At 32.6% G+C, this 72,089-nt stretch overlaps 6 protein-coding genes and 2 long non-coding RNA genes across 13 annotated transcripts in view; 6 read left to right on the forward strand and 2 right to left on the reverse strand.

Annotated features, from left to right (window-relative positions):
* The window catches only part of LOC105129462 (uncharacterized), a 2,277-nt gene extending 1,099 nt beyond the window's left edge, over positions 1 to 1,178 (reverse strand). The window contains exon 1 of the mRNA XM_011031544.1: positions 891 to 1,178. Within this exon, the coding sequence (XP_011029846.1) occupies positions 891 to 958 (68 nt within the window). The 5' untranslated portion in view covers positions 959 to 1,178. The remainder of the gene's footprint in view (positions 1 to 890) is intronic.
* Positions 1,179 to 7,881: 6,703 nt separating this feature from the next.
* On the forward strand, positions 7,882 to 10,188 carry LOC105129463 (uncharacterized). Its single transcript, XM_011031545.1, has 5 exons — positions 7,882 to 8,262; positions 9,073 to 9,187; positions 9,295 to 9,384; positions 9,529 to 9,627; positions 9,751 to 10,188. The coding sequence occupies exons 1-5, from the start codon at positions 8,195 to 8,197 to the stop codon at positions 9,850 to 9,852; spliced, it is 474 nt and encodes a 157-aa protein (XP_011029847.1). The 5' UTR covers positions 7,882 to 8,194; the 3' UTR covers positions 9,853 to 10,188.
* A 523-nt stretch (positions 10,189 to 10,711) lies between these two features.
* On the forward strand, positions 10,712 to 21,805 carry LOC105129465 (actin-related protein 9). The gene is made up of 20 exons (XM_011031546.1): positions 10,712 to 10,915; positions 11,002 to 11,074; positions 11,174 to 11,283; positions 11,358 to 11,417; positions 11,519 to 11,584; positions 11,897 to 11,996; positions 13,134 to 13,342; positions 13,589 to 13,709; positions 14,662 to 14,726; positions 15,787 to 15,876; positions 16,669 to 16,719; positions 17,739 to 17,870; positions 18,749 to 18,838; positions 18,936 to 19,006; positions 19,114 to 19,313; positions 19,394 to 19,437; positions 19,532 to 19,581; positions 20,342 to 20,387; positions 21,118 to 21,168; positions 21,299 to 21,805. Exons 1-20 carry the CDS (start codon positions 10,913 to 10,915, stop codon positions 21,440 to 21,442), a joined length of 1,776 nt encoding a protein of 591 aa, XP_011029848.1. The 5' UTR covers positions 10,712 to 10,912; the 3' UTR covers positions 21,443 to 21,805.
* A 2,692-nt stretch (positions 21,806 to 24,497) lies between these two features.
* LOC105129466 (uncharacterized) lies at positions 24,498 to 25,427 on the reverse strand. The gene has a single exon (XM_011031547.1). The coding sequence runs from the start codon at positions 25,337 to 25,339 to the stop codon at positions 24,620 to 24,622; it is 720 nt and encodes a 239-aa protein (XP_011029849.1). The 5' UTR covers positions 25,340 to 25,427; the 3' UTR covers positions 24,498 to 24,619.
* Positions 25,428 to 26,592: 1,165 nt separating this feature from the next.
* LOC105129467 (uncharacterized) lies at positions 26,593 to 31,107 on the forward strand. 4 transcript variants are annotated; one of them, XR_843076.1, is made up of 7 exons: positions 26,593 to 27,466; positions 27,584 to 27,790; positions 27,910 to 27,963; positions 28,363 to 29,171; positions 29,305 to 29,376; positions 29,464 to 30,353; positions 30,431 to 30,534. It is a non-coding gene; the product is annotated as an uncharacterized LOC105129467 (long non-coding RNA). The 4 variants fall into 4 exon arrangements; XR_843079.1 differs by lacking the exon at positions 30,431 to 30,534 and adding an exon at positions 31,000 to 31,107 and having other exon boundaries at positions 26,596 to 27,466; positions 29,464 to 29,559; XR_843078.1 differs by having other exon boundaries at positions 26,596 to 27,466; positions 29,464 to 29,559; positions 30,329 to 30,533.
* A 17,787-nt stretch (positions 31,108 to 48,894) lies between these two features.
* Positions 48,895 to 52,104, forward strand: LOC105129468 (uncharacterized). Its single transcript, XM_011031549.1, has 2 exons — positions 48,895 to 51,362; positions 52,009 to 52,104. Exon 1 carries the CDS (start codon positions 49,337 to 49,339, stop codon positions 51,191 to 51,193), a length of 1,857 nt encoding a protein of 618 aa, XP_011029851.1. The 5' UTR covers positions 48,895 to 49,336; the 3' UTR covers positions 51,194 to 51,362; positions 52,009 to 52,104.
* Positions 52,105 to 53,732: 1,628 nt separating this feature from the next.
* Positions 53,733 to 56,162, forward strand: LOC105129469 (uncharacterized). 3 transcript variants are annotated; one of them, XR_843082.1, is made up of 5 exons: positions 53,733 to 53,805; positions 55,230 to 55,286; positions 55,355 to 55,506; positions 55,652 to 55,762; positions 55,899 to 56,162. It is a non-coding gene; the product is annotated as an uncharacterized LOC105129469 (long non-coding RNA). The 3 variants fall into 3 exon arrangements; XR_843081.1 differs by lacking the exon at positions 55,652 to 55,762; XR_843080.1 differs by lacking the exons at positions 55,652 to 55,762; positions 55,899 to 56,162 and having other exon boundaries at positions 55,355 to 55,644.
* Positions 56,163 to 62,651: 6,489 nt separating this feature from the next.
* Positions 62,652 to 63,733, forward strand: LOC105129507 (putative DNA-binding protein ESCAROLA; the record flags this gene model as incomplete). Its single annotated transcript, XM_011031603.1, has 1 exon — positions 62,652 to 63,733. A coding segment is annotated over one exon (879 nt), but the record flags the coding sequence as incomplete, so codon positions are not given.
* Positions 63,734 to 72,089: the final 8,356 nt, after the last annotated feature.

Below are 72,089 nucleotides of genomic sequence, written 5' to 3' on the forward strand. Positions count from 1 at the left end.
ATTTTTTAAAATTTATTTTTAATCTAAAATCACACACAAAAAAATTAAAGCAAAAAAGAATTTTTTTTTTTTAAAATTCACGGTCCATGGTGAAAACAAACTAAAAAAAATTCACGGTCCATGGTGAAAACAAACTGGTACAGTAGCAGTAAGCAAAAACGCATTTGGCAGTAATGTACAATTATGGAACAAACCGCAAACAGCAGAGCAACCAACGAAATTATCAAAAACCATCTCATCGGAAATCCAAACAATAGAAACCAACAAACTCAACACAGCAAATCAACATAATTACAAGGTCATAGCACACTTGGAAAGATATCCATCTCAGTAGCAGTACATCTGCAGAAAGCAAAGCAAACGACAACGGTGGAAAACAAGTCACCATGGATCAAAATTCCAAAAGAAAACATTAAACAAGAAGTAATCTCATTTTAACATAGCAACAAGCTCAAAATGGGTGTTCCATGGAGACACTTGACTTTACTAGTGCCCAAGTCTAGAAAGCATCAAAATCAACAGCTACTCATAAATTGTAACATAGCACTAATCTAACTTGCCGACCACTAATCAACAATTAACAATATCATGACAACCACAACTGACTCCAAATACCCACAAGATATTCATTAAATACAAAAAATTTAAAAATCTAACCAAGATCTACTTGTAGTAATTAATCGCCACGGAAAATAAAGCAGTAAACACGTAAATTAGTTAAAAAAATATATATGCCATCAGATAAATCTATCTAAGGATTTGCTTTAGAAACAGAGCATCAGAATCTAGAGTAAGGTGGGAGCATAAGATGCAAACCCCTAATTTTAATATAACTGCAGAAGTCTGTGTTTATAAATAGAAAAGGAAGAGCAGATCTGGAGAAGGCTTACTCTTGCCAAGCAGAGAGAATGAAAACAGAGACAAAGAGAACTCTTCCGACGAAAGAGATGAAAGCCATGACTGTAGGGATGAAGACACGCTGCTCCTCTACTACTGATGTCCAAAAGCAAACTTAATTCTTTTAAGTTTTTGCAAAGATCAAGACAGAGAGGGGGGAGATTTAAAAGGAGCCAAGCGAGGGACGGTGCTTTAAACGGAGACAGGCTTGTTAAAGGACTGGGTTTTTTCGGTTCGGCGCTAAGTGTTCATCCACTGCTATTCTCACTCCTGAGAGTATGGAAAGATTGATTACTCGCTTTTTTTTGTTGTACTGGCTTTTATTTCAAACTCTACACGTGTAGTGGCCAATCATGTCTTGTTCGATGAATGACGTGTTGCTTTATTATCGCGAGCTTGTTTATCAATCCACCCTGACGGTGTACGTAATGTGTATTAATGTTTTTCAAAAAAAATTGTCTTCGCGTGAGTTACTCCTACTTTTGCAAAATATTACAGTTGAAAGAAGTCCTCACCTACTTTTGGTCGGGGTGATCGTATAGTAATATCAATTATTTTATTTAATAATATATTAAAATATTTTAAAAAAAATTAAATTTATTTTTAACAATAATATATCAAAATAATTTAAAAAAATTAAAATCTTAAACATTCCAATTAAAATACGAGGCCACAGACCCCCTTCATTGTATTTTTAGTGTATTAATAAATTCACAATCAAATTTTTTATTAATTTAAATAAAAAAAATCATTTAAAAAATATAATTACAATTTAATATATTAAAACTTCATAAATTTATTAAAATTTCTCGCTAAAAAAATGATATGGTTTAGAATTTATTGATATATCAGGTACCTATTGAGGGGGAAAAAGAAGGAAGAAAAAATAGAAACTTAATTAAAATTATCGAATGGAGAGTTTTATGAGATTTTCTCAATTTTTTTAATTCATATTATTGTCTTTGTTTTTTTTTAATTCTTTTTAAATTAATTTCTATTAAAAATTGCTATATTGATATTAGTAAATATATTTTTAAAGTTATTTACTTGGTAAAATTGGATTAAATTTTAAATCCACCTATCAAGAGGCAAAGGCTTGGACCGGTCAAGATTCAAATGATTTTTTCTATAGATTATATCATGTAGGCATAATACATCGTCTTATTGTAGAGTTAAGTCAATTTCTAATAATAGTCTGAATCCAATTCAACCGGTAGAACCACAATAAAAAATACGGTCAAAACCAGAAATTTTCCAACTAAGTTTTTTTTTTTGTGTAATTGCAAATGTTAAAAAAATAAAATAGACCAGTAACTTCAAGAGATTAATCTCTTGACTGAAGATGTATATTTTATTTTTTGAATTTTAAGGTTCATATCTTTGACTCAGAGTTCTTGAAAGTTTATTAAATTTGTATTTTTAAAAGGAAAGGCCGACCCCTGGCATCGCTAAATTACCATTCGCCCTGTCATGGTGAACTTCAAAATCAGTGGTCGTAGCAGGAATATGTTAGCAATTGGCGCCACGATACGATGAATTAATTATGGTGTTTTTTTTTAAAAGGTGTTTTTTTTTTTAAATTTATTTTTAATATTAAAAAAGGTGTTTTTATTTAAAAATTTATTTTAAATATTAATATATATAAAATAATTTTAAACATAAAAAAATAATTTTTTATTTTAAAAATATCAACTAGTTCCAAAAACTACCTAAATCAACTAAACAAAAGGCCTGGCAAAGAATCAGCATTACTTCCTTCAAAAGGCAGCTGCCAAGAAATCAGATCTCAAAGCTTCAGATCTTAACAACGATGAAGAAAATAAAAGGTTGGAACCTAGAACACAGACAATTCCAAATCAGAAGCACTTGCAAAGAAAAATTTTAAGAGTTGGAAATCAAGTCACATTCATAAAAGGGGAAAAAAATATAAAGCTGTGAATGAATCAGGCGGCCACTGCTATGTTCCCATCGGATCCCATTATTGTTCAACTATGGCTGCCTCGTGCACAAAGCTGGACTTCATAAAAAAATTTAATGCGAGGAAAATGGCAGTTGTGGTGCCATACCTCGTCAAGAAAGGCAAGGGGTTAGCAGGTGCGCATTAATCCAACAACTCCCCTGCATCTACGTGACAGAAGATTAAAGGACAGTAGATGCCATTCCAATGCTATTTGTCCCGCTGTATATTACTGTCTGGGATGTTTCGCCATAAGAGGATCAGAATTTCTCAAGAAAATCTAAAGGTACTGAATAACAAGTTAAGAAGCAACTTCAAACGGGTAATTAAGCGTTAATTCCAGTGAATAACAAGCAATATGAAGGTACTGAATATCAAGTTAAGAAGCAACTTCAGACACACCACGGGTGATTACGCGTTAATTCCAGTGAATAACAAGCAATATGCCGTCAGCTAAAGTTACCATCCATGGCTAAAATACTTGTTGATTCTTCATTGTTTAACAAGATCATCGTGTAAATGATTACACAGATGGTGCCAGGAACACGTTCATGCAAAGACAAGTGGGATGGCGTTGCCTTGCAGTATACTCCAATATTTCTTCAAGATTAAGATGCAAATGTTGGATCTTATGGCATTATTAATAATAATATCCTGATCGGAGAATAATACATAGTGCTTTTCCACGTGGTAGAACATTTCAATATACAGTGAGATTGTAGCATAGAACCAAGAACTAATCATTACTGTTTTTGAAGGAGGCAGTCTCTCTGTCGAGTTTTCGTCCTTCGTCTGCTCCAACCCACTTTGGATTTTTTTAATGGTAATGTCCATTGCCCAGTAAGAACACGTAAATATATATAAGCATAAAATGATATTTACTAAACCTGAATATATATTATTCTGCGCAGGGATAGCCAGTCAAGAGCACGCCGTCGCTGGTGTTGAGTTTTATGGAATTAATTCATGGCGAGAAAACTAGGCCAGCCTTTCTATATTCAAATGGAGGAGATCTGCCGCCACGATTGACAATCTGGCACGATATAGCCATCGCCACATCTTTTCTTTTTGAGTTAAAAATTGATTGAGTGTATCGCCAGCTAAATTGTCAGGATTGATCATTCTATGCCTTGGATAAATAAAACAAGGATACTCTCTAAATGGACTTTTTTTTAAGTGAAACTTCTCAAGTAGTATCATAATGTATGATCCATGATTATAAAACCCAGTTAATTTCGATGAATTAATTTAGTGATAACACGTTAATATAAAACCTGAAATTAATTGAATAGAGTTTCATTTTAAATTATTTGTTTATTAAAACAATATCATTTTATCTTCTTTTAATTAAAGAAAAAACAAGTTGCACAGTTCAAGCCTTGGACCAAGTCAGACTACTGCCTGAGTCTTGTAACCATGGTATAGTCAAGGCTCTCTCTATCCATTTTCAGTGGGCGTTCAACAATGTCAAAATTAAACCAGGAAATATATACGGCAGAGGATGGCGACGTAGTATGGAGGGTGTCTATGCATTCTTTTAAGCTTATAGGATGTGTGATAAATCATTGAAAAACCCAGTCAAATTCAGGGCCGGAGTTAAGATTCCGAGATGAGAGGGGCAAGAAAAAAAAACGAACCGATAGAGTATATATATATATGTAAAATACTAAGGGGGCAATATATATTTTCTTATTAATGATGGATCATTTATCAATCATGAAACTCTTATCTTGCTATGTACGGGTTCATGCATTAATCTGTATACAATTTTAAAATGAAAGGTTTGACTATTTAATTACGAGTTAACCAATCAATTTGTATACAATTTTAGTATGCAAAGCTTGACTAGATAATCACAAGATGCTCATTTTAATTTCCTGGAATGAATCTTTAAGCCTAACCCAATCAGATTAATTTTGAAAGAGTCAACGATATTTTTTTATGCAATAGAACTTGACTAGCTTATAAATCCTTGATGTTGTTAATTAGCCTACTTGTTTTGAACTTGGATTTTTCCCCGTAAACTTGATCCTGACTTTGATTGTGAAAGCTAGTTGGAATATTGATGAGAGGATACGGCAAGCTGCTCGGCCTAACGATGGCTCTCGGCAGTTGCAAACCACTGAATTTTTATTTTTTTTGTCAAACCAGTGAAATCTTATTTCAGTTTTGCTAATTGCTTGACTGATTTCCATTAATATGCCATGGGTATATGTTTTTTCATTTCAGATGTGGCACCATTGCTCGGGTGAATCATCAGCAACTGCGAAAGGACAACTTGTAGCCATCGGCCCAGAACCAATCGAGGAATGTTGATTTTGGCTGAGAGTATATTTTATAATGGTAAAAGTTATTTTTTAAATAATTTTTATATTGAAATAGATGTTGATAATATTTTTTTATTTTTTAAAAATTATTTTTAATATTAGTATATCAAAATATCTAAAACATACAAATTATATTAAATTTTAATAAAAAAAATTAAAATTTTTTAAAAACATAAATTAACTCATGTTTCCAAATAATTCCTAAGTGGAGGGAGTCTGAATGTCATGTCATCAGGTCCCCTCAAATAGATTTTGAATTTCTGGTAAAAACTCAAATCCCAGCAAGCCAGTATTGGCCAATACATTTTATATACCATTGGATGATTCACAGATCTCCATTATATTTTATATATCACTGTTTTTTTTATTGTGGTTATGATTTTTTTAAAGTGTTTTTTATATTAAAATATATTAAAATAATATTTTTTTTATTTTTAAAAAATTATTTTAAAGATAAATACATTAAAATAATTCAAAATATATATAATAAATTATTTTTAGTAAAAATAGATTTAATATCAGACACTAAAGCGACTCGAGGCTAGTTGTTAAGACTTTTAATCCTTTGAAGCTAACTAGCTTGGTTTGTAAACGAAGATGATATGGAGGTTATTATCTGAGCTGTTATTAGTATATCAATTCTGAAATATATAGTTATTTACAATTTTGATTAAGAACCCTCAAGTTTGATGCATAAAAATTGGTCTGAGAGTACCTAGGTTTTATTCATGTAATTAACTTATTCTGTAAAATATTTTTATATGTAAAATATTTTTTTCTGGTGTCCGTGTGTATGAAAAATGTGTTAAAAAAGAAAATGAAAATAATTAATTGATATTGGAGTTTATGATTTATTAATCGTTAAATATTTTTATCTCTTGATATGTGGCTTTCTATTATTTTAAACTTATTCTTAACTTTTAACTGTAAAATATTTTATATTGATGAGGTTTTTTTAAAATAATTTACAAACATAGAAAAAAAAAACCACAAGTAGACTAAAATTTAATCTTGTTTTTAATAATTTAAAAAATATACTTTTCATGTTAATTTAGTATATTAAAAGATATTTGAAAATGCAGTAATAGATGTTTTTTAAGATTTTTTTTATTGTATTAAATAATATATATTTTTAATTTTTAAAATCAACACATTAAAAAAATAAAAAAATAATTTTAAATAAAAAATCAAAATTCATGAAATTTAAGTGCAAACACAGACCCAAGCATAATCTAAAACAACAATCCACCTTTTTTTTAATAAAGGTAGACTAGACTGATCCACCTCCAATTCTCTATCACCCGGGGAGTCATCCATTAATGAGCAGCCCAATGACCACGAAAAAAATATATAGTCGTGTGATCTTAGTGGCATAATCGGTAATTGACTGGAAGTCCAGAACCCATTTAGCATAATTAAATTAGATTATAATTATTGTTACTACTGACAACTACAGTGAATGCAATGTAACATATGGCCGTTCACTTACGGTCCTAAAACCTTGGCCATTCATTTCTTGTTATTTTCCATTCTGGTCCCTATATTTTCATTTAGACTGCATTTTAGCCATTGGTTTTATTCTGAAGAGAGAGGTGAAAATCGAAGAGAAAGAAGACACTGAGAGAAAACAAAAACAAAAACAAAAACAAAAAACAAAATTCGAGCCTCGCAACCCTGGTCCGAGCGTGTAACTTCCCAGGCCCGGTTTCTTTTGTTTTATTTTTTAAAAAATAATTTGTAGTTTTTTTTGTTATTCCTTTTCCTTTATGATTTAATTTTTTTGTGATTATAAAATTAATTTTTATTTTTTATGCAAATATAGGTTAATGTTTTTGATATATTTCCAATGACGCACAGTCGCACATCCTTCAAATTATGTTAATTTACATACACAACTCAAAATATATTTAATAATGTATACAATAGTTTCTTATATTGAAAAGTGTTAAGGGTATAGAAAATAATATAATTATAAATATATTGAGTTTAAAAAAGATTATTAAGTTCTTATCAAGATTGAAAAAGACGAGCGGATCATTTGAGATACATTTTTTTTAAGATATCATCGAGTACTAATATCCTTATTTCATGTCCTCTGAAAAAATCCATATAATCAGTTTCTAGTGTTTAATCAACACTTTTTTTCTTCTCTTTGATATTTGACAATTAAAAAAAAATGTTGATATTATAGATTTAATGATAAATTATTTATTAACTCAGTGTCTCATCTGTTTTTACTACAACATTTTTTGTAATTTAGTTTTATTTCATCAAAATTATCTATATTTTTGTCAAATCTAACTTATGAATTGACTCAAAAAGGAATTTGGGTTATTGGATTATTCAATCAAACCCAACCAATTATTATTTTAAAACATATTATTTTTTTAAAAGTTTTTTAATATTAACAAGGTGAGTTTAACATGAATCTAGATTCTATTTAAATTTAAATGAGGGAAATCATGTTTTTTTTTTAATTTTTTTAGTTTTAAAATTATTTTGATATACGGGGGAAATCATGTTTTTTTTTTAATTTTAATTTTTTTTAGTTTTAAAATTATTTTGATATATTAATTTTAAAAATATTTTTTTAATATATTTTAAAATAAAAAACACTTAAACCGTAACAACAATTTTTCTCTTAATTGATCCGGCTAAACTAAATATTTAACTCAAATTAGATTCTGATTCCTCAACCTCTTGTTCAGTTTAAATAACTATGATGATATGTGAGCCAACTCGCAGCAGCGCTCGGCTCCGTTAACCCAGTAAATTACTAATCTGCGTGCCCCCTTCTTTATATTATTCTCGATCCTGGCTAATCTTTGCTGTCCCAACTCTTTAAACTTCACCTGCTAAACGACCCAACGACCAACCCTATCCTTGGCCGTATATGCTGTAGCCTATAGTGTATACTGCTAATCGGCTGAAGACTAGAAATTCATTCCAGAAACACTCAGAGAGAGACCCAACCACACAGATTTGAGAAGTCAAAAAAAAAAAAAAAAGAGACATGGGGTTTTTCTCTTTTCTCGGCAGAGTTCTGTTCGCTTCCCTCTTCATCCTCTCAGCCTGGCAAATGTACGCCATGATTCCCTTTCTCTCTTCCAGATCTCTTTAATTTTACGGAGTTCTTGTTTCATTTCCGTTTGGATTCACGTGCTTTTTATTACCGGCCCTTTCTTCGAGATCCGATGCAAGCTTTATATTGCTGTTTTTGCTTATGATTTTATGTTTTTGTCTGATGTATCAATCCATAGTAGTATATTTTGTGTTTTTGTTTACTGTTGCATTTGTCGAATTGGGTTCTACATGTTTTGTTTTTTTAATTTGATTGTCCAACTAGCCAAAAAATCATGTTTTATTTGATCAGTTATTTATTCAAAGTTTTAGCTGTTATGATTTAAGAACAAATGCACAAAGAAGTTCTTGTGCAATCTCGAATACTGATTTTATTTCAGAAATTGATCTTCATGGTGTGCTCAATCGAGCAATGCGATGTGTAACGATTATTTATCCTGTAATATCGTGTAGTGATTACTGCAGAATTTGATCTTTGTGATGTTGAGTTACTATAATGTGATGTGTAACAATGATTTGTCTTGTAATAGTGTCCTATTATTTATTTTTTGTTTCGAAAAGTTTGCCTATTTTTTGGGAGCTTCTACTGGTTAGAACTATTATTTTCTGCCCAGCTTCATAATTTAGCTGGGGGTTCACGGCACTTTTGACCTAAAAGGTTTGGTGATGCTGTGGACATTGATGTTCTGTATGCAATTTGTAAACTTAATCATGCTGGACAAACTATATAATTAAAAATTTGCAATGCCCTCGCACTGCTATTGGGTAGATGCTGGATGCCTTTGCCTTGACGTTGCTTATAATGCTCAGGTTCAATGAGTTCGGCGAAAATGGTGGCCCTGCTGTGACAGAGCTGACTCCCAAGCTCGCTATTTTCAAGAAACATCTTTCGTCCCTATTGGGGGTTGGGATCCTGGACATTGATGTAAGAACTTTTACCTTACCTGCTGCTCTGGTACTTACGCAGATTTATTTGGGTGTTACTTCACCTTGTATGCTGTTCGCTGTCTGATTTAATGGTATTTTATGCAGCCTAGACATTTGGTAGCGGGGATGATTGCTCTAAAGGGTCTTGGAGGCTTTTTATTCGTATTTGGCAGCCCTTTTGGTGCTTATCTCCTGGTTAGATTCTCCTTTCCTGTGGGTCTTTATTTGATTGATTACCTTTATAACGTGATGAATTATCCCTGGGCTTTGGCCAGCAGCTGCTTCTGATTCATACACCATCATCAAAGTTAATATTTCATTATTTCTATTTTGCTTCAGCTTATCTACTTGGTGTTTTCCTCCCCAATTTTGTACGACTTCTATAACTATGATCAGAACGAGTCCACGCACGCCATTCTCTTAAATGAGTTCTTGCAGGTTTGTCCTAACCTATGACTTTTTGATGTTGTTTAGGACCCTCTTTCATTTCTCTTGTTTTTCTTTTGTTATGCATATATGCTGGGAAACCTTCTTGATTTTGGGTTTGTGATGTTTTGGCAGAGCGTTGCCCTTTTTGGTGCATTGCTTTTCTTCATAGGGATGAAGAACCTGATTCCAAGGAGACAGCTCAAGAAGAAGACTCCCAAGGCGAAAGTGGGCTAGGCATATCAAAGAAGCAAACTTTAAAGATTGGATTATTTGTAGTTGCTGAAATTTTACAGGGTGTCTAGCGGCTGCACATATCATATATTGATGGATGTTTCCCCAGCTATTTGTATGATACCCAAATCTGTAGTTTGTTGTTGCGGGGGGTTTTACATTTAGAGTCCCTTTTTCACTAGGTTAGGTGTGATATTGCCATTTCAAATACTGATTTGGCTCGATATACGTTCATTTTGTCTAGTGAAATTTATTTATTATCTGTCAAGCTAGAATATTACTATGATTTTCTTGAATTTGGGAATGGTGGATTAATATTATTCATGCTTTAGTTGCCCATTCACACGAGTAATTTACTTAAACCACAGAAGTATGCAATTTATTCAGTGTCGAGGCCGTATGATTTTGAATATGCTCGCCCCAAAAATTAATCTCTTGGTTACTGCTGCATGTGTTCTCTCGCATCTCCTCTGCCCAGAACACGAAGGTGGAGGTGAGTCTGTTATTTTTTAAGATGATTTTTATTTAAAAATATATTAAAATAATTTAATTTTTAAATAAAAAATTAAATTTTTATTAAAAATGGTTGAGCTATGACCTCAGTTTTTAAATAATTGTATTCTAATAAAATATCTTATATTTATTTTCTAGTTTTAATTTATTTCTTGAACAAAAAATATTTTTATTTTTTATTTTTTATAAATTATATTTTACTCGAGAAATTATTATAAATTATAAATTATATTTTACTCGAGAAATTATAAATGAATATATTTTAATTATATTTTACAAATTATCTATTTTTTTTTTATTTCCTCTCAATATTATTTCTTTCTTCAAGGTTTACTACATGGCAATGTAATTGAATGCGACTAGTTTAGCACAAGATTGTTTTTCGTTAAAACTCGGTCGCTCTCAACTAAAGACGTTTCTGGACTGAACTCTGAAGAGGGAAGAAAACGATATGTATATATATGAAAAAAACGGTGAAGACGTAAAGTAAGCATAATAATAAGTATAACAAGTCTCCCTTGCGGATCTTCTCATCTTCTTCTTCACAGAAATGGTAAAAGCACCAACAAATCCCTCTTTGTTTCTTTAAATTTAGTCAAATTGATTCAACCTTGTTTTTTATTTGTTGGTTAATGGCAGGATTACTTGAAGACGGTAATTCCTTCTCAGCTCGTCGCCGACCGAGGCTCCAATTTAGTGGTCATCAATCCAGGCACTTACTTAACTTGAAAACCCTAAGAAAATAATAAAAATCATCATCCACTAATTATAATCGATTTTTGTTTTGGCTAATTGTGATTGGTTTATTTAGGCTCTGCAAATATCAGAATAGGATTAGCTTCACAAGATGTTCCCTTAAATATTCCTCACTTCATTGCTCGTTACACCAATCAACGTCCCAAATTCAATCTTCAAGACCAGGTCAGTTTTTATTTACCGCTTTTCTGCCTCTTCACAGCTTTACTTTTCTTTCTGTTGATTTTTTTCGCTTTTAGATGCTGAATTCTCAGGTCACAACAGCACAGCACATGGAACGCGAGAAGGCTTATGATACAGTGAGTTAACACATCCTATTTGCATATTTTTTATCTCCACATTTTTAGAGGAAAACTTTAAGACTTGATGTATTTCACTTTTCCTTTTTTTTCCCTTGAAGATAGCGTCGTTATTGAAGATACCTTTTCTAGATGAAGAGGTTGCGAACAATTCGTTCCCGCGCAAGGTATGTGAAATTGTCGCTGCTATTTCATTTAGCCTAATTTAGTCGATGTCATGGTGATCTGTAGAATTTTTTATTTTTTTTATTTTTGCTGCGCTATTATTCTTATAATCCCCACTTTGTAAGAATTGCTGCTACTCTGTCTACTGGTTTAGAGGGGTTTGACAGCTGTGGTACTGTCTTTTGAGGCTATTTATCAGATTTTTAAAGTGATTATAAAATTTATAGTTTAGAGGTACGAGGGGCTTCAGACATGCATCTCAGTTAATGGTTAGACATTGCTCATGGAATTTTACTCATTAACTCGTACTGCAGATAGGGCGTGCTGATGGATACAATCCACAGAGTGGCAAGAGTGTGGCTTTTCAGTGGGCTAATGTATACGAGCAGGATGCAGATTCCTCCTTGGCATTAGGTAGTAGAATGAAGTCTGATTCTCTCTAACATACATAGTAGTTAGACAAGCTGAATTTTATTTTGTACTAGTTAAGAAGTATTCCATCTTTAAACCTTTCAATTTCTATTGGTGGCCATCTTGTTTGACCTGGAAAGTGGTAGCATACTACTTCTAATTACTTCAGAATTCATGATTGAATATTGCTGCAATTTACTGTTATTGCCCTGTTAATATTATTGCAATATGAACTGTCCTATGCTAAGTTTGAAGGTTTGTATGTTATAAATTACTTTGGACTTGGATTGATCAGTGCTGGTGGAGCCAGATTACATGAAGCTGGAATCTCTTATCTTTGAGTTGTGAAAAATAGGCAACGAATCCAGAATCTGTTTTTTGTGAGGGCCAAATGTGACACTTTCATTTTGGGATGGCCATTGCATTGAACTTATTTGGAAAGTTTCAAACAATAAGGGGGATTTTGAAATTTTTGTGAACTTTGGGCGTGGTTCCCCTTTAGATTGATCCCTGCTTCAAGGGATTACTATTCCTATACAGGGTCAAAAGGCTACACTCAAAAATTTCAGATACTCTGTAGATTTTATTGATTTTATTTTGCCTGATGTTTTGAATGCAATGCCTTTGTTATGCTTTGAATATTCAAGGCTAACAAAAAATGAAATTCTTGAGCATGATGCTTGTGTTTAAATTCACGTAACGAAAAAAATAAGGGGCATCTCCATATCGTTTGAGCTCAAATATGAATAGTGGGCCTTGGGATAAGAGATCCTTGGAACATTTTTTAGTGATTCCCTTGCATAGGTTGCTGATGATTGATAGACTGAATTTTCGTTGTGTTCTCTGTGCTGATTGGCTGGCACTGAATAATGTCTTGCACTGGTGGCTGTATGATCCTTATGGAAACACAGTATTTTTAATATAAAGCTTGAAGCATCAATTACTTTCATTGGACTGATACTCAGTTTTCTTATTTATTTTTTATTTTTCTTGTACTTTGAGATTCTGACTACCCTTGATTTCTGCATCACATTTGATAAAAAAATAATTTATCATGCACTAAGGCTTTTAGCTTTCCCATGACAAACTTAGATCAGTGTGAATTTGATGTATCCTAACATATGCAAATTGTTTGCACAGGAACATCAAGAAGTAAAGTTATAACTGGTGAATCTGTGGAGAAGCATGAAGGCACTGGTGCTGAGGAGATATGTTCTGGGAATCGCAAATTCAGAGGACACATTTTTGGTGAAGAAGCACTTAGAATCTCCCCAACAGAGCCATACTGCTTAAGCCGTCCTATTCGCAGAGGTCATTTCAACATCTCACAACATTATCCTTTGCAGCAGGTTTCGTCCTTGCATTAATTATCTTACAAGCATGATTTCATTTATACATGCCTTTTTCAGCTGAAGGGGAAAAATGATACCACTTTTCCGGAAAGTGATATTATAGACCGGCGCCTTGTGTGGCGATATTATTGTTTTGGACCAGACTTAACATTGTTGTATTATTTTCCAACATTTTAGCATACAAATCATATAAGAAACTATGTTCTAGTTATTTACAGTATTTTCTTATTTTCTATTGCTTAGGTGCTTGAGGACATGCATGCTATTTGGGATTGGATATTGATAGAGAAACTGCACATCCCTCACTCAGAAAGAAACATGTATTCTGCAGTTCTTGTTTTGCCAGAAACATTTGATAATCGCGGTAATGATATTTGGGTAGTTCCTTTTATATAGATCTTAATACATTCAGATGGCAAAATCCTCTCATTATTCTCATTTCTGTGCAAAACTTTTAAACACAATCTATGACCTTGAATGCTTTTCAAAGTATCATTTAGTCAATCACACATTTTTCGCTGCCTCGGGGTTCTTTGTGAAGTTGCACCGTGCTCTAACTTTTAGGTGGAATTTGGTAAGAGGTTAAAAAATAGGGGCGAGGTATTAAAACAGTAATTTTCAAGGATTTTTGTTGTGTTAATATATTGAAAGGTGCATTGTTTGTGGAAAAAGAGAGGAAATAATTACATTATTAGTAATTATTGGTGATAGAAGTGAAAAATTATTTGGTCTGTATCTTGACTTGATTTGCATTTAAATAAAAGCACTTCACTTTTATCAGGCATGTGCTTGTGTATTTCTGGTACGTGCCTTGGCCCAGTGAGCCCCTTTGCACTCAAGTGTGCCGGGGCTGATAATACCACCAGCTCAAAGTCTATTTCAGATGTTCTATCATTTTGTATTGATCTTGCGTAGCTGAAATGCCAATTTCCTTTATTTTCTTGAACCTGAAAATTATTAAGTTGTTTTGGCTGGATGTGCCTTTTCTCTCTCTCTCTCTCTCCCCTTTGATTTGTTTTTTTTCTTTTTTTTTTGTATTGTCATAGAAGGGCCAATTAGTGCAACTGGGCCAAGGCAAAAAAGAAAACGTTGGAAACTCTACCTTGCATACCTGGTTTTTCCCATGCTTCCTTGTATGACAAACTGGTTTTAATTTCTTTTTTTTTTTTTGCTTGCTTATTCATGCATCAAATACTTAATGGATCTTATGCGTACACTTCTCCAGTTCTCCTATAAAGTCACGTCTTCACATATTTGATTTAGCAGGGAGGAAGTTTGGATAACTCTAGTTTTTTGTTGTTACTTTTCATTAGCAGAAATAAAGGAAATGTTGTCTATAGCATTACGTGACTTGCGCTTTAGCTCAGCAGTAGTGCACCAGGTAAGATACTTTTTTTTTTTTACCTGCTGATATTTAATTATATTGTTCCATCGTTTAGATTGTAGTTTGTGGTGGCAAAGCTTGATGTAAATCAATCAATTTATTTTTTATGTTGTGTGAATGTTGAGTGGGAGACAGATATGGTAGACGTGTTAGAAATTGATTTTGAAGGTGATTCTATTGATGTGGATATATCTGTAGCCATGAAGTACCATGGTACAACGGAGATCTGTGAGTAGATCATAGATGAGTGAGAAAGATCTTGGCTCTTTTTTTTTTGGTTTCAGAAGAATTAATTTTCCCTTTTTTTTCCCTGCCCAACTGAAAATCATAATTGCTTACATTAAATTTTGACTTGTTTTTCATAAATTATTCCTTAATTCATATTTTTAACACTTGATATTCTCTTGTTGTAAGGTTGTTGATAATTTGGAAAGGATGTAAAGAAGGGAATTAAAACAAGAAGGGGGTCTTTTTAATTCTGGCTATCATTGGCAAACATCCTGTTTGTTCAATTAAACATGTTGTGTACTTCAGGTTTTGATTTAAACATATTTGGTAATGACCTACTATTTTATTTCAATCAAAGGCATTGCCAAACATTCTCCTTAGAAAATATACTCAAGATTCCAAATATGTGAATTTACAAGATTACTCTTAACACTTTAGTAGTTGAGTGTTGACTAAAATTTGGATAAAGTACAGTAGTTTATTGTTGAAATGAAAATCAATGATATGAATTTGAGGTCTAGGTCATATTTCAGCATCAAACATTCTGCTTCAGTCCCACCTTCCCTATGCCTTTACCCACCAGTTGTTTAGCTTGGTTTATGTACCTATTATTGTTTTCCAGTTTCAGTCATTCCTCATTATTTTGTTAGCAACGATTAAAAATTTTGCATTCCATCTGAGAAGGGTTCAATAAAGAGCATTTCATTTTGTATTTCTTTATATTTTGTGGTTACTATTGGTAGTCTTCATTATTGACCTGCTTCTACACATTGACACTGTCATGGGAATTACTCCTATATGAGGATCTTTTCTAAAATGATTGATGCAGGAAGGTCTTGCTGCAGTTTTTGGGAATGGGTTATCAACGGCATGCATCGTTAATATGGGTGCTCAGGTGACATCTGTGGTTTGCATTGAGGTAACTGCCATTTTATTCTTAAAATTAGCTTTATAAGCATTCAGGCTGCGCCATCAAAATATGCTGATTCGTCCATTGGTCCACTGATCAATTACACCAGTGCCTATGTTAGAAGGGGGGGGCTGCAAGTTTGAACTCTCATTGTGGTGGGGCACAATGAAGGGTATGCTTTCTCAGTGATCAAAGGAGTTTGGGTGAAGAAAGTTATCTTGTGTAAATGTAACAAAAAATGTTAGTCCTCTAGAAACAAAAAATTCTAATATTTTCTTTTGTTCCTATTCTTACAACTACAAGGAATTTCTGGACTCTATTGCCACTACTCTATCAGAGCCATCATGCTACCCAACTATCATGAGGTGTTGCTACACTATATAACATCTCTGTCACCTTTCTCACCTTCATTCAGTGCATGAACATTGGCTCCCTAGGTGACTATTACCGATTCGCCACCATCAGTCCTATACTGCTTTTTGAATCACCAATTATTCCATCTTTTTTAAACACTGCAGATTCCACCTTGACCACTTCAGTATCATTGTTGCTTCTGCAAGCGATGTCATTGCATCTCTATGTTGCTCTCATTCTCATCCCACTGGATGTACCTTCATTTTTTGGTGTCTAGTGGCAAGGAAGCAAATAACTGTTTTTCATGTGGCTTTGGCCCTCTTCCCCTACACCACGATTCTTTATGTCTTTTTTGTTCCCAACAGTATTGTTTGGTCAATGCTTAGGATGTGGATATCAAGGCCATGACTCTTGTAATTATTAATCACTTTCAACTTTGGTTTTCAGGATGGAGTGGCTTTACCTAATACGGAAAAGACTTTGCCTTTTGGTGGAGAGGTGTGGATTTGGTTTCATCCTTCAACTCACTACTGAACCCTGAGCTTGTTATAAGCTTCAGTTACTAAAGGAATTTCTCTTTCATGAGTTTGTATGATGTAGATGCACACTTAATGCTCCTTAAGCTGTCCTGACAAGTCTAGGTTTTGGCTTCATATATTATAAAATGTGCATGTGTTGTTGTTTGGTGAACTTTTTTGTGAAGTGTTTTACAGAAGTTACCCATCCCAGGGTTGAAAGCTGCACCAGGATGTGTTTGGGGATTGATGTCTAAAAACCATGGTTACGAAACATCCACTTGGGATTCCAATTATGCAGCTAGATCTCTACATTTTAAGTTACCAATGTCTGGATGGGATTCCAAACATGCTTTTATGCAGGCCTTTTTTTTTTTGGCAACTCTACCAAAATCCCAAAGACATAACCTAGCAGGGGAGGTTTAGATTATGAGGTTGCCAACTTGATGATGCATGCTGGTTTGCACAATCGCTGCATCCTCAATCATTGACATGACTTTTTACATCAACTGATCTGATGATCTTAGGTTTCCTTAAGGTCTTTCTCCATTTTCCTCACCGTCATTCTTGCCAATAAGGGGATGGTTACTTGCTTCAGAGTCTTACCTGAAAAAGATGTCATCATGCCATGGTGATATAAACATTAACTCTGGGAAAAAACAAAGAGGCAAGGATGAGGATATCCTTAATGGATCACAAGTAGGTTATTTGGTACTTATCCGCTCTCACCTTCATTGTTGACTGCCAATTTAAAAAGCAGTGGTGCATGCTTAGATTGTGTCGGTCATGGTTCATGTCTTATGCTTCTTGGCTCTCAGTATTTATATTTTCATGGTTTTGGAGAAGTTTCATATAACAAATGGATGCTTGAATGATTATTCTTTGCACTGATGGTGTTTTAAAAGTCTTTTGCTATGTAGCTTGTGCAAATCCTATATTTAGAATATATCTGCTTCATATTCTAGTCAAAGTTATTTTCCTTGTGAACCAACTTTTCTTCAGGATATATCCAGATGCCTTCTCTGGACCCAGAGGCATCATCAGACATGGCCCCAGGTTCGGACAGACATGTTGACAAAGCCTATAGATTTGTTGATGCTTAATAGACTGAAAGAGTCCTATTGTGGAATCAAGGTCACTTTCTTTTTCTATAATTTTTCAGTTTATTGCCATGCATTGGCTACACTGCCAATTTCTTACATTCTTTTAGCACATAAGTATGCTTCTTCTTATAACTGAAATCAGATGACATCATTATTGCAGTCATTTGATGTTGGTGATTGAATTCATTCATGAACAAACCTTGTTTTACATGACCTTTTTTATGCTGATGAATATCCAGGATTTTTTTTACACCTACTTCAATTGCAGAATAGGAAAATCAAAATCCTGGTAATAATCTGTTATCTAGTTTCAAGAAACCTGTAACCATCTGGAATCTGGATCTTCAAAGTTGATATTGCAGTTTTAGGTCTAATGCCTTGTTTTGTTGATCATATGTAGATGCCATGAACTTTAAGATTTCAGACATGAATGATGATACCTCCATATTATGCCTTTCTTGTCTGGGTCATTTATAAAGCTTGTGTTCCTATTGAACATGTTTGGTTCTCCTTCCATTATATGCTGTTGAAAATCTCATGATGTTATATTTTTTGATGGACAGAAGTTCAACTGTGAAATACTTTTTTTCTGGTTGTCCCCTTCTCTGCTAAAGTAGTTTATGGTACTCCTTTTAATTGTATATTCAACTATGTGTTTCTATGAAAATCTTGTGTGCAATTTTATTTGTTATTTAGTTTCCTTGAGTAATGTGCTAGTACTTTCTATTCTATTCAGTATGCATGAACAGCCAAACACAGTCTTGGGAGTGCTGATCTTGATACATGGTCCTAAGCTTAGTATAGTTTTAACTGAATCAGCCACTCCACTACCCCTTGAATAAGGCATTGCCACTGTAAGACTTCCATTTGTATCATTGTGTTTCCTCTGTGATTTACTTCTGTGTACAGGAGGGGGAGCTTGATGCTGTTGCTGTGGTTCATTCTTACGAGGATGGCATGCCTGCTGGATCTCACAAAACTCGACTAACTGCTCTTAATGTTTGTCTTCTATTGCCAAAATTTTCTGAGATTCATCCTCTTCCTCAAGGATATTTAGCTGAATAGTGTTGTAACCTTGATGATACTCATGAAACAGGTGCCTCCCATGGGTCTGTTCTACCCCACGCTTTTGGTTCCAGATATTTATCCACCACCACCTCGTTCTTGGTAGGATATATTTCAAGTTTTCTTGTTTTGCACTGGTTTTCCTACCTTGCGGTTATTTAAACAATTTGCTGAAATTACTGTCTGGTCATAATGCTGAGCATCATCAGGTTCCATGACTATGAGAATATGCTCGAAGATACATTGCATTTAGAATATCCTAGAAGGCCGGACATGTCAGATGGTTTATTTCCTGGCATTAATGTTGGATATCCAATGTGGGAGAGCTATCCTGTTTTTTCTTCTAAGCCAAAGAAAGAAGAGAAGGTTGGCCTTGCTGAAGCTATCACTAATAGCATTCTTTCCACTGGTAAGATTCATATGCGATTATTTTATTGACTTAATTGAATTGTAGTTTGATATTAACATAACTTGGTATTGTATGGACAGGTCGTATAGACCTCCAGAGAAAGTTGTTTTGCAGCATACAATTGGTGAGTTTTGGCAGCGAGAATTACTATGCGATTGCACTTGTTATTTCTTGTAGCCTGGATGGTTGACATAGTTTTCTCCACTGTTGTCCTATAGATTGGTGGAGTGGCTTTGACAGCTGGTGTTATTCCTGCTGTGGAGGAAAGGTTGTTTCCACGTTTGATTTTAATAGTATAGCACATAATTTTGTGGTATTATCCATGTTTGTTGCAATGAGCATGTTTTAGATGCATTCAAGTATTTGCAGTAGATTAAGTTTAGCAATTGGCAAACCAGTAGAGCAGCCACTTAACGGATCATGTTCTGGTCCCAGAAGACACAAGTGAAAACCTTTTCTTTTTATACAATCTTTCTCGGGCAAAGTTGAGGCACTTGTCAGGAAAAAAAGAAGAAGAAGATAATAGCGACACTTTGATTTAACTTCATTCCTCTTTTTAAGGGGGTAGATATTTAATCATCCCTTTTATATTTATCAACATCCTTCTCAAGTGAGGAAGACTTTCAGCATTTCAGATCAGAGAATATACCAGCCCAAGCAGAAGATGGATGAAGCTCTTGCTTCATTATTGAAGAGAATTGCCTAACTCCAACCTTTTCCATCCTTGTCTTTTATAGATCTTCTGGCCATGTTAACCCAACTTAACAAAGCCTTGAATTTCAAACCAATTCATTTAAGCTGCATGGATCTGTCTTCTCCATTCAGTTATGGAAATTCAGTAGACCACGAACAAAAATAAAAATATGTACTGAGGCAGGTCTTGAAGCTTTAACTGCCCCTGTTTCAAAAACGTTTCCATATCAAGTCAATAAAACTCTGCTTAAATTACAACATTGACTGAGATCCTATAGAAGATAGTAACTTCTTGTTAACGCTATCTGCTGAATTCATGTTCTTTCTTTTTGCAGAGTTTTACATGCAATTCCCTCAAATGAAGCAATTGATACTGTTGAGGTTACCTTATATATTTTCTTCATGCTTATGATTTAGCCTATTCTTTGTCTTTGATTTCCTTATGCATATCTATATGATTATACACACAAGGAAATAAAATATCCTGGCCTTTACTAGATGCAGAATTCATCATATAATAATAGCAAATCATTTATTTCATCTGGTGGCTAATTATACAGAAAATAGTTGTGGAAATTCAATTTGGCAATTTGTACTATTATTGAGGGATTGGCAGGGTTTACATTTTCACAAGCACGCCTTGAATTTTTTCTGCTATTTATTAGAGTGAAAATCACTAGATGCCCTCTACTTTAGGTTTTTTGGTCATATAGACCCCTCTACCCAATTTAGATTTACAACAATCCTTATACTAACAATTCTGGTAAGTTTTAACCACTATATTCACTCCTGGTGTAATTGTCCGTCATGTTGACCAATAGGCACAGTTGACTTAGATCAAAAGTGTAAGCAACGACACTTATATGGCCGTGTAATTGTCCGCAAAATGTAGATTTTTTATTTATTGTAACAAGCAAGCCTTAATTGAAGGCAGATTAAAAGGTGTCAGAATCTTGGACTAAAACGAAAACTTTGGGGGTGCCATGCCTCCTCTGGGTATAAAACCATTCCTCCCCTGGTTAGCATGATGGTAGTAGCTATGTCTGTTTCTACTTGTCTAAGTGTTGTTTCAGATCTTTGATTTTGCCCAACTCTCATGGTTGTTGAACAGGTTCTCCAGTCAAGAACAAATCCAACTTTTGTATCCTGGAAAGGCGGAGCAGTAAGTCAACCTCTCACGAACTTGTATTTCTTGTTTCTCCTTTTTGCTTGTGGTTGGTTTTCTGTTTGGTCAAGTTTGAATGCACCAATTTTAGTTCCTCATGTCATTTGTACAAAATTGTTATTCCAAGATCCTTGGAGTTCTTGATTTTGGTCGCGATGCATGGATTTACCGGGAGGATTGGATTCACAATGGGATCCATTTTCGAAGTGGCAGAAAATACAAGGACTCTTACTATGTTCAGGCACAAGCAACATGTTATATAAACTCTTAGAAGGTGGCAGTAAGTACGCTCTGATTTATCATTAGAACTACTGTAAAACAGATTCTAATATGGTGATAGCGTTTAAATTTTCAGAGCTCAGACTGTTGAGTTCATTTGGGGGAAGCTGAAATGATAATTAGGAAGGCCTTTTCCTTTTCCTTTTTTTTTTAATTTCTTTCCTTTTTGCATGTCATCTAGTGAATTCGGATAGCGTTTACATTTCATTTCCATGTTAGAGACTGAGCTTGGGTGGTTTGACACTTCTATCTCTTGTCCTTAGCATGTGCTTGGTGCGAAGCATGAAATTTGTCAAGTTCACCGATTTTAGTTGCTAAAACACCATTTGCAGAGTGAGACTGCGTTTCTTTTTTATATTATTTTCTCTATTGGTTTACCTAACTGCATAGCAGTTTTAGACTGGGATTATGGAGGTTTTATGGCAAATGAATGTGTATTTGGTGAGCTAGGAATATCTCCTTTTCCAGTCTATGATCCTGTTAAAGTTCTAACATTGTTTTCGGGCCTATTATATTGGGCCAATGGGCTAGAATTCATTGGTAAGGTTTTTTTTTTTTGTTGGTAGATAAGGGTTTTTTAAAGGATGGAAGTAACAATGGGAGGTGAGGTAGTGTTGTGTATTAGCAATACTAAGCAGGAAACAAGTTCTATGGTGGGAGGTATGGGAGAAAGAAGAGGCGATTTTACAAGTTCTATGGTGGGGGGTATGGAAGAAAGAAGAGGCGATTTTAATTAGAATGGATAATGTGGTAGGAACAGTCAGACAAAGTGAGGTTAAAAAATAACATTACAGAACAACGAAAAAAAAAAAAGTGTCCTTGTTATTTGAGAACGTGTGTTTCTTTGTCAGAATAAAAAAGAAAAAGAAAAGAAAAGCAAAAAAAGTACTGTATAGGATCTAACAATTTCTTCCTAGGCCACGTGTAATCTTGGAATCACGTTGTCAGTATAGGATCTTTCAACTAGAACATGCCCGCCACATCAATTAACCTGCAAGGTACAGTCATTAGAAGTGGCAATGGCAGGAAATAACACGATCCAAATAATTAATTAGAGAGGAGAACAGAGTCTCACGGTTGATCCTTATCACCTTTAACTAGGTTACATGCTTTCGCTACAGTGTGAGTTTGGATAAAATAATGGAAGATAACAAAAATATTCAAGCATTAGCAGATTGTTTGATATTGTTATTAAATTTAATTTCGTGAATTACTCTTGAAATCTTTATATTTAATTTTTTATTCAACCCGAGTTTAAAATAAACTACATAGGAATTTCCTTATAAAAAAACATTAGGATGAAATTAATAAAATAAAATACTTTTATACCCAATTACTTGCATAATCTTAGTTCAAATTTAAATTATATTGGAATTAGCTAAATATAACTTAATTCACTTTACATGTCCAAAAACAATATGAATAGCTGTTAAAAATTCATAGAATAAAAAAAAAAAGATGAATCAAGAAAATAAAGGAATAAAAAGGAGGAGCATCTACTTTATATAAACAATAATGTAGGTGCATTGCACCTGGTTGTTTTAGTATGGAGTTATAATATGGAGAAGAGTAAAATTTGTTTACATTAGTATATTATACTATGCAGTGGGTTAATATTAATTTAATTTTTTTAAAAAGTATAGAGAATGTTTTAAGAGTATGGAGTTTGAGAATTTTGCCAGAACTAGATAAATTGAGTTTGATAATCATATTAGACCTAAACATTTTGGATAGCTTTGTTTAGGTGTGTTTGGGCTTTAGTCTAAGCCTATTTAGTTTTCTTTTATAAATTTCATATATGGACTAGGTGTAATGCTTATTAGAATATTAGCCGATGATAATTAAAATATTAAAACTTATAATTTTTTTATTTTTTATAAAAAAGTATTAAAATTTATAATTTTTTTATTTTTTATAAAAAAAATACATTTAAATTATTTTTAAAGTATTATGAACAAAAATTCAAGTTCAAAAATTATTTATAAACAACAAATCATAACAAAAATTTAATTTAATGTTTTAGATCTAAAAATTCAAATCATATCTTTCTATTGAAATAATTTATTTTTTATATTTATGAATTTATTATTTCTTCATTATAAATTATATCTTTTCTTTTTTATTCTCTCTTCTTTTTTTATTAATGTTTATTTTTATATATTTTTTAATCAAACTTCATGCAAAAAAATTTTATTTAATGAGTGATCGTTTGTGATTTTTCACCAACGATAATATTATTTTATATTTTTTTAATAATACTGGACTATATATATTTTGTTTCATTATATAATTTTTTATATTTTTTTTACTTTTCATCGTGTTTGTCTGAACCTTTTATGTTGCAAATGAGGTTTTTTTTAAAGATATTAATGATTTATATTTAAAATATTAGATCTAATTTACTTGGGTTTGGTAACCATACCAGACACATATTACTTGGATGTAACACTTAAGTAATTTAGATTTGACATGTTTGTTAGATCCATGTAAATATGAGTTCTAAATGACTTTTTAAATTTAAAAATAATAAAAAAATATTGAAATATCAAAATGTCCCATAATTATAAAAAAGTTACACAAAAACAGTGTAAAAGAATAAAAATATTCTCTTGTGCAAAGCTTTTTTAATTTTTTACTTCTTATTTTTTACAGGGTTAAAGATGTATTTTAACTATTTAATAGTAAGTGAAAGGTATTTTAAAAAACTCTAAAGCAATATATTTAAAGTTTGTTAATTTTAGAAGTAAAATAATATTTTTATTGTATAAATAAACATTAAAAAACTATTATATCCTCACTCAAATGTTTAATGACTAACAAACTTATAAAAAAATACTTGAAAATGCTTTAATTTTTTCAACTAAATGAGCAAATGAATTATATATGAAAAGACAACTTTAGTCCATTCCAAGCCTATGCCCAAACAACAAACTTATAATAATAATAATATATAAATAAAAAATAAAAAAAACTAATTTTTTTAAAAAATCACTTTTAAAATTCAAAAACAAATTAAAACTCATAATTTCACATATTATTATTAAAAATAAATTTTTTTAAATACATATTATTCCAGAAAATACTAAATCACACTCCCAGCAAATACTAAAATGGGTACACGAATCATCGTCTATCTTTAAGACACAATAATAAAGTCTTTTCGTTTTCCTTAGAGTTTTGCAATTACTTTTGCATCACCCAATCCAAGCACGACACATAGCTCAGGATACAGACTCTTCCTTATCTCCTTGTAAACCTCGCCATTCCACTTCCTCGATGCCAACTGAATTCCATGGCGCATTGTAGCCCCACTCAACCTCTCCTCGTTATCGTGGGCCCCCTCCACGATCCCCATCCTCACCGCGGCGTCTCCCCTAACCTTTGCTCCTCTCAACAGCACATCGCGTCGAGCAGAAGGCGATCCGATCTTAGCCCTAAAAAGGGCATTGACATAATCAGGTATCGTTAGCCCGATGTCAACCTCGCTCATGTATAGCACACCTCTATCCCTCTTCATGTAGACGTAGTCATGGCTCAGAGCCAGGATCATCCCCGCGGCGGCTGCATGGCCATTGACGGCGGCGATGGTTGGCATAGGGAGAGAAATCAGCTCGGCTACCACCGGCTTGAACAGTTTCACCATGTGGGTGAGGCGCTCGATGGCTTTGGGCTTGGAACCGGCGGCACGAGCCCAGGCTAGATCTAAGCCGTTGGAGAAGAACTTCCCTTGTGATGTGGTGATGAGAACCGAGCCACTAGTGGCTTGCACTTTGGCTTCGCGAAGAGCGGAAAGGATAGAGCCGATAAGAGTGGGGTTTAAACGGTGCTCATTGTCGCCGGTTAATGTTAAAACGAAGATGTTGTTGGCCGTCTTCTCTAATCTGCACATGGTGAGTGGTTAGTGATGGCTTTGTGCTCTGGTGTGTGGTGTACAGACAAAGGGGCAGGTGCTGAACATGGGTGAAAAGATTCAAGATTAATTGCCTCAGTGGTTGCCGTTGATTTTGAAATGTGAAAATGATTTTTCTTTTATTTTTTAAAAATTATTTTTAACATAATGCATTAAAATATCGAAAACATATATAAAAAATCATTTTTAATTAAAGAATTGAATTTCTTGAAAACAAATTTTGCCTGTTATTGTAATTGAGTTACTTACAAATCTATCCCTATAACTTAACACAATTGCCACTCGAGTCACTTATTTACTGAGAGCATCTCTAATGAAAAAGCTAAATGAATAATAAAAAATAAAAAATTAATATTTCAATTTTTTTTACTTATTTTTTATATTAAAAAATAGCTAAATAAAATGTTAAAAAGTTTTTTTATAAATACTATTTTTATATATCTCTCAAAAAAAATCAAAACTAAGAACGAGCAAATAAAAAAATAATTAATTAAATCTAGCTAAAAAATAACATTAAAATTATTAAAAAAATAAAAAAAAATCAAAACTAAGAACGAGAGGCAAATAAAAAAATAATTAATTAAATTTAGCTAAAAAAATAACATTAAAATTATTAAAAAAATAAAATATTTATTTATTTCATTATAATTAAAAAAATTAAATTTTTTTTTGAAAAATATGTAGTAAAAAAATTTATATTTATATTATTTATTATAATAAAAAAAATTAATTTTTTTTTTGAAAAATATATAGTAAAAAAATTTATATTTATATTATTTAAAATAATATTTTATTAATTTATCTCTTTAAAATAGTATCTCCTGTTAAAGATTCTCTTATAATCGAAGATCTTACTGTTCTTACCCTTATGCGTCCTTTTTATTCGGGAGGCAATCTCTGACAAGCTTCATGATAGCAGGACCAAGTTCTTCGGAAGAATTTTTAATGAAACGATAATTCCTTAAACATAAAAATTTATTATTATTATTATTGTTACTGTTATTACTACATGTATAATATATTTTTCATTATTTAGCTTATATCAATTGAAATTATTTGAAAATAATGTACATGGATCGTGTTTTCCTAGGCAACAGAAGATCTAGGAGGAGTAAACTCATGGATAAGTGAGAAAATTACAAAAAAGATGGCCATTGTCACTGTCATTTACGCAGAATTAGTTGAAGCAGCGCAGCATGTTGACGTTACTAATTAAGGTAAATCCCAGAGAAAGGCCTTCAGTGGATATTCTTTGTATACCTACCTTCTCGCTACGATACAGTAATACAATAAGAAATTTAAAATAAAAAAAACTCTTACACGGGGTTAAAGTATTTGGCGCCGAATTTATTGTTATAGTAAATTAAAAATAATAATTTTTCATCTTCCCTCGCAGAAGAAAAGAATTTCAAGAGGATCAGATCTGTTATCGGGTCGGGGTTACCCGAATCGGACATTCTCCAAGCCCTCTCCCATTGTGGAAACAACCTTGATTATCGTCAACTTCATTCTTGATGATCATGTCACAGTCAAACGCATCATCACCATCATCAGTTCCCTGATTTCAACTCAGGTCATCAAGCAACGAGGTTAGTGGCAACCAGAAGAACCCAGGTTACAGTGTAAAAGAAGAAGCCGAAATGGGGATTGAGAACGAGGCCTGTGTAAAAGAAGAAATGGGTCTCGATAGTGAAAAGCAATTATTTCCCAAAACAGAGAAGCCAAGCATCACAATGAAGGAGAGACCAAAGAACGGAGATCTTTGTGAAAGAGGGGCTATTAATCATGTACAAGGAAGAAAAAAAGAAATCAGAGAGTAATCAACAGGGGAGGTCATAATGAGGAGCCTGGAAGAAAGGATGTTGAAGAGAGAAAGGTTAATCGTGTTTCAGTGGAAGATGGAGATTTCCTTAAGAGAATAAATGGTATTTAGTGGGGTGGAGGACTATGGTTAATGCGATTTCTACTACTAAGGGAAGGAAGTTGGTGGACAAGCAAATTGTTTATTTTGTTTTCCTAATCAAGACATGAAACCTGCTCGCTTCTCAACAAAACGATCTGGAGAGTTTAAGCATTCTACAATTTAGATTTTACTTGTTTTCATTTGTGGGGTGATTTTTTTTTTAATTTTTAAGAATTTAGTCTTTAATTGTGACTTCAAATTCTTAGATTGGTCTGCTACTTATGGAATGGGGAATTGTGTCATCCCGCTTGTGACTTCAGCCAAGATGAAGTTCCAGGACGTAGTGTAGCTGCACCAGAAAACCTTTCTAGGTTTTTTCTGTCTTCGATAGTTGGATAAATCAACATGGAGTTGCTGAAAATAAAACCATGTCAAAATGGAGCCTAGAGGCTCCTTCAGACGTTGAATATACAGTTTATCCCCTCCTTACTCTGTTGAAGTTGCAGAAAATAAAACCATAACAAGAGGTGCCTTTCCCTTGTCTTCTGTGATGATGTTAATTTTATGTCAGTCCTATGTAATGATGACTGCACATTGTATTTATGTTATAAATATTCATGTTGTTTATGTGTCTTTCTTCATTCAGGCTGAATTCACTCTCGAGGAACTTGATACTCGGAAACATTTACTGAATCTTCAAGTATGTGCGATTATACTTTCGTTCTCATCTTGTTGCCTTTTATGATCGCAGTTGCTTCATCATATATGGATCCTTCTTCTTAATCCTATTACTCCTGCATATTTTTAATTGATAGGCATGGCATGTAATGCCAAAAGTATTGCAAGAATATAATCTATTGCATGAGCTCTGCATTGTCCCTTATTGATTTACACATTAATTATTTTGTTCAATAATGTTAATGATGTATGCTTTTGTATGCTATACAAAACTGTTAGCAGTTCCTTAGTGCTTGATGACAGTGGACTTGTCGGTTTGCACAAATATACTGCTGGGATCTAAGCGGATGCAGCATGCAGATAATTTATGCTAGTGTGAGATCTTAATTGTTGTTAGTCTAATTGTTATCAGTCAAAACAGAGTGATCCAGATGAAGCGGCTGCAATTTTACCTATGGTGAGTAGGAGAAAGGGTACCCAGCTGAGTCAAGAACAAAACAAAGATGAAAAAACTATACCAGACTCATCTCTTATTAAGCTTGTTGTTGCATAAGATACTTGTAACTTGGAGGTCAAGTGCTTCGAATGCTGTCTTATGTTTTCAGAATCCAGAAAAATAATTGCTTTTGAACTCCTCTAATTCCTCTCTTGATTATGCAGGAGATGGGACCTCCAAGTACACTAATGTGTGATTTAAGGGCTTACAGAAACAAGTTCTCTACTGGATATCAGAATCAAGAAAGGAACTGCTGTTAAGGAAGCAGCAAAAACTCTTCATCCATGTTGGGTCGCCTATCGGATATGTGACAAGTATGTAGTTTCCCATATGCCTGGAGTATGCAGATGACCCTGTGATCACACCATGTGCACACAGGATGTGCAGGGAATGTCTCCTCTCAAGTTGGTAAACGCCAACAACTGGGCTATGTACAATCTTTCGAACACTGCTGAAGGAAACTGACCTCATAACATGCCCAACAGAGAACAAGTTCTGGGTTGAAGTTGAGAAGAACTGGAAGGAGTCTTTCAAAGGTTTAAAGCTCCTGGAATGATTGGAACATATTCTTAGGTAAGGTTCTAGTGGAAAAGAGCTTCATTTTTGGACCTTGTAGAGATCCCATTGAGAAGGAGAGGAACTGGGTTCTTAAGGTTTGATAAAAACAAAAAACTGGCACAGAAGCAAAGGCAGAGGAGGGTTTCAAGGAGTTCAATGAAACCAAAGAAAAAGTGATATGCAGTTTCTAAGCACTTGCATCTCAGGATTCTTAAATTTTGCTCCTTAAACAATTACGATGGCTTAGCAGTTCATCATGGTCAACAAAGTTTCTTAACTATCTTTTGCTTGTTGCTTGGTGAATTTCAGGTATTGCTGATGCCTTAGAAAGCTGCTGGTGTGTGTATGAATCTAACTGCAGCCTTAAATGTCCTTTTAATGGTAATTTCCAAATCTCCCAGTATTTCCCTATCCTGAACGAAGAGTTTCCCTTCATCATGTTGAAACTGGCTATATTGAACTGTGCAGCATCCCACCAGGCATCCTGCAGTAGAGGAGCAAGCAATAATGTGAATCCACTGGCTGGACAAAAACACAGTTTCTGCTAGAAGAGTCATTGTTAAGGTCAGATTATCCTGCTAGCTTTTCAAGGTTTCAGAAATTAAGTTGAATTTATGGAAGCTCTAGTTTCTGGAATTTGTCAAAATCTGTCCTGAAACTTCTTACTTTGGGTTCTTTGAGAATTCTAAGAAATTGATTGCCGCATTCCACGTTGATGTAGATATATTTAATTTATTAAGACTTAGCATCATCTAGCACAAGAAAACTGTTGGGGCCAATTGAAAATTAGATCTTAGCCTGCCTTGGTTGAATAGACCAGGTATTAGATTAAGATTTTGAGTTTAAAACAAGAAAGTCATCCAAGCTTAATGATTCCGGATATAATTTAACAAATGGAAGGCTGTTCTTCCAGGTCCTTTGTCACAGGCCTAATATCTTTTTTTTTGTTGTCTGCGTAATTGTTGTGGCAATTTGAGGGCTGACAATTAACTGTTCATCGTTTCCTAAAGCTTCAACAATGGCTCAAGGTCATTTTCACTATACTCGCTGTAATATGTATTCCTCCTGTTGCATTTGCCTGGAAATCCAGCATTGCATCAAATTGCTTTACAAGGCACCTCAGCCTGTACTATTGGTCTAGATTCAAATTTCTGGAATATAATTTGAAACGAAATTCTGTCTCACTTATTATATTGTGCCTGAGCTTTGCATTAGTCAGGGTTATGCTTTGATAAACAACAGGGTTAGCAGTCTGTGTTGAATAGTCCACGAGGAATAATTTGTCGCGTATTTGACTAACATTACTTTAACCTTGAGTTTTACTAATCAACAGGCCTGTTAACAAGATTTTCTAAGCGGTGAGCCCTTTTTTGTCTGTCCGTGCCATCGTTGGAACTTACCGCCCAATCATGCATGGTTTTGCTGTTGACCGCAGTGAGAAGGCCCCGTGGAGCAACGCCTACAGCGAGTCCAGGCAAGGAAGCGACGCGTGATTGACAAAGCACGGTTTCGAATTGAGTTGAGAGTGAATCTGTTTTTTTGCTAAAATTTAAAAAATAATTCTGCTTCAAATTAAAATTTTTAATATTTTTAGATTGTTTGGACTGAAAAGTAAATTATAAAAAAATATTTTAAAAAATAATTTCTACAGACACGGCAAAGGAGGATGAGCAAATGAAGAACTCAAAATACTGTTTAGACACGAAAAGTAAATAATAAAAAATATTTTAAAAAATAATTTCTACAGACACGGCAATACTGTTTAGATAAATTATGACCAAGATCCATCATAGCTTTAAGTTAAGGACAGAAGCCCTCAACGGCCTTGCTTGTATAACGCTGTAGCTGGGAGGCCTGAGGCAATGATGCTTAACGATCTACGGGTAATATTTTTGTTCCAAATTCCAAGCCAAGACTAATTACAGCTGGATTTTGACACGGCAACAGGGGGTGGAGGGCTCTCCATACTGTATCAAAATTAGCCTTTCTCTATCTCAAGAAAAGGCCAGTAAGGATTGATGACGACCAGCGGAGGCTATACACTTGGTGATCAAACATTGGAGGAACAAGGCTTGGGATCGACCACGTAACCATGAACGACTCTCTTCTTCTCACTCTCATAGCCATTGATGATCGTTCGATCAAAACAAGGAACCACTGACATCATGTAGGCTGTCACGTGCGTCATGTAACGTTAGCATAAAGCATCTGTGATGACACGTAGGATGGGTCAAAAATATGTTGGTGTAGGGGTTTGGAAAAGCCACCCACAGCTTTCAAGTTAGCTGGGTCGGTTAAAGTGTAGTTGTTGTTATCTGAGAGATAGAAGCGTGAAGCGTCAGAAACCCAACTCAGCCTGTGCTTTTGACCATTGTACTTTAGCTCTGTGGTGCCCTTTACCTATCGGCTGGCTTGGGTTTCTTCTGTTGCTGTTGCTTCTCTCTAAACTTCGCCTGGCTCGGCTTATTATTTTATTGAAGCCGCTCTTATTTTATTTATTTTTTTCTTCCGATTGGCCTTCGCGGATGTACTTTCCACAAGATTTTATTATAATTTAATGGGACGGCCAAGCGCTTATCCGTTGCTGAAAACTGATGCTGCAAATGATTCGAGCTTTGCAGAGTTTAGATTTGTTCAATTATGAAACTTTAATCTCAAGTCATTTAAAATTTATTAAATATTCAAATTCAAGACGAAACAAATTTCCTTGACGTACACACGCACACGGGGTATACTACTAACTTATAGTTTAAATAAGCGCGCGCACATAATCAAGCAAAAATATTTAGAGATTGTTAAAGGATATTTGGCCTTTTATATATTTTTTTCACTCCCGCAATAATAATCTGTCAGTAAAAACACATTGGCTATATTTATATGATCTATGACTACAAAAATATTGAACGATGGATAAATATGAAAAGAGCAATTCTAGGGTCAAATACTATATAATTTGATTGGATGTATAAAACTGTTTAGTAAAATCAATACGGGTGATATGCCCTATCTTGCGGTCAAAATAATTTTTTTCTAACATAAAAAATGCTCAAAAAAATCAAGAGTCTGGACTTGATTAGATCTAATAAACTTAATAAATTTAATAATATAATAAAAAATAGGTAGCAATAATATATAAATCAAACAAAAAAATTAATATGAGTTAATTGGAGTTAACATGTAACCCATCACATAAGATCAAAATAACCTCATTAAAAAGGAGAAGAAAATAATAAAATTTTATCCCTAACAAATCAAAAATTAAAAGATAAAATTAAAAAAAAAATCAATTATAAAAAAAGACAGAAATTAACCCAAGTTAACCTCTTCAACCCGTGACCCGGGTCTGGAGATTGGGATTACCTCATAAAAGACAAATTTAAAAAAATCATGAAGCTAAAGTATCGATCAACAAAATACTTGAAGAATGAAATTGAAAAGGAAAGTTTCAATAAAAAAAGGTTCTAAAACAAAAAAAATAGAAATAAAAAGAATAAGGACCAAAATTGATATAAAAATAAAATGAAATCAAATTTTAAGGGATGAAATTGAAAAAAAATTCAATTAACAAAGGGATTTAAAACCAAATAAATAACAATAAAAACTTAGAGGATTAAATTGAATAAAAAAACACAATTTTAAAAATTATTTCAAATAATACAAATAGTAATTAAAAGATTAGAAACCAAATCTAAAATAAAAACAAATGAAAATGTTGTTTTGAAAATTTAGAGTATTAGGAGTGGAAATCAAGACTGAGAGAGAGAGAAAAAAAGTTATTAACATTAAACTAGAAGTCAATGAATTGTATGTATTATCTAAAAATGAAGAGGTCATTGAGACAATTTAAATGCCTCCTCACATGATACTAACTACGGTATCCCATTTGTTGGTATGTGTAATGCAAACTTCATTAATTTTTTTATTTTAAATTATGTTTTATATTTATTAAAATATCAAAATATCACAAAGTTAACTTGATTGTAACTAAAAATCTATGATGAAAATACAAAAAAATAAATAAATTAGGACACAAGTTAAAGAAACTTTACCTTCAAGGCAAATTTAGATATTTTATTGTACTTTAAAAGGAGAAAGGTAAAAAAATAAAATAAAATTACAAGCTCTAGTTGAATAATAATTTTTTTCTGACATAAAAACTGCTTAATAAAATTAAGAGTACGGACTTGATTAGACATAATAAATTTGATAAATTTAATAATATAATAAAAAATAAATAGCAATAATATATAAATCGAACAAGAAAAATTAATCTGAGTTAATTTAAAGTTAACATGTAACCCATCATATAAGATCAAAATAATCTCATTAAAAAGGAGAAAAAAATAATAAAACTTTATCCCTAATAAATTAAAAATTAAAAGATAAAATTGAGAAAAAAATTAATTATAAAAAAAAGATATAAATTAATCCAGGTTAACCTCTTCAACCCGTGACCCGAGTCTAGAGATTGGGATTACCTCATAGAAAGTAAATTTTAAAAAATAATGAAGCTAAATTATCGATCAACAAAATACTTGAAGGATGAAGTTAAAAAGAAAAGTTCCAATAAAAAAAGGATCTAAAACAAAAAAAAATAGAAATAAAAAGAATAAAGACCAAAATTGACATAAAAATAAAATAAAATAAAATTTTAAGGAATGAAATTAAAAAAAAATTAATTAATAGAGAGATTTAAAACCAAATGAATAGCAATAAAAACTTAGAGGATTAAATTGAATAAAAAAACACAATTTTAAAAATTATTTCAAATAATACAAATAGTAATTAAAAGATTAGAAACCAAATCTAAAATAAAAACAAATGAAAATGTTGTTTTGAAAATTTAGAGTATTAGGAGTGGAAATCAAGATTAAGGGAGAGAAAAAAAAGATTATTAACATTAAACTAGAAGCTAATAAATTGTATATATTATGTAAAGATGAAGAAGTCATTAAGATAATTCAAATGTCTCCTTTCACATGATGCTAACTAGCATGGCAGTATCCCATTTGTTGGTACGTGTAATGCAAACTTCATCAATTTTTTTATTTTAAATTATGTTTTATATTTATTAAAATATCAAAATATCACAAAGTTAACTTGATTGTAACTAAAAATCTATGATGAAAATACAAAAAAATAAATAAATTAGGACACAAGTTAAAGAAACTTTACCTTCAAGGCAAATTTAGATATTTTATTGTACTTTAAAAGGAGAAAGGTAAAAAAATAAAATAAAATTACAAGCTCTAGTTGAATAAATCTTGATTTTAGAGGTAATTTAACTATTTTATTATATCTTAAAAAATTAAATAGATTGAATTGTTCTGATTAATTTGATAATAATTGATGGGTTCTAAAAAAATAAGTTGTATTACCATAATTAACTAGTTCAAAGATTTTTGTTTGAAAAGGTAAAATAATAATTATATTGTTATGGTGAATAGCTATATTTAGGAGTATAGTGAATTCATCTTGCCTTAATTTTTTTTAATTTTAATTAGATATATATTTAGGAGCATAGTGAATTCATCTTGCCTTAATTTTTTTACAACACGTAATGTTCACCCACGGAAAACCCAAATCATGTCAGGTACACTTCGAAATTGTAACTCCCCCGCAGCACGATCACAGCCCAGCCGGCTCCAGCAACGGAGACCAGCTCCGTTGCAGATCATCCCAGCTGTGAATCCTTTTCTGTCTTCGCTTAATACATCAGCTACTGCAATGGATTTGAAGTCTCAGGAGGATCCACCGCCGCCACCAAGGAGTCAGGGAACAGAGGCGGAGAAGCCGGTGCAGGGGCGGGCCTAGAACTTCTAGTTTAGGAGGGGGCAAGATATACAAATACAAGAAAAAAATAAAATTGAGTTCTATTTTAGTAAGCTCAATAATTATAATAAAATAAAATTCTTAATTTTTTTAAATGTAGTATTTTATTACATTCCAATAAATATTAAAAGTTAAAAATACTCAATATAAACATAAAAAAAATAAAAATAAAATAGACAAAAAAACCTCTAAACTAAGTCATCCTTTACAATATTTTATTTAGCATAACTCATTCATAGTCACATCTCCTGGGAGTTAAAAGCAATCTCTTTTTATAGGTGGACAACTAAATTGTCGGCAAGAAAATCACCATTCATTTTACTATGAAACTTTGTTCTCATAATTTTAATTGTGGAGAAAGTTTGTTCTATAATTGCTCTAGATATATAAAAAGTTAAGACTATTTAAACTAATTTTTTAGAAGCTATCATTATTCTTCACAACTAAGAAAGAGTAATCAATTTCTAGAACTTTAAATGTTTTAGTACATCAAACTTATAATTTTGCAATTGAAATTGTAAATAAAGTTTCTCTTGCTCACTAAAATCTTTAGTATAAAATTTTTTAGCCAAATTGTATACATCATTAACATTTAATGAGATATAAGAATCTTGAGGATATAATATTAAATTTAAAATAAAAAGCTCAACTATTTTATCACAAAATCTGCTATGCTATTAACTATGATAATTGAAAATCAATTACAACTATAAATTTATCAATTTTGAAATGATGTTCTAAAGTTATGAAAATTTTATTTTGATGATGATATTTGCCATGAGATCTAGTATATTATGCTTTTAAATCAAGAATATCAACATCATTTTATACATAAAATGTTTTGATACTTTAAAATAAAGATTCTTATTTATCATCCTGTTTTTTGAATCAATGACTTTATAGTTAAAACTAAACTCATTGTATTGACAAGATCTTGATCTTGTTGTTACAGAGCTCAATATAAAACACCAATAATTTCTATAATTTGTTTCATCATATGCAATATAAAAATAAATTTAAAAGATGTTAATATCAAATTAGTTGATTTTGTATCACCTCACTGAAAATAATTTGCTCTATCTTTAAAGATAGTATTGAAAACTTTACAAGTTGCATTAAAAGTCTTTAATAAGCTATAAATTGTTTAAAAATGAGAATTCTATTAAGTATCGTCAAGATATTGTAAGTTACCACCTTACTTTACTTATTTTCCTATCTCTATTCCATCTTGAATATTCTTATTTATAGTTTCAATTGCTTGATCAAGTTGTAACTTATTATTTATTTTATATTAAGTAACAACGATATCAACAATAGAAGTTAAACTTGTAAAATAATTGATGGACAAGTTTTACTTTTCTAATTCCATTTATTTACCAAAAGTAGTATTTTTTTGGAAACTAAATTTAGGGAAAGTGAATTATTTTCTAATGTTTGATAGTATAATGAAAAATAAATTAAAAAATATTTTCTAGTATTTGGTTATGTCATGGAAAATGAGTTGGAAAATAACTTATTAATGTATTATTTTTTCAAGTTTATTAAAATAATAAGGAACAAATCTTACAAATTAAAAATTTGAATGAGAATGAAATTAAAAAAAAAAAAATTTCATAGATTATCTCAAATAAAATAAATAATAATCAAAATAATAGAGATCAAATCTAAAAAATAAAAAGATAAAAGATAAAAGATAAAAAAATTAAAATAATAATAATTAAAATTTCATAAATTATTTTAAATAAAATAAGTAACAATCAAAAGAATGAGGATCAAATTTGATAAATAAAAAATTTCAATAAAAAAATGATAAAGAAAAAGAAAATAATAATTATAAAAAAGAGGACCAAAGTTAATATAAAAAATTAATTTTAAGAGATGAAATTGAAAAATAAATATTCAAAACAATATATATATAACAATCAAAAGTTTGATGATCAAATTTGATATAATCAATAAATAATATAACATTTCTAAATTTTTCACAACTTTCAGAAAATATTTCCCGGCCAAATTTTTCAGGAAAACACTTTCCTAAAAACTAAGCCAAATTTTTCTTTGATTGAAAAGTGTTTTTCATTGACCAATTTTTCTAATAGTAAACAAATGTAAAAAATTTTAGAAAATCGTTTCCCAGAAATCATTTTTCGATAAACAAACATAGTCTAAAAGCATAAACAAAAGCAAATTATAACATATGAGCTAAACAATATATATAACAAGCAAAAGAAAAATCTTTAATAAACAAAACTTGGAGTCCACTCTACTAACATTACATGTTTCTTGCACTATCATATCTTTGACCTTGAATCTATTATGTGAAAAAATTATAACAAGATAAAACATTGCACAAATCTTGATTCAGGGTCAATGTCGTGGTATTTTTTATATGCTCGACATGGAAAAAAGCTCTTGAATGAAACCATTTTTATCAACAAATTATTAGTTAATTTCCATTTGCTTATTTTTTCCTTCATCTTTAGCTTCATGATGAATTATACAAAACTTTAAATCCTCAAAATTTTCTTTTGAATTATATAAAAAGTATATTTTTTATTTTAAAATGGATAATTTTCTAGGATAAGCCTGTCAAGTTTATCATTATGAATTTCTAGAAGCTTCACAAATTCAATAAAATTACCTTAATTTTTTAAATCATAGCTTTCATTGTGACCTTTATAGAGACATGCTTGAAAAGCTAGCCATCAAACAATATTAATTATAGGTTTGAAACGTAGAGAGTTTCTTATAATTGATTAATTAAAACTTCACAACATTGCTTTACAATTCAATATGTTGAATTTTCCTTTCTAACACGACTTAACAAAACATAATGAATCACGCTATATACCTTCATCCAATTAATAAAGACTTTAGATACAAAAGCATCATATCTCGATCTTCCTACTAGCTTGTCAAAAAGGTAGTATGATAAATAAAATATAGTATTCACTATATTTAAGTATTCTAGCCAACTAAAAAATGCTTTAAACCAAAAGGCTTAAAATTAAAAATAGTGATTCTTGTATTTTTGAAAAAAAAATACTCTAAATGCATGGGTTAGAAAGACTATCTTTGAGACAAACATGATGAATTTATGTTTTTTAATTAACATAAATATCTCATATCATTGTATATAATCTTGGATCACATTATAGACAAGTAACATTCATTTTTTCAAGCTAAATTATTTAGCTTTTAGAAGGACATTCATTAAGTTCCTTAAATTCATGAGTTATTTCATCAAGATTTCAAGAATGTGTCACCATGTTTAAGCAATAACTACAACAAATGCATTGTTGTTTGGGGTGTTAAGGCATGGTTTCTTTAAATAAATAAATAAATAAAGAAGCTTAGAGTTCTTGTTTTCACGTACCCTATGTTAAAACTTAACTCAAGACAAAGTAAACCTTGTCACAAGTGCGTCAGGTATGCTAGGGGTGCTACTATCTTTTTTAACTACAACTAGTTCTCTATTCTAGAATTTTATATAAGATTAGTTCACCTGGGTATTCTGGTGACCCTGAACTAAATAATTAGATAGCGACTCTTTGATTTTGACATCCTGCCATGCCGCACGTGAGACAAATCTAAAAAATATCATCACTATTTTTCTAAAATTAATCTTAAATATTAATTCAAATAAAAAAACTATATTAAATACATGATAATTATTTATCTAATTCGTATCATCAAACATTTAAGTAATTAAAGCCCTAGAGAATTCAATTTCATATAATTTATAAAAATTCATCAAAACCCTAAACACAAGGAAAAAAAAAAGGAAGTATAGGATTCCAAACACAAAAAAATAGAATTGCCTCAAATTCTTGTTTAGTTGTATACTTGTTAAGAAAATGAAGGGTGCAGCTCTCCTCCCTTCTACAAGATAACATATCAAAGCAATCAAGGAAGTGCAAACCATAACCCCTTGCACCGTGAGAGATAAATAGACTAATGGGAGATGGGGTTTGCTAAGACAATTAGAGAATACCTTCTTTTGTTTTTTGTCTTTATATTTTATTCTTTGTTTTTTGTCTTTATATTTTATTCTGGCTGATGGGGCAAATTATATTTATTTATTTAAGAATAAAGTATTTGTACGGGACTAGGCTACATATTGGCTATTAGATTTTTTTTTTATTTGTTTATATGGATGAGCTAATTAAATTTTCTTAGGGCCGTGAAGATTTAAAAATTAAACCATATAATATGAAATTATTTTTTGAAGTTTAGGGGAGTTATAACGCCTATAACTTATGTTGTAGGTCCGCCCATAGCTAGCGGTGTTGAAGAAGTGGTAGCATGCAGTGGCTCTTTTTTATTGCAAGCTAGCTCCATTTAAGCCATCATTTTCTATGAATAGAGGTTGGTTAGTTGTCAAATAATAGCTGTTTTAGTTTAGGGCTCTTTTTTAATCTAATTATACCGAAAAAAATTTAATCTGATTGGAGTTGAAAAAAAATAAAATCTAGATAATTATGTTTTGTTAGATAAGTTGATTGTCTTTCCAAAACAGGAGTTTGACCGGCATTAATAGATGGAAAGTGACACCTGTTTTTTGGTCTTCTTGATATTAAAAAGGAAATGAAGTTCCTTTTACCTTTTTAGCCCTTTTCCAAACAGATTTGGTCATAAAAGACCCCGTCTTAAAGGGTAAAAAAGAAACAAAGTCTCACAAACTTCCTGAACTAAACTTCAAAAAAAAGAGAGAGAGAGAAAGCCGAACTATATGAATGAATATTAATAATTTAAAAATTATTATATGCTTTCTTTGACTACGAATTTCTAAAGAAAAGATGCCCTTTATTAAACGTGTACACCACATGCCCATGACCCCGGCAGGGCCACGTCTCACGTTCTATCATGTACCCTATCTTATGCTCTATATATACACAACCACATCTCCTCTCCTCACAATACGTGGCTCTCACTCGCCGAAAACCCAAATCATGTCAGACACTCTTCGAAGTAGTAACTCAGCCGCAGCACGGTCGCGTCCCAGCCGACTCCAGCGGAGGAGACCGGCGTCCTTGCAGATCAGCCCGGCTTCTTCTTCTAGCTGGAACGCTGCGATCCCTCTTCTGTCTCCGCTTATCACGTCGCCTCCTGCGATGGATATGAAGTCTCGGGACGATCCGCCCCCACCGCCGAGGATTCAGGTAACGGAGGGGGAGAAGCCAGTGGTGTTCAAGAAGTGGCAGCAAGGTGCCCTGAGAATTGAGATGATATCCAGGCCGAAATACCATACCAGTAACGATTAGTGTTGAACGTATGGTTAGCTCCTGAATCGCTACAATTAAAACCAATTATGTCATCCAAGATATTTTGATTTGATTTTTCAGCTTTTTGGTGTTCCGTATTTTAGATAATATTTTCAAATATAAAATATATTTAAAAAAAACTAAGAATTGAAAGCTTAAAAAGGTTGGATTTTGGTTTGTTTAGTTTTCAAACCAAATCAAGAGTTCATCATTTATCTGTATTAGTCACAGGTTAAATATTATAAAGTTTTTTATCTTCGTATCAACAATTATAAATATATTTCTTGGCCTTGGACTACAAAATATATAAGTTTTCAAAAATTTTGATTTTTTTAAATTAATTGTTTTTGTTTGTTTTTTTATTATTTTAATATACTTATATCAAAAATTATTTTTTTAATACATTTTTAAACAAAAAAATATTTTAAAAAATAATTATGAATACACCTTGACATCTCGCTGACATCTTGATGCGAGAACCCAAATAATCTCTGTTTTTAATGACATCTTAATGCGAGAACCCAAATAATCTCTGTTTTTATTTTCTGATGGTTTTTGTTTTCCTTGGAAGGAACCATCATTTTCATTTTCTCTATACAGGAAATAATAGCGAGGATAATAACGATCCATTTATTGTAAACAATTGTGTGGCGATCATATAGTCATAATTAATTATTTTGAAGGCAAACCGTGCTCTGATTATTTTTTTAATTAAGGACAGGAATAAAGACGATCGCAAAATTAAGAAGGCAATACAATTGGTAACAATAAATTAATATTTTTTATATGTAATGCGACAACGACAAAAATTAATTGTCAAATAAAACAAAAACAACAGCTGTAATAAGTAGTCGATTGTTTTATTATTGTTATTTCCCCGGTAAATACATAGCCCATAGGTTGGCAAATCAAAATCAGTGGACTCACCGACAACTTCTATCTCCAGCTTGATCTGATCCCATTTTCAACGGTCATGCTCGCACGCAAATAATCCGAAGAAACCCGAAGCATGGAAATGTAGACCCAGATATAATACTCTAAAGTATTTTAAAACAATAAAGAGAGTATGCATGCTCTTTGCATTATTAATCTCGTAAAAAAAATATAAAAATTTGGAAGCATGTAAGAAGAAAAAGGATATTCGATTTCTTCTGCAAGCTTGCATGTCAGAAATATTATTCATCTAAATAAGTGCAGATTTTCTTAGATTTAGCTACTGTACAAGCTTTGAAGATGCTTGAAATGTACATGCCATCAATGGACGGTAAGATTAAACGTTTGAATTTGCTTATTATTATTTAAGAAAAATAAATAAAACAGAAGCCCTTCTTTTCTTTCTATCCGTAGAAAAAATCAAAATCTAAGAATATACTCGGAAGGAAAAGGATTTGGATACGGAAGAAGCACATATCGCCAAGGAGTTCTCAATTATTCAGTGATGTGAGATGTGACCACTCATTCCATCTTTTGTCAAATTTAGCACCCAACCGAGAGCGATGGCAGCAGGAGTGGGTCCAAGGACCCGGGGCTCCACCATGTACTGTCGGTTTGAAATCGCTCTTAATATATCAAAATAATTTTTATTTTATTTTTAATCTTAACCCATTAAAATAAAAATAAAATTTTAAAAATAATTATTTTTTTAAAAAAAATCAAATTTTAGACTATTGACATTTTGGCCATGATGCCAAATATGCCCTTAGTTGATCAAAAATTACACCAGACCCAAGTCTAAAGTCTCCACTGAATGAATTCGAAGGCAACCACAGTGTGATTCTTGGATTTCCTGTGCTATATATCAGAAGCAAAGTGCACCCATCTTTGTTTGCAACTCACTGGGATGTTAGGCAATTTCCCGTGCAGGCATGTTTATAAATTTCGATGTCCTATCGAGCTCTATGGTAAGGGACTAATGTTCTTCGTCACACACACACAACATATATATTCATTGAACGAGAGGTGAAGAAAAAAGACAAGTTATCTACCTCCCTAGATTTTGATTCAGAACCTGCAATTTTCTTTTTTCATTTGTTTGTCTCGCAGTTTCAGGCAACGCTATACCAGACAAGTTCGAACTGTGATTGTTTCTGCGCATCAAACAGCGTGAGATGCTAGATGTTTCAAGATTAGGCAGGCTCCATTGGGCACCGTAAACGTGAAGATTCTCTGCCCTCGACAACGGGTTTTTCTTTCAAGAATCTTAGCTGTCCACAGCACCCTCCTAGATATTTGATCCCATCACAACGATGCTGTTCGGGAGTATTATTGTTTTTTAAAATGTAATTTATTTAGAAATATATTAAAATAATATTTTTTATTTTTTTAAAATTATTTTTTATATTAGCATATTAAAATATCTGGAAATACTAAAAAAATTAATTTTAAAATAAAAAAAAACTAATTTTTTTTCAAAATATTTTAAAAAAGCATGTGACATCGAAAGTCTGAATCCCTTTGAGCTGGGCTCGTTCTCAGAAGTCTACTCTAATTTCGAAGCCAGCCAGTCCAGGCATATAATATTTTGATACGAGGTTGCTCTTAGGCCCAAGTGATTTCTCTCTCTCTCTCTCTTTTACCTGGAGACTCTCTGGCCCAAGAATAGTTAAATTAATTTTTTTTGGAAGGGAAAACTATACAAGTTGAACTTCGAAGCCGAGGCCATGGCATAATCGATTTAAAAGAGGTGATGCTGTATCTCTTAAATCGTTATATAAACGAGTATAGTTCTGTCAAATCCTCTCCTTTTTTTTTATTCGCAGGAACTCGAATATATGGATCGAAATTGCTGTTCTGTTTACAAGATCACAAGTAGAGATTTGTTTTCATTATGGTGCACAATAAAGTCAAGCATGATGTGCACTGCGAATAAATGAATGGAACAAGAAATCTTCTTAACGTTCAAAATAGGAAAGTGACGTTACTAAAATGGGGTGGCTTGAAAATAACCCGGCTCGGTAAGGTAATGTTTGAGATTTTAATATTGATTGTTTTTAAAGTTATTTTTTATTTGAAAATATATTAAAATAATATTTTATTTTTATTTTTTCAAAATTTTTTATTTTAAAATTATTCAAAATAATATAAAAAAATAAAAAATTTCAAAACACACAAGAATAAACACACTCTAAAAAGTCTATTCTGTGTTTAAAGATTAAATTGACATTCAACTTATATCATCATTAAGAAAATAAAAACTATTTACTTTATAAATTTCAACTCACCTTATCTTCTCTAGACCAAATTGAAAATGACTTTACAATTAAGGAAACCACTCCGAGTGAGCAACAAAGAAATCCACTATCGCAAATCAAATTGAGCTTTGTATATATATATACTCTCGTAAAGAGGAAGGGTCAATCATGTCTTTTTAATAAAAACAATATTGTAGATAGATTTTGTAGTGCGCTAACCCAAGAAAATGAACAGCATGGTAGTGAAATGCCAAGTTAACATCCATGATTTATGATCACTCAACACGCTTTGAATTCCAAACCCCTGTAAATAACTTCTTCGAAATAGTATTCTGTTGTCGAGAATCTTGACTCGAGGTATTGCATGTATTTGACGTTATGATGATTATTTTAAAAAATATTTTTTGCAATGAATTAAAATATTTTTTAAATATTAATATATTAAAAAGATGAAAAATTAATATACAAATTAATATAAAATAGCATTTTTACCGAGAAACAAACAAGTTAATCATCCCTAAAAGGAAATCAAGTTTTTTGGGTCACTGGCCCAGTAGATCTTCCTAGAGTCGAGAGTGAAACAAACAAAGGCATTCAGCCCACAAATGGTAACTTAATCAATAATTTAGCCCTATTCTTTCTTTCTCTTTATCATTTCCATTTTTTTTCCTTCTTTTTGCTCAGAATTCCAACCCCAATTTGGAACAAATAATAGAAAAACCATCAACCAAGAAAGTGAGTTTGTAAAACAACACAACGAATATTGATTGATTGATTGATTGCTAATAGAGGCTGTTAACAAATAATTCACCATTATCAATCCACGAATTGCGTAAATCAGTCAAAAAGCCATGAAAATGACTTCTCTCTACAGTATTGTATGCTACAAAAGTGAATAGTGGGGGCATAGTTTTCAACAGCCTCGCGATATTCTCCCGACAAAAGTTAGTCCATACATCAACCTACGTGCAATGTGGCAGAAATTTGCTAGCATCAAGCCAATATCCAGTCTCCACTAGAAAATATTGTTGTTTTTTTTCATGAGTACGCTGCAGGTGCAGGCCCCATGTGATTGACACAGCCACTACTAAACATCATGTAGACGCATGCCAATGTGCTCCCTGTCCATTTACATCAATGGATTAGTCTCGTAGAGTTGTCTCTTTAGCTGAACCGCTAGTAGCTAGCACGAAGCATTTTTTCAACTACTAGTATAAAGCTTCGCTTCCAAGGCTTTCATCTGTGCCATTAAAAACAATTTTGTTAAAAGTTTGTACAAAATTCTTTTTTTTTTTGTCCTGGGATCAACCTTAGGCGCGAATTGAGTGGCAGAGGTGTATATATTCCTTGGAGGGTTCCTCATAATTTGCGTCGTTTGTCAAAAGGATGCCATTTAACACCATTCTCAACGCAGAAAGTGGGAAAGGAAAAGCTGATGTACCGAAGGCAATTGGGCGTTTAAAATGGTGGGCAAAGTGAAGGCGGTCCTTTTGAGGTCCCTTGAGCTGCCTCATTTTCCAATAAAGCGTGTCTCATTTCAGCTAGGCTGATATAGAAAAATGGCAGCAACATGCACTTGGGGGCTGATGCTCTCTGACTTCTTGGAGAGAACATGGGACACTACCGAAGAGGAATAACCCCATCATTTGTACATAAACGAACCTCCATGTCTGTTCGCTTTCACAAAATTCCTCATGAAACTCTGATTCTCTGAATCTGTACAGAGGCATGCGGCGATGTTGGTTTTCTTTCGTATATAGCTGTTAACCCTTGATATCGCTTGTTGAATCCTTACCATGTCCCCTTACAAAGAGGCTCCATCCACTTGGCATGTGGATTAATCTGAAGCCTTAAAAGAAGAATGAGTCTCAGTGTAATATTTGCGAGAAATGATAGAAACTAGTTTAAAATCACCAAGGGAAAAGCTGGTTCTAAACTTCTAACCAGCTAGTTATCTGGGCAAAGCCAAGAACTAACTAGCCGAAGAAACAAACCTTACTAGTTATTAATTTACAGCGAGTAAACTATAACCTAATCCATTTAATTATCAAGATTAATTGATTGGTCTTCATAATATAAAAAATAATTAGATAATCTCTCGACTAACTATCGCTGCTCATCCTAAGTCTAGTCTTTTCTTTTCTTTGTGAAAAAAAAATTCTTTTCTGAATAAAATTTCTCATCTCACCCATTTCTTCTCTGTTTCTTCTATTTAAAATGAAACTAATGAAAGGACTAGATCACAAACAAATTTAAAAACATAGAGACAAGATATATAGTTTTTAAAACTATGATAAGGAATGAATTAATTTCATTAAACAAAAGGAGCTAAGTCATAACCAACTCATAATAGGTATTGCTACATCTTTAACTAATGCTGTTTTTAGATCAATTGCTGAAATCTAGCATAAAGAAAAAAAAGAAGTCATTTCAACTATGCCGGCTAACAAAACACTAGAATTTTATTTCAAATAATTTCATATAATAAAAAGAGTTTGAATTAGATATGTTTGTTACCTTAAAAATATTTTAAAAAACATATTCAAATTAGAGAATAAATTAGATTCCAGGTTGATTTTTAATTTTGAACTGAATTTTTACATTTTTAGAGGTTAAGGATGGGTTGAATAAAGTTAGGAGGGCGTTTTCTAAGTGTTTAAAATTAAAAATTATTTTTTAAAGGATAAAAATCAAGCATCTTAATTTTCTAACCATCATAATAGTTAAAATTGATATACTAAATAATATATTATCTATTTTTTCTTTTTAAATTGAATTAAAATGACTTTAAAATAGATAATATATCATTCATTCTATTATCTTATAAAAAAAACCTAGGTTATTAGGCATGATATTGTAAATTCATATTTTTTTTAAAAATAAATTATGTTTTTATTTATTATTAGAATTGTATTTAAATCTATAAAATTAATCATTTTAATTCAAACTAATTTTTGCATAATTTTATTAAAAACTCAACACAAATAAAAAGTTAAATTACAAGATTTAAAAAAAATAATCAGTTTTAACCGCTACGGATCGCGTGCCAAATTGACAAGCTACTTTGATCATGTGAACATGACCACCCGGGGCATCTGCTTAGGTATATAAACTGGACATATCTTCCCGGATAGGTTGCCAAAACCCATACGATGTAGAGAGTCTAGACAAAGGTTGTTTTAGTTGGAGTGAGTGGGTTTTGTCCTCCTTTTTGTCATTATTTGATTGTTTTCTTTGATTTCTAGCCAGAACATTCCACGTGCATGGTCATGGCTAACCAAACTGTCTTCATAGTAACTATATATAAAAAAAGGCTAACAACTCCCACTGTGGTTAGCTTTTGACAAACTTTCCCGAACCTTGAACCGGTTTTTCAACGCTCCATACCAAAGCCCCCGAACCTTTAACCGGTTTTTCAACGCTCCATACCAAAGCCAGCCATAAGCGGCGAAAGAGACATTTGGTTGTATTCTCCAGAGTACCTAAATCCTCCACTAATTACAAAATTCCCTCTACGTTAATTGTAGATTTGCAACTAAACTATGAATTTCTAAACCACTAACCCACCACCAACGTTGCCCAACTCCTCACACCACACATACCTAGGCAAGGTTAGCAAACTACCGTTTGCTTACTGTAGAAATGTCATTATATAAAATTTTCTCTGTTTTTTTTTACCTAACAGTGGGAAATTTGTAATTTTTGTAGTTTTAAAAAACAAAATTTTCTTATATTTTTTTTTCCTTTTATTCTACATCTTTTGTTTTTCAAAAAATTCATTTTTTTCTTTATACTTTATACTTTAATCATTTTAAACTTGGTCTATTTTTTTTTCCTTTCATTCTACATCTTTTGTTTTTCAAAAAATTCTTATATAAAGATTAAGAAAATAATATTTCAACATAGAAATTGTAATATTTTTTTTTGCTTTTATACTATTTTAAAAATTACATTGATGTCTTGCATGTTTTTATTAATATATATGATTTTTACTATATTTTACTATATATAAACATCAATTTTTAATTTTTAATTATACTTTTTAATTACTCACTATAAAACAATATGTTAATAATACCTTTTGATAAATTCATTTTTTTTAAAATTATTTAATCTGTAACTAGAGGAGTCAAATAGACCTGTTAATATTTTTTTTTAATATTTAGTAAAACAAATTATTTTTGATTTATTTAATTAAATATATACATAGATATTTTGATTTATAATTTAAACTTTTATTCAAAAGTTTATATATTTATTTTTTTAAAAAAATCTTATTCAACCCACCATGAAACACAAATTAAATAACCGGTAATATTCATGTATTCCTGCACATCAAGGTTTATGCTTGGAGTCATGATAACTAATGACTCCCATCTGCAAATTATGAACATTTTGGCTTCATATTGCTGCCTCTTCGGTTCTGATTACTGGAAGGATTTTAATTTATTTATTTTTGAGTCCCTCATGAATTGAAATTGTACCAGGTGTTTTTGATTTTTTTTCCATCTAGAAATAAATTAATTTTTTTAATATTTTTTTTATAATTTCAATGTGTTAATACTTAAAATAAAAAAATATAACTTTAATTAAAAAATATATTTTCAGAACTTACCAAACACAGAGATACCATTATGTGCTAACTAAGCAATCGGGAGTCCCGATTCTCGAGTCTCGTGTGAAGGTGTCGGCTAAGCTATGTCCTTGTTCAAATATGGAAATAAGTTTTCTCACGTGGAAGTTCAAGCAAGTCAAACTGGTTTCAGCCACTCATAGCTGGGTTGACCCAGAAGGCTTACAAGGTCAAACCCACTTATAACAGGTACTGTGTCCTTGTGCATTGCTCTCCCAAGGTAGAGTTAGAGTTCTTAGGGCTGTTTGGGAATATGAGTAAATTGATGTTATTTTAAATTATTTTAATATATTAATATTAAAAATATTTTTCAAAAAATAAAAAAAAATATTATTTTAAAATATTTTAAAATAAAACTGCGATCACAATTTCAAATATATCTTACTGTAAGGCAAAAATAAAAAAACAAAATAAAACAAGCAATCTCACCTGCTCAAGAGACTGGAACCCTGCGGCTTCGAATTTTTATCCCTTTCCTTCAAGTCGACTATGGTTTGTTCTTGAACTTACCCTAACAGGTGAAGGTTTTTATTTTTTTCGCCTTGTATTTTCGTCTCAAAAGTCAAAACATATTTCAGTGAAACAATAATTCATCACACATTCTCAATAATTATTCAGTCCGATGCGAAAATCCTGATGCTGCATGATCTGACCTTGGACTCGATCGGTACAATGCTTTACTGCTTGCATTTTTCTTCGATCAATCTCTCAAGTCAATCTGATAACTCTTCTCGAGAAGAAAAAAAACAAGGGCGGTGGTTTTGAATTGGAGTAATTTCAGCAAGTCGTAGAAAACTTTTCACTCCTTTTCAGCCCATCCGAACAAGCTTGAAAATAATCTATCACTTGTCTCACAATATTGGGATTAATTCGTCGTAGCTGAGAAGCAAGACTTTGTATTGAAAAAAATAAAATCAAATTCACAAACAGAGCATTTTTTCACTATTTTTACTGTCAAAATAAAATATACTTTCCTTTCAGGAAGCCATGAAGATTAGATATTTTTCTCTTTACAGTGCACCAAACGCAATAAATGAAGGAATCAAGCTCCCAATCAACTGGAACATGAGCCCAGAAAACTCAAATGTATAGCCATTAGCATAGCACTCCCATTGGTTTAGGACCACATTCAAAACTTCATAGTTCAACTCAACCTTTTATATTTTATGAAAGAAAACCCGTTTCCTCTACCAGTTCAACATAACACCACCACACTGCCCTCTTCGACACTCCCCTCCCCCCCAAAAAAAAGAGAGAAAATGAGATTCTTTTTGAGGAGCTTCTGCTTCTCTTAAACGCAGCTACCGCTCATTTCTTTTCTTTTTTTCCTTCCACACGGATCGTACTCTTCTAACAAGAAAACTTGATTTCAGATCTCCTTTTTAAACGGCGTTCATTTCTTGGCGGTTGGGTTTAGAAATATGGTGGCAGAAGCTTGGATTTTGAAGATGGGAAGCCAGGTAAGTAGCAATCTTAAGCACGCACTTCTTCTTGAATCTTACAAGAAAAGGAGCAGCCACAGCCACAACCATAACCACCCAAGAAATAAACGAGACTCGAAAGAAAAAAAACTCATAGGTATCTTGTCTTTTGAGGTTGCTAATGCTTTGTCTAAAACTGTACACCTTCATAAATCCCTCACTGATTCTGAGATCTCGAAGCTTAAAAATGAGATCTTGAAAAGCGAGGGAGTCAAGAACTTGGTGTCCAATGATGAAAGTTACCTTATTCAGCTTGCTTTGGCTGAGAAACTTGATGACTTGAACAGGGTAGCTAATGTTGTTTCTAGGCTGGGAAAGAAGTGTGTCGAGCCTGCGTTGCAGGGTTTTGAGCATGTTTATGCGGATATTATTAGTGGGGTTATTGATGTGAAGGAATTGGGGTTTTTGGTGAAGGATATGGAGGGTATGGTTAAGAAGATGGAGAGGTATGTGAATGCGACTTCTAATTTGTATAGCGAACTGGAGGTTTTGAATGAATTGGAGCAGGCTACCAAGAAATTTCAGCAGAATCAACACGAAGAGAGTCAAAGGGCGTTTGAGCAGAAACTTATTTGGCAGAGACAGGATGTGAGGCATCTTAAGGAGATTTCTCTTTGGAACCAGACTTGTGATAAGGTTGTTGAATTGCTGGCTAGGACTGTGTGCACTATTTACGCGAGGATCTCTACTGTTTTTGAGGAATCTAAGTTGCAAAAGAAGGGCCCTGGGGCTGCTGAAGGGGCCGGTTCCTCCCCTCCTATGAAGGAAGAATGCGGGGAGGTTTCAGGTCATATTGGTGATTTACTTAATTCGCAAAGTATTTCAGGACCGCTGAGAGGGGCTGTTACCAAGAGAAGTAGCAATGGGTGCCAATCGGGACCAATTGAGAGAGCCCTGATGGAGAAGAGGGAGACTCATATTAAGCCTCAGATTGCTTCACGGAAAGGTGAAGTTGATCTATTATTTCGAACTGAAGATATTGTTTTTCCATGTGGGACTAGTCCTGGAAGGCTTTTTTTGGATTGCCTCAGTTTAAGTCGTTCAGCTTCAAAGTTTGATGATGATGACAGTTGTGTTGTTGTGGACGAGGACCAGAGGAGCCAAATTTCCCGTTGTTATAGTGTTGGCAATGGTAGTTTGAAGAGAGAGCACTCATGCCCTTCAAGGTGTTCCAATCAGGGTGTCTTTTTTAGTGGAGATCAAAGAAATGCCAGGTGTGGTGCGATGAATAATGCACGGTTTGGCGCCAAAAGTAGGCTGATGGTGTATGCTCCCCCTTCCACCATTGGAGGATCTGCCTTGGCCTTGCATTATGCAAATGTCATAATTGTTATAGAGAAACTGCTTCGCTATCCCCATTTAGTGGGCGAGGAAGCAAGGGATGACTTGTACCAGATGTTACCAACAAGCCTAAGAATGTCTCTGAGGACTAACCTCAAGTCCTACGTGAAGAATCTTGCTATATATGATGCTCCACTTGCCCATGACTGGAAAGATACTCTTGATGGGATACTGAGGTGGCTTGCTCCTCTTGCTCATAACATGATCAGGTGGCAAAGTGAGCGTAATTTCGAGCGGCACCAAATTGTGAAGCGGACAAATGTTCTTCTGCTTCAGACATTGTATTTTGCTGACAGGGGAAAGACGGAGACAGCTATTTGTGAACTTCTTGTTGGGTTGAATTATATATGCCGTTATGAACATCAGCAGAATGCATTGTTAGATTGTGCAAGTAGTTTTGATTTTGAAGACTGCATGCAATGGCAATTGCAGTGCCGAGCTTCTTATGTTGATTAATTATCTTAATTAATCTGATTACCTGAAGGAGGTTGTAAATTGTAGTTGTTGACTCCTTATACTCGAATGAAGACACAAATGACAGTTCAAATAGGATGAACATTCAAGCTTTTCACGCGATGAATTACATTATTGAAGTCCTTGATTGATTAATGCCTTTCACCGCCAGGTATGGGAAGTTTTGAGTTTTGAAGTACACATTCAATTATTTATGAGAAAATCTCTGTTCTGCAGAGTTCGTATATAGGTGTACAATTTGTATTTCTTTACTCATCAAAGTTTCTGTGAAATTTGCATGTAGAGGTTTAATTCATGGAATCAGGTCATTGGAGATATAATCGCTGATGTCAAGTTTCTATTTCTTAATTTTCTGATTAATGTTTGCATCTCCTGATTGATGGATGATATTTATGATCAGTGCTTCAAATCAGTCATCCCAAGTAATGCTTCTTAAGAGCATGCTTCAAATCAGTCATCCCAAGTAATGCTTCTTAAGAGCATGTAACAGGTTGCTGTACAAGTAATACTTAAGCATGTGAAAGTGTCTGATAATGTGTTGCTTTCTCTTGAAAGCATGCTATTGATGGTGTCAGATGGATTGTAGATCAGCTTGCAATATGCATCTGCGGTCAAGGGGTTTCAGTGTTGAAATGGGCAAGTAAATATCTATTGGCTAAAATTTCTAGTCAAAACTGGCTATCCCTAAGAGTAAACAACAAATTAGAACTCATCTAGCGACACATAAAATCACATTTTCTTGCCTAACGATGACTTCTTTATGTTTAACTGACATCACACTTCTCTGTATTTTCTAGCATTATGCACCTATGAATTACACACACAATTTGTGTTGCATGAGGATAGCAAGACAGTAGAATGGATGTGAGATGAGGTCACTGGCATGGAAAACAGTTGATGTGATGCAAGAAAATGCTCGAGTTTGTGCCTTTCTCTCTCTTTATTATTCTTGCAACTAGAAGCATCAAGTGCAGAAGAGGCCTTCATGTGCATGAGCATAATATATCGGTACGGGAATGAACATTTTGATCTAAATTAACAGTTTTTATTCCGGTGCCGTGAAGATTCGATCATGAGCATAATATATCGGTACGGGAATGAACATTTTGATCTAAATTAACAGTTTTTATTCCGGTGCCGTGAAGATTCGATCATTACATTCATATCCAATTAGAAGTCAAGTGATTATTTATGTCTATAGATGCAGAACATAAGCCATGATATAGTGATTCGGTTACTCCCCTTAAAGCCTACGAATAATGTACCGAGTTTGTCTTTTGAAATAATGGCTATGATTGACGAAACAATATTCCCAGTTGTCAACACCTCACTTTTTTCTTTGTAGTTCATGATCTGAGAGTATTTCACTTATGTATGATTCTCGTTCAATCTTACTTCTGATATGAAGCATTATTGTGCACTGTGAGTACTTTCCGTTTAGGGCCAACCTGTATTAATTTGCAGCGGCCCAACAAAACCTCTTAGGCAGATCAGTAAGTTTAGACAGAACAACATTTTCTGAAGTTGGCGTGGATCTGATATGCCAGGGATCCGTATTTTGTATTACTTTATCATCAGACACCCTGTGGGCTTTGACAATTTACCAGATTGAACTCGTCAGATTATTCCCCCCCTGCTTTTCATGTTCTGAGAGAGACAATCAGCGGTAAAAAACGATGATGATGGATCATTTCTTGCGTTCTAGAGATCCTGTAATACGGAAATTTTTTACTGCAAAGGAACCAGATGTATCCAAGGCTGAAAGCTGATGGTATCATGTGGCATTAAACTGGTTACGGATGGTACAAGAGGTCATTGATGTGATAATAAAAGACCCACCTTGTGTAGGCAGATAAGGTCACATGATCAAGCTCAGCTATAAAAGGCCCCCCTGCCCCACTCTATTTTATGAAGATAGAGATGCCTTGGTAGAGCCTGGTATCTGCAGAGTGAGGAAAGAATACTTTAGCTTTCTACGAGTATTGAATTACTCGTCCAAGCCAAGGGCATTCTGGATGTAGAGTCTGTCTGTTTGTATGTATCAAAAATATTTTTAAAATATTTTATTTTTTATTTTAAATTAGTATTTTTTTAATATTTTCATATTATTTTAATATCAAAAATAAATTTTAAAAAATAAAAAATATTATTTTAATAACAATAGCTACTAAAATAGCTAAGAGGCTGATTGAATGCTAGCCGGTAGCTAAACACCTCCTTAGAGTGTATGCTGTGAGAACAACTTTTTTATTTAAAAAAAAAAAAATTGAAAACAGAAGGCAAAAACAATACCGAACAGGATTGTGTTTGAGTAAAATTGGGCTCGCCTTAGACAATAATGGGCCATCTTGGAAGGCTCAATAACTTTAAACAAGTCCATCATATTCACGCTGGACTTTCATGGCCCATTAATTAATTTCTTCGGTTAAAAAAAAATGGCAACAAAAATCGAAAACAGATACCCGTTGGTGCCATAACCATTTCATTTCTAAAAGAAGTTTATCAGCGACCAAACACCCGCAATGCATAAAGACGCAGAGACCATCGCTGTGATAATCGATTCAGCAGCAGAAGCAGCCAATGAATTACAGAAGGTTTACGATTCACATACTCCTTTCAATCTTACCATTTGTCAGTCTTGGTTAACTGTTTCTATTCCAGTTCTGGAGGGTTTTAATATTTTCGAATTTTTAATTAAAATTATAACATAGCATTCGATTTTGATTTTATTGAATGCAAATCCTTTATTGATATTTCTTATGTATTTTGGACATGATAGCTTAGAGAACATCTCTCTTTGATAATGGGATTGAAGAAGGTGGTCTTAGGGCATCCTCTTCCTAGTCCTACGAAACCGACGACCATGACCATAGCAATAACAAGGCCGTTCACGCTTTGCAAGACAAACTTCCTTTCCTAAAGAGAGTAGTGTGTCTGTCTGTCAGAGCCCGCATTTTCGGGGTTTAAGCTTAGTTTTACATTCTATATTGTCATGATTAATTTGGGATGACATGCACAATTCTCTTTGCTTCCTGACTTGTTTTTTTTAATGTTGTTGCTGCTGCTGATGTGTAGTGGAGTAGTATTCTGACCTGAGGTGACATTGTGCAGCAGTGTTTTTTTTTTTTAGAGTATTACAGCACCTGCATCTTTGGATGTTTTTAAATGATGGGTGCTTATAAGGTTCTTTCTGGTGATATGCATGTTAAACAAGCTTGCACGTATTTGACATAGCTCAGGGGCTTCTGCTCTTTATTTATCGTTGTCCGTTGTGTTGAGGTGGTTTTCCTGTTCAGTGTTTTGGAAAGCTCACGTTTACTAGTTTTTTAAATCTCTTGAAATTTGTGATTGTTGTTTGTGCAAACTATTGTATAGCACCCAGTGAAGTTTCACAATGCTTATGTATACAAATTGGAATACTGGATCAAATTCTCCTGCTCGTGTGATGGAGCAGGGAATGCAAGGGTAGTGCCATTGTTGCTTAAAAGTAACTGTAGAAAGAAGGTTCAAGATGTTACGACACAGTACATGCTATCCTTTTTCTTTTAGTTGCCCATAATGCATATACTTAATTGATTTCATACACACACTTCAACTCAGACAAGTTTGTTGGTGTTGGCTCCACTTTTATTATGAATTATGCCTGTGTAATTCTATGTACGTGCAGATATCCCTCCTATTTGTGCATTCTCTCCATTTCTGATCTAATAAAATCCCTTTTTCTAAGGACAAAAGGTTTCGCATATCATGCACTCTCTTGTGTGCATTCTCACAGCCATGAATTTTTTCATGATAGACAGAATTTTGATCAGGGAAGGGAAATGAAAGTTTAGCTAAGATTGATGCTTTACCGTGCAAATTAAATAGGTGTTTTTGGCTGATGATGCATTTAGATGTTTAATGTCCAGTGGAAATGGAAAAAGAAAAAGAAAAAGAAGGAAAATCATGGCCTGACATTTTCTGGTTATTTGAATTTTCCTTTAAAGCTACTTGTGATACGTGTATATCTTGTTTGCAGCTAACAGTTGATAAACATGAGGAAGTGGAGAGTCAAAACCGTTTGCATGATTGAATGGTATGTGTTTTGTATTTTTGAAAACAATTTTGACTTGTTTATTCTGAATGAAATTTGCTGTAAATCAGGGCAATAACATGGACGAATCAAGGGGCATAATGTCAGGAACCACGGATCAATTCTAGATGGTACATAAGCCAGAACTACTTTACAGTCATATTTGTTCTACTTCCTTAGCTGCGTGGAAATGGCTGAGCATAATAAAATTATTGCTATGCAGGTATTTGAAATGAAATCTAGTAGGAGAACACGTGCACTTGTGGGGTTTTTCGACCTCTTCTTTTTATTTCTGTATTATCTCATTAGGGAAATGAATTAATGTTGGAATTCTTGCAAATAACTGTTCCATATCTGAATGGTGCCAGATTTACCGCTTTTAAACTCTTCAAACAAATGATTGGAACGAGGGGCAGTGAGTTAAGTTGTCTTCCTGCCAAATTTAGTACACTTACAAATCTTGGTCAGCTTCCATTGAGGTAAAAGTTTTCTACATTTCAACATAGGTTTAGCTTAGGAAAACAAAATTGAAGAGGAGGAAAATGAATTCTGAAGTAGGGATGCATGAGCAGAGCAAATATCTTCCGTTATTGCTGATTAACTTTTTGTTGGCAGGGTCCTTGGATACTTGAAGCAAAGTTGAAGGAGAATTGTGAGAACCTCACCTTCGAAGTCTTTGATTAACAATGGGAGTTGGGCACGCAAAAAATGCTTGGAATGGCACTGCAAGTGCGATGATCCTGGTCTTTTCTTAAGTAGCAAAGAACTCATGGTTTACAGTATCTGCTATGAGATGACCTGTGATTGAATGTGCACTACGTGCTTACCATATTGTGGTGATTTTAGTGAGTAAATATTGAGTGGAAGCAATTGGTAGAACTTAAGGAAAATATCAAGGCATGTTAGCATGCAGTGTTTCATTAGTCTAGTGTTAAGGATACTCCCGACGATGCAGTGGGGATTTCCCAGCACACGATATCAAATAACGAAATCATGAATTTTTTTGGCTAGGGTAAAAGACATGGTTAAGCTGTTGCCCGCCTGTTGACTTAGATTTATGCTCATAGGCTCATAGCACATCTTTCTATTGAAACTACTATACCCGGCGAAATCCTCTAAATTATAGATTCATGGAGACTTTTAGCTCCAAGTGTCTTTAGCTTTAATCGTACAGCGTGCATGGTCAACATCCACTCTAAATATTGTTCAATTAGCCTGTAAGAGGGCATGGGATGTTCGGCTCAAAATGGAGACACCGAGTTTGGTAGCAGAGAGATTCTGTCGGTAGTAGTGCTTTTAGATGAGTCACTTAAACTGATTTATTTGTAGGGATTGTGATGCTATGAGAAGTTTAAATTGATCACCAAAATATCTTCAATTATATCTTGAACGTGACAAGTATGTTTCCCTGGCAAAATTTTGTGAATTTACAGAGTATATTGCCTTGGTAAATTATTTCCATGCGCGCAGATTTTGGAAGTCCTGGAGCCAAATTAAAGAAAATAAAATTATATTGATTCCAAGCTTCAAACTCGAGAATTCAAGTGAGAGAATAGATCCTCTTGACCATCGGGCTAATCCTTGAGCTCTACATGCAACGATCAACAGACAACATATTCAATAGTGTTCTTTAGGCATTGCTGTATGACGCATGATCATTAGAACAAAATTAATGGAAGGTGAAGGCTTTGTATTGATGTTCTTAAATACTGCTGATGAATCTACCCTGAGTTTTTGGGTTTTCAGCTCTGGTTCAGGCTGAAATGTTGAACCGGTCATGCTGTAATATGTGGAATTCAACCGCGTTCATGCCGACCAGTTTAACGTCCACGCTGTTTTCTAGTTTCTTTAGCAATAATCTATTGACTCAGGGCCGGAGGATGCAGGGGAAGTAATTAAAAATTTCAGGGTCAAAACTAGTAAATTTTAAGTTTTGGTCTGCCATGAGATTTTTTCTAGTCTTCTACCTCCTTAAAAAATTCACTTTTCGACGATCTCAAGAAGTTGGTCTAACAGTTATAAAGATAAGTTTTTTTAACTTACTGAATTCAACTTTAAAGCAGGCATTTAGTGGAATTTATTAAATATTTTTAGATGCATCAAGTTAATGTAAATGTGCGTCCTCGGAACCACCGCAGAAGTTATCTATTTTATATTGACGCGTAAAATGAACTAAAAAAATTATTTAATGTACAAATAATAATAATAATTTTTTATTTTTTTTGGTTGACTCTACCACTTCTCATTCCTCTTTCAATAGAACTCCACAATGTGTGATATCACAGCAGGTCATTTTCCAACATATTCAGCAGCAGAATTCTTAGATGCAAAAGTTGGATGGTATTTTAAAAAAATGACTTCTTTGATTAAAATTATTTATTTTATATTTTTTTTAAAAAAATTAATAAAACAAAAAAAAAATATAAAAAATGATGTAAAGACTATGGCTTTACAATTTCTTCGAAATTTGGTAGAACACTTTTCCAGCCTAACCTAGTTGTAGCCTTATAGATGTCCAGTTTCTGAAACGCAATAATTATATAATGCCAATACAACCATTACTTGTGTCTCGTAGCCTCAACGAAAATTTCACGGCATTTGCATAAACTCTACACATGGATTTACACCACCAAGCAGCTTGATGCATGAGTTATTTAATTTTTTTATTTAGTTTAGGATTTTTTTATTTAGCATTATCTTTTTAGTTATTCCTATAAATAATTTTTCTGTTCAGTGTTATCATAGTATTCTAGTTTTTTTTTTCTTTTTTATATAAAAGACTATAATCATTTTTTGACAAGTGAAATTTTGATATATAAAAATCAATAGATATGTGATCTCAATCTTCAAGGATTTTAACTTATAACAAATACTATTATCTTTCATGTCCTATCAGTTTCAGTTAATATCAAAGTCTAGATTTTTCTAGGAGAACTCTTTGATTGTCATGACTAAAGAGGTCATGGGATGTATTCATGATGGATGATGATTTTCGACCGAGAAGTTTTTATCTTAAGAATGTTGTGTTGAACATGTTTATGGTGCCGGAGAATGATTTTCAGTCGAGGAGATTTTGCTTCAAAAATATTATGTTGGGTGTGTTTGTAGTGGCGAAGGACGGTTTAATTTAGGTAAAGAAATTATGCTAAAAAAACTTTCGTTCAAAAATTGATGATTAAGAATATAAAAAGAAAAGTTATAGAGTTGACCCATCATTTGGCTGATTAAGATCAAATAAATTGTGAGATGGATGATTGTCGTCTCACATCTAGATTTGAGAATCCATATTACAGGCATGATACAATCTCATTTAGGATAAACAATTTGAACTTGAGAAAGAGTTCTTCTAACTTGGGTAGAGTGATCCATAGATTTTTTAGAAAAATAAATATTTTTTTTAGTTGTATTTATTTCTTCTTATTTAGTTTAGGAATTTATTTTTTCATATTGAATATTATTATGCTTTTCTAGTTTCTCCACTCAAAGGGAATAGTTTTTTTTTTTGTATTTAGTATTACTAGAGTTTTCTAGTTATATATATATATATATATATATATATATATATAAGATTGCAAAAATTTTTTTACAAGTGAAACTTTAATGAAAATAAATAGAATATTAATTTTGAGTGTCTCTCCATAAGTATGATGTTATTAGTAGCTCTTAAAGGTTTTTATAATAAACATAACTATTCTTTGATTCCTAACTACATCATGAGTATCACCACCTCCGGTATCCTTGACCTAATAGCAAATTTATTGACAACGTACCTTATGAAAACATTATAGAGTTGCAGTAATTGTTGTAATTAAGATGTGGCCTATATAAATAAAATAATGGGCCCTTAAGTGGTTTGATAGAATATTAATATTGAAATCCTATTGGTCAATTTAGATAAGTGATTTTATTTTTAATAATTGCACACATGATGAAGGTGCATATATATAAAGTCTATTTAGGGAAATTAGTCATCTTTCTACCTATAACAATATGTTTTATTCCATCAAAACTTACAGAAGGAATTGACATCTTGGATTACAATCTCTCGAGGGGTTTACTATGACTCCATGTATGATTTTTTTAAAAGCTTTCTTTATATATTTATTTGAATGTAAAAATCATGAAGTTCTAAAATCATGCACATGATATTTTTATATTTTGATTGTTTACGTATATGATCATATAATTGCTTACACGTAGTATCCTAGATTCAATTTAGGGGTTTTATTTTAATTTTCCGCTGCCTATTATGATAAATTGTATGGATGATTATTGGGAAGTATTATTATTTGTATTTCCATTATTGATGATGAATTACAGATTTCAAGATATAATTAAATCTATTGATACTCGTGATGGGTGCCATATAATTATTGTTCAGTGAGTTGGCTTTGACTGTAAGATTCAAGCAAAATTAATATTATTCTAAAGGGCTTAGGGTCTAAGATATACCATGCCATAATTCTATGTATCTTATAGGCATGATTAATCACACGTGAACTTTGAAATTGAATAGCCAAAACATGTCGCACGCTGGTTTTGCATCATTCATCACATGACCACTTTTTATTTGAATTACTAAATTAAGTTTTAGGCACAATGCAAAGCCTTGCATTGTATTCTATTATGTCCAAAAATTAGAGAGATAATGTAGATTTAAAGTTAAATTAAATGATTATTAAATAAATTTGTATAAAAATTAAATCTAGAAATATAATTATATTTTTAATAGATCAATTTGATTTAATTATCTATCAAATTAGAAGTTTAATAATGTTTAAGAATAAATTTGGATCCTATTAAAGATTTAATTAAATATAAAGACTTAATTATACTTTAAATGAGTTAAATTAATTCTATTAGGGGCTTAATTGATGAAAAAATAATTTTAAAAATTTAATTTGGATTTAACTGAGAAGATTAAAATTTAAGGAGATCAAATTGAATTTTTACAAAGTTAATTGATTCAAATTAGGGGTAAAATTATAAAAAAATTAAAAATTTGAGGTCAATTAAGATTTGAATTGAAAAAATTTAACGTTTATGAATTTTTTTAATTTAGTCATTAATTGACTCCAAAACTTTAATTTTCTTGTGATTTGACTTATGATTTAAATTAATTAACTTTGTAAAAATTAAGTTGGATTTTTTAAAATTTTAATCTTTTCAATTAAGCTCAAATTATGTTTAAAAATTTAATTTTTTACCACTTAAATCTCTAATAAAATTAATTTCATCCATTAAAAGCATAATCAAGTCCTTGTATCTAATTAAATCTTTTAATTGAACTCAAATTAATTTTTATACATAATTAAACTTTAATTTAGCTCATTATTGAATCAAATTAGTCTCTTAAAAATATAATTATGTCTCTGGTCTTAATTTTAATATATATTTATTTAATAATTATTTAATTTAACCTTAAATATGCATTGTTTTTTCTAGTTTGGGATATAACAAAGATATAATTATATTTTAAATTTTAATCTGATTTTTCTATATGTATCTAAAATCTTTTTCAACTAGTTTTTGCCATATATTATCGTCTTGCTTTTGTTTTTATGATTTTGTTACAAGTTAAAAAAATAAATGTTAAAAAAATAATAAAAAAATAAATTATGGCAGATGAATTGTTCCAAGCAAATTCAATGAATAGCTAATTAGCTATTGCTTGGTTAGTACATCTTCTATTTAAAGATAAAGAAAGATGTGTACTTTTTGTTCGTCCCAGAAAAAAATCGTAACATCGTCGCAATGCTAGTCGTTAAAGTAATAGAGGTGGTGGAACAAGATAAATAGATAACAGGCACCTCACTAAGTGAAGAGGAAAAATTCAAAGAAAAGACTCTCATTACCAGTGAAGTACAAAGTGATGTGAATAGACATTGCAGCATTAATTTTGTTATGGGCACAAGTAAATAGAGCATCGATCAGAATAGGGGAAAAGTTAAAAAAGAAAAAAGAAAAAAAGAAATTAAATAGACCAAGCTTGGCCAAATATTCATCTGATGTAAACATCAATGTCATTTTCTTTTGTTTTATGGGTAGGGTGCAATTAAACATCAACATCTTAAAATTTGTTTCCTTTGTGTTCTTGGTGGGAAAAAGATTAGAAATTCGATCGGTCACTGATCGGACTTTCGGAAGAGACTAATTCACATGCCTTTGGAACTATGTAACTTCTTCAATATTTGTGAAATTTCACAGCTCTTGGTTTTTCATGCTACCAAGGCAGTTGAGAGATGAGAGAGTATAGAGGCTGTCAATCTTTAGAAGATAATAATTACAACTGTAAATCGGTTATGATCAGGAAGGCAGAAAGTTCTCCATCTTTGCAGCATCTTAATTGCCTGGATATTAATATCAAAACCTGCAGTAATTAGTAAAGGAAAACACTTGGAATCGCCATTAATTAATTAAGTTGATGGGACGTTGTTTATGTAACTAGGAGAAAGACTTGTGGCCGACCCGTAAACTTAGAGAGATTATGAGACCCAAAGATTATGAAGAGAGTGCCGAGTAAAAGACATGGAAAGGTTGTGAACAACTAATAGCAGTAATACCAGGTCCATCCATCCATCCATCCATGAAAAAGAAAAATAAAAAAAATAAAATTTAAGCTAATACATACCAACAGTATTGAAATGTTGGGGGACGAGAAAACGACGTGCATCCCACCTGCCCACGCGCACAAGACCCCACGAAACCCTAATTTCAATGACCTCCAAAAGAAGAGCTCACAGTGTTCATTTTACTAGTACTAGCGAGTAGTATTAAAGTACATAGTCAAGGAGAAAAAAGAAAAAGAAAAAAGGAACCTTTGGCTACCCGGCCGAATCACAAGACAACCGCAAAGACAGAAAAAACAAAGAGCCAACTTTCAAAGTAAGAAATTATACATTGTTGTCTTCAGACTTCCGTTCTTTATACTGTGATGAATTTGCAACCTCTAATTAGTGACCTCTGTGTTATTTCTTTCTCTTAATTTGTGTGCGTGCGTTACTTATTGATTGATTCTATGACGGGTTTTGCATCAGTTCTTTTTTCTTTCTATTAAGATCACTTCCTGGTTATGCCTCGCTTTACTTGATTCCATGAGAAATTGCATCTAATTCTCTCTTTACATAACCTCTCCCTAGCGACAACTCCTTTTCTAATCATTCTTCATTCTCTCTCAGATGAAGACTGATCAGGATGGTAGCTAGCTAGCCTGTACAAGAAACCTGTTGATTGCGGGAGCAAACCTTGTTTAAGTTTCTTGCTAAGCCTTGCTTTGACTTTCTGATCTCGAACCTTGGAATAAAACCAGCTATATTCAATTACGTCTTGTCTTCTCCTCTCCTAATTCGATCCTTTCTGCTACCTTAATTAGCAATCCTGGCTAATCCTTGGTGGACGGGGCAGGTTGCCCTGCCAGGCCTTGACCCTTCATCCAATTCACCTTTAAACAAGATTAATCGCGAACTCTCCATCAATGAAACCAGCAACAGAAGTGGTGGCAGGGGCGAAGAAGAAGATGATGATGATGATGAGAGGGATACCGGCGATGAGCCTAAAGAGGGTGCTGTGGAGGTTGGTAACCGAAGACCTAGAGGCCGGCCTCCTGGATCAAAAAACAAGCCCAAACCGCCAATTTTTGTGACTCGGGACAGCCCCAATGCCCTCCGAAGTCACGTCATGGAAATTGCTGGTGGTGCTGATGTAGCTGAGAGTGTGGCACAGTTTGCTCGGAGACGTCAACGTGGTGTTTGTGTGCTTAGCGGCAGCGGCTCCGTGGCCAACGTAACCCTAAGACAACCGGCAGCACCCGGTGCTGTAGTGGCACTTCATGGTAGGTTTGAGATTTTGTCCCTAACTGGGGCTTTTTTGCCGGGACCAGCTCCACCTGGTTCTACTGGTCTGACTGTATACCTAGCCGGTGGGCAAGGGCAGGTTGTAGGAGGAAGTGTGGTTGGATCACTGGTTGCAGCAGGACCGGTCATGGTCATTGCTGCAACATTTGCTAATGCCACTTATGAGAGATTACCATTAGAGGATGACGAGGAAGCTGGAAGTGGTGGTCAGGGACAAATCCAAAGTGGAGCTAACAATTCCCCACCAGCGATCGGAAGCAGCGGCCAACAAGCTGGATTGCCTGACCCCTCAGCGATGCCTATCTATAATCTGCCTCCAAATCTAATCCCAAATGGAGCTCATCAATTAGGGCATGATGCCTATGCTTGGGCTCATGCCAGGCCGCCTTACTAATAGTGGAGGTAGACGGGAGATTTTCGTGATGATCAGTGTGATATTGCGATGTACTAAAAGGTAGGCATTTAAATTGGAAGGAGAAGAAAAATACTAGAATAGAGTTGTGAAGAGAAGAGATCATCATGCTTGTCAATGTATATTAAACTTGGCTTTCCTTTCCTTTCTGTTATGCAATAAAAAGATGATTTCTGGCTTTTTAATTGTTTCCCAACTTCAAGTTTTTTATAGTTTTTTTCTACATCCATTGTCCCCCATTTAAATTTATCTTAGGTTGGATATTGTTTACTTATTTTATTCCAGTTTATAATATATAGTTAGATTGATGCTCTTCCGAATTATAGTATACTTGATATGATGGATTAGACTTTGGAGATAATGTAGAAAACCTGACATGGTTGGTAGACAGACAAATCACATAAAGTTCTGGGATTTTGCTGCATAATCCTCCTCACCTTTTGCTCAGGCTCTTGCAGTCTCACTTTACTCGAAAGAGAAAACGGTGGATTTCAAGATGTGATTATATAATTTCATTTAGATTTATGGTTCGAATACCGTTGAATTATCTCTTGAAATAGGTTTAGTGAAGTGACTCACTTAATAAGAATTGCATGTTGCCATTTTTAAAGGGTTATTAAACAGAAGGATATCTTCATCGGCTATTGTGCAGAGAGAAATTAGTACAAATGAAAGGTTCATGATTAATATATGGAAAATAGAATTTCATTTTCCACATTAAACAAAGGATTACAACTATAACAAAGAAAACTTAGAGAACAGAAATGATTTTTTTTTCCTGCAAAAACAAGAGGAAAAAAAGAGGATTCTATGATGATATCCAGGCTCCATGTAACAGTATTTTACATACTTTTACTTTCTGTTAGTTTAGTAAAGCAGGTGGCTCCATTTCATTTCTTTATTCTTGCCTTATATAATCAATAGAAATGTATAGCAAGAGTTAGTTTATTGCTCTAACACACAAGCCAAGGCAATTCAGATAGAGAAACTGGTATGCTTTGAGAGACTGGAACATGAAGTTACTGGATATTGGTGGGGAAACTTTAGAAAAAGGAAAGGGTTTCTGAAACTTTTTTCAAGTTGGAGGAAAATCTTATTCCTGGTCAAGCTAAAATCCGAAGATATGGAAATCAAAAACATGGCATAGAGATGTTGAATCCGAGCACTTTCAGATTAGAAAAAAAAAATTACAATGAATGAATTATTAAAGTTCAGATGACTTAATTTCTCTTTGTCAATTTCCCCTAATAAATGCTCTAATACAATGAATACATCTCCCGTGAGGACATGCCATAGCCCCACATGTTCGCCCAGGCCAAAGCAGCCTCCTCCATTTGCAGCATGGCGCTTGTCTCTCCAAGTCCTCCGACCCACGTGCAACGGTGATACTCTCTCTCCGTGAGCAAGATCTGTCTGGAAATTTTCCTTGAATGACAAATCAAGATCTGTCTATGACCAGGAGGAATAGTTTTTAAAGACTAGGTGACTTTCTTTTTCCCATGTTAACATGGATGTACAAATAAGCTGACGATAAAATCGAGAGATCTCATTATATTTATATCAGAATTAAAATTTAGAGTGCCTCGAGAGATTAAGCTTTATTATACATAATTGCTGGTCGGAACATCATTCATATAAAAATTGCTAAGATTTACATCACATATGAACATCAAACGAAAATTGAAATGGCATATGTGATAATTAATCGGATGCTTTCTGATTTATTTTCGTAGCGACATCCCTGAAATCTAGACTTTTACTTAACATATTAACTCAAAAAACAGCACTTCCGAAAACCTATTAATTATGGCGATGAGTTTTTCAGAAGCTCAATTAACTTGACGTCAGGGTTCTGTGGAAACCATAGAATCAATGCTCCATGTCTGGAGTATCCTCAACGGCCATCCCCTTCACACAAGTTGACTTATTCTATCTTCAATGTATTTGACCAGTCATTGATTTAATTACTCAGTCCAACACAGGCTTATGGCAGAAAATAGAACAATATTTATTTGCAATTTGAATGATGCCCAGGAGTAATATTTTAATCTAGTAAAAGATCAAACAATTTGAATCACGCACGCCATGAATATGAAAATAAACTGTATTTTGTTCTCTGTTTTTCTTCAAAAAATAGGAAAACTGACATCGATATATACATATATACAAACAATTTTTCTTTTTAGGAAAAGATGTTTATGATAGAACAGATCTTGCAAGTTGCAAGAAAAAGCCCAAATCGATTACGTCAAGAGTACAGTTGAAAAAATCAATTTTCTCCTATAGATATTGAATTATGATCGTTGATCTATGAAAGTTTTAAATATTATTAAGAGACGGTAGCTATGCAGCTTCGAAACAGTTCTTCTGTAGGGTTAGAGAAATTATATGTATATATATATATATATATACAAGACCCACTGAATATCCTGCAAACCCAGTAGGCATGTAAAGCACCGCGGAGGTGACAGGCGTGCACGCTAGGGCTCGAACTCGGGTGCAGTGGAAGGAGACAAGCTCCTTCTACCGCTAGGCCAAGCCCTAGTTTGCAAAATTATATATATATTAGCATGTACTAGTCAAATCAGATGGATAAAATGATTAATATGTACTAGTCAAATCAGATGGATAAAATGAAAAAAACAGAATATATTGCTTTCACTATCAAAATAGGGCCAAAAACTTAAAAAGCAGAAAAAGGGAGAGAAATCCGCTTAGCTATTTTCACTTAACCCCATCCACTACTTTCTCCTTTCATCTTTCATCATCTCCAAGGGATGCAATTCAAGAAAGGATCTCAACTTTCTTCTCGCCACTTATTGTCATTGAAAAAGGGATGCGAGAAGTATGAAAAATATTTTGTCTTGCCAAAAAAAAGATAGAAGATAATTTCTTTTCTTATTATTTGCATTAAAGTTGGCCTTGTGAAGTACAAATCCCGACATTTTCATTGACTTGGGTTTTGGCATACACAATTTTCATATTAAAAAATTTGAGCAAGCTACTACCACATAACTGGGTCCATCCTTGCCTGCTTAAAGTAGAGTATTCCTATATCATATTCTACACGCGCACCACACCCCCCATCACACTTGGGCATATATTCTTTTGATCCCTGTGCTACTTCTTACTCAATTAGGTTAATTATGGAGTGACAGGTTTCTTGGAATGCAGAACATTGCTAGGTTTTTCTTTTTCCTCATGATTAAAGAGTACTAATCGTATTGAGTATAATTAAGAGGATCTGTTAATGACGTGAATGACATATTGGCAGAGTCCCAGCCACATAGATAGTACGTAATATGACATTGATGTGGTTAATTTAATAATTGTTTCGATCCTTAATGACATGTTAGAATGAGAAAATCATGAATCAAATTCAAAAGATTTATTTAGAAAAGAAAAAGGATCGTATCTTGTGGATATCAAGATGTTAATGTTTAGTTTAAATCTGTGCTTATATGAATTAAGTTAAAAAAATGCACTATCTAGTGCTATACCAAACATCTCTAACGTTACATAAAGTTAAACATAACTTTTACATTCTAACAAATTAATTGACCCTTTCAACATCCTACCACTTAACTTCAAGTTTACTGGCTTTTCCCGTGATTTTACTTTTAAAAATAACCACCTAACCACAGATCAAATACAAAAGTTTTCATGATATATAAAAAAATGATTTTCTTCTTACACGCAAAAGATCTTATTGAGTTGTAGAAACATGGAGGACCCTCTTCACATGGATTCACGTGTCGTCATTAATAAATCTTGATTTAAATATTATTAGCAATTGCATACATCTTGATTTAAAAATTATTAGCAATTGCATACTTACTACATTCCAAAGCTAAAGTCGAAGTGTTTATTTTGTTCAATAATTACTATGGCTCTCATCTTATACAGTACTTATACAATCAAATATATTCTCCTCTTGTTACAATTACCTTTCCAAGTGTTGGCACTCTGCAACTTGCGTTTGCTGCTACTGAGCTATCATTGAGACAGTGAGAAGCCATTAATCTAACATTATTTTAAAAGGGAATCCACTTGCTCGACATTAATGAAATGTAGACCACCCATTCATCAAAGCCAGATTACTTTATATTAGAGTGATACAGAAAATTTTAATAAATTATATAGTGGGTAGCAGTGGACATCATCCAAGGGAAATCCAGGAACATGTTAGCTTTTCTTTCAAGTCCATGTTGATGCTGAAATTTAATCGTGCTGTTCCCTTGTCGTGGAATACACGTCATCATCTTCGATCCAACGAAGCTGCTGGCTTTAACATTATTTTTCAAAAATCAATCAATCTCACCGGACTTCCTTTCTTGAGAATGAAAAGCCAACTTTGCTGCGAAGGAGATGAACGGGTAGAAATTAATAAGGGTTTCTTTTTAGGCAGAAAGTGCCACCAATTTAAACAAAACCCTAAAATGTGCCTTCAAGTGCATCTTCGTCTCGAAGTTGGTGCGCATACATACACAGTAGTGCTGGTCAGATCTTATTTAACTTGGGCTAGCTAGGTTGTGGTCTTAATTAGCCAAGGTACCTGTACTCATTTTGTGGGATGAAAATAATTAACCCAGCTAATTTCTTCGTTCGTTTTTTGCAATTTATGTAGCTTGCTAACCTTTTGAAGTCACCTTCTAGTTGGCTCCTTTTGGTTTTAATCTATATCGATTTTAATCTCGTTAAAAAAATAAAGAAAGAAATAAGATATCCCTAACTCATGAGATATCTTAAATTTGCTAGTTGAACCACAATTCATGTTTCCATGATACATTTAAGAGAGCGATATTATACTAAAAAACAAAATAATTAAAAAAATAACAAATATATAAATATATCAAAATAGGGTATTTATATATAAAAAAAATTATTCCTATTTTTTCCCTTCTAATCTGATTTTTTTTCTATGAGATTTACCACTTTTTAAATGCATCAAAAATCTATTTTTACTATATTGTAAGATTAAAACCCTCAATCAAATAAAAAAACAACATAAAATTTTAAATTAAGCTAAAAAACATGAACGAAATTGTCTAAAAACCATATTTTAAGACTAATTTAAGGATATTTCAAACTCCATCTAGTTATAACGGTAAAATAAAATGTTATAAAGGTTTTTCATCTAGCGGATCTACACTTAACTATCGAGAAGTATTGTTCTTGCGCGTACATCATTAAGTCTCAAGTTTGGATGGGTTTAGCATGGAACAGAATAAGCATAGAAGTACAATACTAAAATGGGTATGAGATAAAAATATTTACTATATATTTTGAATAAATATATAAATTTCTTATTTTTATAAAAATATTTCTTATTTTTATTTAAATTCCTTGTGATCTACTAATATGAGATACAAGGCTAGCTATATCCCTCCCTCTTCTATCGTGCCACATCTCCATCTATCACAATTACATTAATTAGAGGATTAAAGTCCTAGACGGTGAAGGATTTTAGTGATGACTCTGATAAGTTAAGGAGGAGGTTTCATCCTTTTAAAAGCCGTATCACTAAGTTTTGAATTACATTTTAATACATCTTTGTGAACCTCCAAACCTAAGAGAAGGACTTGGTGGACAACTAAAACATCTGTAAGCCTGCATGTATAACACTAAATTGTATGTGTATATATATATCAATGCTATCATATGAGATTGATTGAATGTCATTTAGTTGCATCAATGTGTCAAGGGAAAGGGATGGATTAAATAGCTAAGCATTTAGCCAAACAAAACTTAAATAATAATCGGTCAATAAAATCTGAAAGTTTGTAGTTAGATATTTACTACAGTTAAATAGATATTTACTACAATTAAATAAATAGATATTTATCATAACAAATTATGTGGCCTGATAAATATTTTTATATATAAACTGATAAGACATCGCTATATATAAGAAATGGTAGTTCATTTCAAACTAATGTAGTGGTTAAAAAATATCATAACTTTTGATTTAACTATGAAATTATAATTAAATATTTTTAGTAGATTTTTTATGTTTGGTTTCATAAAGGATTGCTTTGTTAAGTTGTTTGTTATCGTTGTTAGAGAATAATATTAATCATATCCTGTGATCTCACTTAATAGTTTAAGCTATTAGGTTGAGATGATTTTTTAACATGATATTAGAGTTTTGATGACCAAGCGATCACGAATTTGAATCTCACCATCTCTATTTATTTGATAAAAACTAAGCATAAGGTAATATAAGTCTGTATAAATTTTAAATTTAAAAGGCTTTCACTTAAGGGGGTGTGTTAAAGATCTTAATCTATTGGGTTGAGATGGTTCTTTGACAATCATGAAATCTTTAAATTAGGCTATGAAGATCTTGTTTGAATAAATTTTGTTATTTTTTCTTTATTTTTTTAGATTTCATGTTTAATTTTAGAGTTTCTATTATTTTTCTTTATGTTTTAAGATTTTAATTTTATTACGTAGTAGAGGTTGATTTTTCTAGCCTAAAGGATTTGTAAATCTCATAAAAAGTAGGTTACATTAAACTTTATTTTTAAATAATAAAACTTTAAATTTAGGTGTTATTGTTTGCAACTCTTTTTTATCATCAATTCTATTTTTATTTTTCTATTATTTGTGTTTCTGCCCTACATTAGATGGATTTAGGGATATGTAGCTTGTTGTAAAAACCCTTATTTTGTTCTCTTGACTGCTAATTTATTGGTGGCTTCTGATTAATAAAATCAATTAATTTTTAAAGAAAAGAAAATTAACTATCATTATCTTTTCTAACAAGTTTTAAGATATTAAACTATTCCTTTAATGATTAAAATATTTGATTTATGTTTCTCCATATTTTTCCCATGATCCATCAGGAGTGAGCAAGCAAGCATCAAGTAGACATAGGTAAATTTTTTTATGAGTTTAATTTCCGGGACCAAAACATGGCTCTAGCTTATAGGTCATTCATCGCATTTCAAAATTGGGAAACAAATATAAATAATATTATTTTCATCCCTATATTATAGATGTTATTTTTAATTAATTAATCTGTCATTATCAATCGTAATGTACTGATGCATCCTATTTCAGAACCGTTCAATTTGTTTTTGGCTAGAAAAGCTATTTACAGAACTCAGTTATTAAATTTAATTACACTTTTATTTTCACCCCTTCTTTTCCGTTGAATGATTAACACGTCTTGTAATAGTGCTGTGTGTTATGATTGATATCTTTCTTGCTGGAACGACTATACAATCCCAAATAATTTAAACAGAAAGCAGCACGTTCTGCAATTTTTTATTCTTTATCTACTTAATAATAAAATAAAAATATGTATGTTTTCCACAATCCAAAATATATAGTAAATGGAATACAAATAGTTATAATTGCCTTGACTTTGTACAGACAGTGTGCTCTATTTCCTTTATTTTAATTGATTCCCATATCTTATCAAAATAAATACTCAAATCATATCTTCGTTTTTTTTTTTTTCGAAGTCTAAAAACAATCTCTTCTTCCATGCCTTTGCGACCGAAGAACCCTGCGAATACCAATAAAAAAACCATCAATATTCCATGCTATCACTTTTTTATTTGATCATCAAACAAAACTATTAATTATTAGAGATTAAAAAATCAAGAGCAAAAAGAATACTGCCATGACTTACCTATAGGCAGGAGAATGCATAGTAGCGCTGTGAATAAAGATTATCTACAGTAAATATGACCCCCCACACACACAGATATATATGTGTGTGTGTGTGTGTGTTGAAATTAAGGGTAAATGAATTACAATGGCTCTTTTAACCTAATTTAAATTTAGTCCAAGAACTGATCATAGATCTAGCTGGCACTATGAGAAGGATTGGTGTTAATTAATATTCACAAGAGACTAGGAAAAGCTAATCATATCTTCCATTTTTCAATGACAAACGCTATTTTTTTAACCATAGCTTAGCTTGTCAAGTTGCAGAGCACAGTTTTTTAGGCATATGAATTATATGAATGCAGAAGACTTGAAAATATTATAACTCTCTTAATTTTCATAGGTATTAATTATAAATAAAGGTATCTAGAGGTCATATTTCATGCATCAAAATTAAGTCTCTTTTCAAACAAATTTTAAATAAATCATTTATCTTTATACTATATAAATGAATTTGTAACTGAATAAGATAAAACTAAAAAACCAAAAATTAAAAATAATCGTAAATTTTTAGCTACCCCAGCCAACCTGGATTGGTGTGCATGAAAGTAACAGAGTGGGAAAATCATATAATACAAGGACATTCATTGTTGAAAGTGAAACGAGTGAAAATCTGAAACTTGTTAGAATACATATAAAACTCGGGCACAGTGTATTCTATGCAATAGAAACAAATTAGTTAACTCGAAACATCATCTTTTCAATATAATGTAAGCGATTAATAAATGTTAGAGACTTAATTCAATTAAAAATTTTTAGTTATTACATAAGTTTTTAAAATATAATTTATATTATTTTTTTAAGACATTCTTTTAAAAAAAATTTAAATTTGAAACTTAAATATATTTATACTATCTTATA

This window comes from Populus euphratica, unplaced genomic scaffold (assembly GCF_000495115.2).
Source record: "Populus euphratica unplaced genomic scaffold, PopEup_1.0 scaffold18.1, whole genome shotgun sequence".
Classification (NCBI taxonomy): domain Eukaryota; kingdom Viridiplantae; phylum Streptophyta; class Magnoliopsida; order Malpighiales; family Salicaceae; genus Populus; species Populus euphratica.

Excerpts from the sequence above, each read along its gene's own strand:
- LOC105129463 (XM_011031545.1), top strand. The coding sequence starts at position 8,195 with ATGGGGTTTTTCTCTTTTCTCGGCAGAGTTCTGTTCGCTTCCCTCTTC. Across the intron at positions 9,188-9,294 it reads TTGGGATCCTGGACATTGAT|CCTAGACATTTGGTAGCGGG; the intron begins GTAAGAACTTTT and ends TATTTTATGCAG. Across the intron at positions 9,385-9,528 it reads CTTTTGGTGCTTATCTCCTG|CTTATCTACTTGGTGTTTTC; the intron begins GTTAGATTCTCC and ends ATTTTGCTTCAG.
- LOC105129465 (XM_011031546.1), top strand. Across the intron at positions 11,284-11,357 it reads AATTCAATCTTCAAGACCAG|ATGCTGAATTCTCAGGTCAC; the intron begins GTCAGTTTTTAT and ends TTTCGCTTTTAG. Across the intron at positions 14,727-15,786 it reads GCTCAGCAGTAGTGCACCAG|GAAGGTCTTGCTGCAGTTTT; the intron begins GTAAGATACTTT and ends TGATTGATGCAG.
- LOC105129468 (XM_011031549.1), top strand. The coding sequence starts at position 49,337 with ATGGTGGCAGAAGCTTGGATTTTGAAGATGGGAAGCCAGGTAAGTAGC.
- LOC105129466 (XM_011031547.1), bottom strand. The coding sequence starts at position 25,339 with ATGTGCAGATTAGAGAAGACGGCCAACAACATCTTCGTTTTAACATTA.